The 72,089-nt window shown below is 35.2% G+C and overlaps 1 pseudogene; it reads left to right on the top strand.

The window, feature by feature from the left end:
* Window positions 1–23,778: 23,778 nt before the first annotated feature.
* Window positions 23,779–48,166, top strand: LOC128173207 (uncharacterized; annotated as a pseudogene).
* Window positions 48,167–72,089: the final 23,923 nt, after the last annotated feature.

Raw genomic sequence — 72,089 nt, 5'->3', positions numbered from 1 at the left:
GCTGGCATGACGATTATGTACTATAAGCTTGCAAGAACTTGCGCATACTGCTGCGCCACAAACAAAGCAGTGTCAGTGATGATGGGCGTTTTACGTGTCGATGTGTATATACGTAGTTGGACTGTGTGAACCTGGTCCGGTAGAAAAAGACTGAATATTTTTTTTATGATTTTATTTTGGGGTTATTTTCATTTTGAATGCAACTTCACCTTTTTGTGAAGAAGGGGTCATAGTTTTAGTTTTTAGTTTTGCGAGGACGCAAAATTCTGAGGTGGGGGTAATGAAGCAGGCAGCTATTTGTCATTAGTCTTTTTGTACATGTATTACTGTATTGAGTTATTGCCCTTGATTTATTGATTTTTGATGATTTAATTAATGTTTCCAATAATAACCAATTAGTGTGATGATTATTTGTTGTACAATAATAAATATCCTTTATAAATAAGTTGTTTGGCATAATTAGTTTTGGATAAGGTTGGGTAAGTTTTTTTTTTTTTTGATTTCACGTTTTTAGAGACCACAAATTATTTTAGTCCGGCACATATATAGGGACAGTGTCAATTGCGTTACGAGAACGACTGTTTGGGGTAAAACTTGAACAGGTACGGCTAGATTGAGTGTGTGGACTTCCCTGCTCTTTCTAATCTTCGTGTGACTTAACCTACGATACAGAGTGTGCGGTCATCCCTGCTCTGTGTCGCATCAATACAAGTGTGCGGTCATCCCTGCTTGTATTGGTGGTGGTTGCGGCGGAGCACTAGTGTGTGGTCATCCCTGCTGGTGTTCTGGCCTTTCTAGCGCAAGTGTGCGGCACTCCCTGCTTGCGTTAGGTTGCGTTGTTGGCGCAAGTGTGCGGTCATCCCTGCTTGCGTTAACGTTGGTACCTGTTCAGTTGCGTAGGTGTGCGGTCATCCCTGCCTGCGTAACGTTGAGTCCCTATATATGTGCAGGAGCGGTGATTAAAGTCTGCACTTGTAAATATTGGCAGCAATCAGGGCTATCCGATTCTATCTCGGGTACGGGCCCGCGGGGATCACAGGCAGTGACCCCCTTGCACGTTACAATACAAACAATCAATATGGTGACAGCATCTGGCATTTAAATCCAAAAATCATCGCACTACGTATTATGGAGTGTTTCTGGCTAGGAAACTGTAATAATAACATTTTTATATTCACATCACATAACAGAAATTCATTGGAATTTATAGCCATGTAGATGATGAAATGACTGAAATATACCCAACCCTCTTAACCTACATCGACCTAAAAAAAAAAATTTACGGTCTGCACGAAATGATCATGTACTAAATGAACATGTAATTCTTATTTCTAACTCCAGACGACATATCTTATTCATCAATCATGACATATCATCAAAATTTAACCCTTTGAATCATATTCCTGATTGCCATCACGCTATATAGCTGGAAGGTCTATTTATTTATCTTCCAGTAGACTTTTGTTTTTATCAAATTGTAGGATTTAATAATGTCAACTTCATCCATTTAAGATGAAACTCAGAAACTAACAATGAAGATGTCACGTTTTAACACCTTGAAATAAGTATTATTGATCAATATATCATGTTTGAACTGACTTCGAAATTTAAACTTTTTCTCAAAAAATGGTTGTAGAGAGGACACCAATGAACCCCCTTCATATTTTTTCAAATTTTTAAATCTTCAAAATATTTAGTCCGCACCTGCGTAGTTCGACAGCTGTTCAGAGTGATTAAAAATGCGCTGTCCTGTTCTTGTATGCATATTTTTTCAAACAAAAAGACATGTACGACTTCATATTTACTGCTTTTATATCTTTTGGCAACATTTTGGCCAGTTTCAGGCAGAAGCAAGACAGTTCAAGAAATGTTTACATTCTTATCCTCAAATGTACAAGATGGCCGCACATCCCCCTTAAACATCTTGTTTTTCTCTTATAATATTTTAGATTATAGAGTAAAAGGGGGAAAACGATTAAGTCCAAACTGTTGCTGCTGGCGGGTCTCTTCAATAAACCTCAAGCAAATCGCTTCTTTCAAATCTTAGATTTTATCATTTCAAACTCATCCAAATGAAAGTCAGAAATTAGCAATCAAAATGTCATGTTTTAGCATAATAAACTGAGTGTCTATGATCAATATCTCTTGTGTTGTCAAAAACGGCGTAACAAAATTCCTCATGTATGCCATTTTTAACAATAAGTAGTTTACTGGCCATTTCCTACTCTAGCTGTGTTCCATTTCATGAACACATCATGGAAACTATCATGGAAACTATCTTATCAACCATTTTTTCATGCACTATCCGTGTTCATGTGCAGATGGAAGTTTTGGGGGGAAAGCCATGTCCAAACTGTTTTAACATTTGGAGTTTTCTGTTGAAATCTTCCTTTTCCAGATTCTTCATTTTAATAAGTACAAGTTAAATTCAGAATTCAACAATGAAAATGTCACGTTTTAACACTTTAAAATAAGTGCTAACGATTAATATGTTCTATCATTAAAAAGGAAAAAAAAACGTTTTGTGTTCACCTTTTCCCACTGAGTTGTTCACAGGCCATTGACTACCCTAAACGTGTTCCGGATCCATTCCATGAACACATCGTGGAAAATATCTAACACACTGCCTATTACCATATACAGTGCATGTGCGTATGTGCAAATTGGAGTTTGGACAAACAAAAGTATAATTCCATTCTGTTTGAACATTTTCAGTTAGCGGTTAAATTCTTTCAGATTCTTCTTTCCTAACAAACAACGTTCCTTTACATTAGAACGTATTTGATATGCCACTTTACATTCATTAATCATTGCGCATCACCTAAAACTGTTCTTTCGAAACATATACCACATTGCGATCAAAACTAAATGCTAAGCAGGTCTCTTCAATAAATCTCAAGAAAGTTGTTTCTTTTCAAATTTAGCATTTTATAATTATAAACTCAAAGAAACACGATAAAATTCAAAAATCAACAATAAAATATTTCTTGTTTTAACCTATTACATTGAGTGCTAATGACCAATATCTCATGATTTGTTACATTAATTGCATACTAAAATAGAATTCGCGCTCGTTTTTTTTTTTTTACAAAAAGTGTTAAACAGGCCACTGACTACCATAATTATGTTCTATTCTATAAACACATATTAGAAAACTTCCCTGTAACATCCATGTGCCAATGTAAAGACGAGAGTTTGGAAAGAATATATTTTAAACCAATCTATTCGAAGATTTTTATTTCATATTTTTGATTTCAACAAGTACAGTTCTCCGTTTAGGAAGGTGATATTGATGAACCTACATCCATCAATCATTATACAGCATCTAAATTTATATATCAAAATAAAACACATTGGAATCAAACCTTGATAGCTAGCCGTTCTCTTCAATTATCCTTAAGCAAACTGTTTCTATCAATTCTTATAATTACAAACTCATCGGTATAAAATAACATTCAGATATTAACTATAAAGATGTTCTGTTTAACTCTCTAAAATAAGTGTTAATGATTATTATCTTAAAGCTACTTGGTCCGATTTTATATCAAATTTTGTTTAAGCTTTTTAACGATGGTTATTGGTCAATTAAGCAATATTTCAATTAAAATTGTAGTACAAAACTATTTAACAGAACAAATCAGATAAAAAGGGTATATTAATTTCTCCTCATTTTAAAATATGACCTGATGTCGATGCGGGAATGACTGTATTACGAATTTGACATTCTTGATTCCTTCTCTATCGTTTTAGTGGTTCGTGTTACTCTGCAGTGAATTTCTATTTTGCTTTATATATTTTTGAGATGGTTGCCGGTTTGTTATTGTCATTTATTTCATTTTAGTAAAGGTCCTAATGGTTTGGAATATCAAAAATAAACCTATGTACATTTTGTTCACATTTATTTGAGTATTTTGCTTTGTTAACATTGATTCAAAACATGCGGTGGGCGAAATTAAACGATTCACTATCCTACACATTCCAATCATGCATTTGGCTTGGATATATTGTATATAGTGTATGTACCTCTAAAGAATTAATTCTTTTTTTTACTTAAAATATTTCTAACTTTGACAGGAGACCGATTCTGCTGGTGTAAAAAGGCGAAAGTCTATTACTTTGTAAGATTATTGGACTGTATGGAATATTGATTAGTACTGTAAAAATAAATCGGACCATGCAGGTTTAATATGTTTTGTCATATAATTGGCACTAGAAATCAAATTTTTTGTTCATTTTTTACAATGAGTAGTTCACATGCAAATTGCTCCCCCCCCCCCCTAGATGTGTTCCATTTTATGAACACATCTTATAATATCTCATAAACTGCCTATTTTCTGCACTATTCGTGTGCTCCAGTCTAGAAGGTAGTTTAAAAGAAAAATGTCGACTTCCAATCTGTTGAATCATTTTTTAAGATTTTCTCTACAACTCATACGGGTTCTTCCTTTCTAATGAGAATCACTCCAACGCTTTAGGAGAGGAATCAAGACGACACTTTACATTCGTCAATCATTATACATCATCAAAATTTATTCCTCAAAATCATACAATGCATTGCGACTTAATACTGTACATATGACATGTTTTTTCTTTTATCCTCAAACAAACTAGTTCCATCAAATCGTATTTTATCATTACAAACTCGTCCGAAAACGAAAGAAATTTAGAAACCAACAATAAAAATGTTCTGTATTTAACCTATCATAATAAGTGTTAATGATTAAAACGTCAAGTGTCATATGAATGGCATTATACATTCCCATTTTGTGTTCATAGTTTTACAATGGGTGCTTCACAGGCTTCGATCAACCTATATGTGTTTTATTCGATGAACATATCGTTGAAAATATATCATACATTTCCTATTTCCGCGTACTATATATGTTCACATATGCATATTAGAGTTTAGAGGAAAAATGTGTTACTCCTATATCACTTACATCATTAGCAGTTTTCTCTATAACTCTCTCAGATTCTTCAATTTCTTACAAGCACAATTGCTCTGCATTAGGAGAGTTATCATGATGACACTTTTCGTTCATCTCTTAGTACACCTCATCAAAACTTTATTTTTCCGAATCACATAACACATTGCTATCAAAAAGTTATGCATGGTAGTGTCTTTAATTAACCTAAGCAAACAGTTTGTATCATACCTTACGATTTTATCATTGGAAATTCCTCAAAATATAATGAATGTCAGATATTTACAATAAAGATCTCTTGTTTTAGCCAATTAAATTGAATATTAATTATCATTATCCCATATTTTGTCATATAAATGGCATATAGAAATCTCATTCGTGCTTTTTTTCTAAATGAGTGGTTCAAAGACCATTGACTACCCTAGATGTGTTCCATCCAACAAACACATTTTGGAAAATATCTCACACACTGCTCATTTCCATACACTATTCGCGTGCCTATGAGCAGAAGAAGGTTTTTTTTTTTAAAATCATTCAAATTCTTCATTTATAACTAATATCAGTCAAATGATCAAGATAATGTTTTACAATCAGCAACCATATTAACATATCACCCAAATTTATTTCTTTGATTTATATACCAAATTGCAATCAAACTATATAGCTGGCAAGTCTCTACAGTAAACCTCGAGACACCTATTCAACCTATCAAATATATTAGCGGAAAAAAGAAACTGTGCATTATTTAATATATGAAAAAACATTTAAAAATTACAATGAACAAATTTTATTTTTTTGTAATACTGTTAATACGTGTATTCGTAACAACATCTCATAACACTTTAATGTCAACGTCGAATAACGTCAATTTTAGCACACCCGGAAGTATTTGAAATTGAATTAGCAAAATTAATAACGCGTGTGACCACCATTTGCGTTCACGCATGCTTGACAGCGACGCCTTATTTATGCCACTAAAGTGTTCAGAAATGCTTGAGGGATGTTGTTCCAGATGATGGTTAAAGCCTGGCTTAAATCAGCCAATGTCACTGACTGTTAAACGGCGCAAACGTATTTCCATTTGATCCCAGACGTGCTCGATCGGCGACAAATCGGGGGAAACCAGCTGGACAAGGCAAGACATCGACATTCTGTTGAACAAACAATTCCCTGACTACACGTACAACGTGTGGCCTTGCGTTGTCTTGCTGCAGAGTGATGTGATTTTGATGTCTCTGTATGAAGGGTATCACATGAAGCTGAATAATTTCATCTCGTACGCCGTTGAGATTTCCATTGACAAGTTGTAAAGGGGTCCTTCCACGTGCTGATATTCCACCCCACACCATAACGCTACCTCCACCAAATTGTGGACGTTGCACAACACAAGCGTCCTGGCAACGCTCCCCAACGCGACGATACATCCTACAACGGCCGTCACTGCTATCCAACTGAAATCTGGATTCATCAGTGAACAGAATAGTGGTCAAGTCTTGTATTCTGAATCGCAGATGTCGTGTGCACCACGCTAGTCTGGCGATACGATGACGTTGAAGCAGTCCTGGCGCACCGCTGGACTTCATCGCAGACGATTACGCACAGTTCTTGGACTAATTGGTCGAAGCCCGGCCCAGGAATGCTACGGGCAGTCAAACTTGCTGTCTGGAAACGATTTATCAGATGCACAAGTCTAATGTATTTGTCCTGTTGACGTGACGTCACACGAGGTCACCCAGAGCGCGGTCGATCATGAGTGTTGCCAGATTGTTGACAACGTCTCCATAATGACTATATGGTGTTCCGATGAACTCCAAAGTGTCTTGCTACAGTATTTTGTGCCATTCCAGCTTGCAGTATTCCAACAGCACGATTACATTGGTTTTCTTTGAGTCGTGGCATGACATAGGGTAGAAAGGGTTGAAATTAAAGTGATTTCTTTAACAAAAAAAGTTTAATCAAATCCTTTGCAGTTCTTATTCCAAACAGTTTTGGTCCGTAAAACTCGTGCATATAAATTCTTCAATAAACAACAGGTGCTCACAAACCATGAAAAAGTCCGAGCACCCGGATGGTTACCATCCAATATTGTCAAAACCTTTATTATTATCGATTGTTTGAGTTTTATGAGTACAAACAATAGATATCGAAAAATTATACTAAATTTTATAATGCATAGTTTCTTTTTTCCGCTAGTATATTAATATTTTACCATTGCAAATTCATTTAAATAAAAGGAAATTAAGAATTCAACATTTAGGTAGCCATGATTTAACACTTTGATAAAGTGTTTTTGATCAATATTTTATGTTTTGTCATTGAATTGGAAGATAAAAACCACACTTTGTGTTTATTTTTTCTTTCTTCAAGAAATGATTCAGAGGATTTGACTACGTATACCCTAGACGTATTTCATTATATGAACACATTTTGGAAAATATCTCACACATTGCCTATTACTATGCACCATCTATGTGCTCATGTGTAGATTGGAGTTTTAAGGGAAAATGTCCAACATGATGGAACGTTTTCAGTTTGCTGTTCTGAATCCTCATTCCATTCCTACAGATTACAAATGTGGTCAGGATGACACTTTGCATTCATCTCCCATTATATATTATCAAAATGTATTCTTCACAATCAATTACACATTGCTATCAAAGATTTACAGCTGGCAAGAATCTTCAATAATCCTCAAGCAATGTTTTCTATTAAACCTTTGGATATTATCATTAAAAACTCATCCAAATAAGATGAAACTGAGAAATCAACATTAAAAATGTCCTATTTTAACCTATCAAAATAAATGTTAATGATCAGTTTTTTTTTATGTTTTTTCATTTAAATTGTATCAGAAAAATCCAATTTTTGAGTTCATTCGGTTTACAATAAGTAGTTTACTGGCCATCGATCACCCTAAATATTTTTTCATTCAATGAATACATCTTGGGAAATATTTCATTTATTGCCTATTTCCATGTACTATCTATGTGCTCATGTGCAGATTGGAGTTCGTAATAAAAAACTGTAAATCTTGTCTGTTTGATTTATTTATCTTCAGTTCTCTCTACAACTCTTTCAGATTTTTCATTTCTAACAAACACAATTCCAGTGCATTGGGAAAGTGATCAAGATGACACTTTACTTTCCTCAATCATTACTAATCATACAAATGTATTCCTCCTAATCATATATAAGACATTGCGATCAACACTACATAGGTGGAATGTTTCTTCATCAAACTTTAAGCAAACTGCTTGTGGGAAGTTTTAGATTTTATCATTACAAAATATTTAAAATTAGATGAGAGATGAAGTCAGAAATCAGCAAAAAAGATGCCATGTTTTAGCCATTCAAATTGAGTGATAGTGATTAACATCTCATGTACTGTCAAATAAACGACATCGAAAAATACAATTATGTGCGCACAAAATTTTAACAATGAATGGTTCAAAGGCGATTGTCCATCCTAAATGTGTTCATGATCACATCTTTAAAAAATATCTCATAAAGAACTTATTTCAATGCACTATCCGTGTGTGTTCATGCATGTACAGATGGAAGTTTGTTGGAAAACCCTAAGTTTAAACTATTAGGACATTTTCGATTTTATGATGAGATCTTTCAGATTCTTCATTTTTTACTAGTACCATTCCTCTGCATTTGAATAATGATAAAGATGACATTTTACACCCAGCAGTCATTTATACATCATCAAATGTTATTCCTTTGAATCGTATTGCACCTTGAGGTTACACTATATAGCTGGCAGGTCTCAGGGGACTGTTTCTATTTTATCATGGGATTTTATCATTGCAAACTCATCAGAATAAAATTCAAAAATCAAAATGAATGATGTCACGTTTTAAAGAGGTTCGCTCCTCTCTTTCGGGGTAACTATATTATGTCACCTCTAATCTAAAAATTTTGATCATATAATGATTCTATTTGTATATTTATATACAACAATGCAAAAAAAACCATATTTGATAAACATTTTAAAAGAAAATTGTATATTTACAGAGTGTAGATAGGGGCTATATATTGTGGCGGATGAAAATGAACAATTTTCCTAATTCAATAGTTTTAGAGTTCTGTTACTTCATCCTCCTTATCTTCAGCGCAGACTATACTTTTAAATAATTTGTGTCTTACGATACATTCATGTTGTTCTGAAAAACATTTTTGAACAATATTTTTATCGATACATTTTGGCATATTTTTGCCTAAAATTAGCTTATTTCATGTCATATTTTAATCTTTTTTAGATGTTACCCTTACTTTTATTTACTTTTATAGACATAAGACATTAAATGAATGACTGTTTGTATGCAAAGTTTTCGAAAAATGTCATTACTTTCATATTTTTTTTATTTGCGTTATAATTTGATTACTCCAAAGTATTGTAACAATCTTTACATTTGCTGCTGTACTAACATTTGAAGCCATCAGTAAAGCAAGGGTTTTTTTAAAACTCAGACTTGGATATTACTTTTATAGTCACTACATGTATTCAACATCATACTGTATTGAAATCATAACTAAATATTAGTTAAAATTATAAATATTTGTTTGATTTCTTCAATGAATCAATTTATGGCAAATTGTAGCAATAATTTCAGGATAGTTATCATTTCTGTTTTGGGCCCCATATTTCCAAGAAATGTCATGTGAAATAGGTCATAAATAAAATAAATGAACATGCTAGATCATCATGCTTATATCCAAGTGGTTTTCGGATGATTGACATTACTAGCTTTTGAAGTACCAACCTCCCTAACACTGTAAAATAAGTGTAAATAATCAATATTTCATGTTCTGTCACTAAAAAGGCATAAGAAAATCCCATGTTGTTTTCATTGTTTTTCCATTAAGGGGTTCACTGGCCATTGACTACCCTAAATGTGTTCAATAACATAAGCACATCTTGAAAAATATCTCACACACTGCCTATTACCATGTACTATCCATGTGTTTATGTGCAGATTGGAGTTTTGAGGGAAAATGTCCGAGTCCAGCATATTTGAACATTTTCAGTTTGCAGCATGATGATTGAAATCTTTCTAACTTTTCATTTTTAACAAGCACCATTTCTTTACATTTGGAAAGTGATCAAAATGATACTTAACATTCAGCAATCATTACACATCATTAAAATTCATTCCTTCGAATCATAACACATTGCAATCAAAACTATATATAGCTGGCATGCCTCTTCATTAAACTTCAAGCAAACCGTTTCTATCAAATCAAAGGACTGTATGATTACCAACAATAAAAATGCCCTGTTTGCACTTATCAAAATAAATGTTAATGATCAATATGTCATGTTTTGTCATATAAATGGCATAAGCAAATTCCATTTTGTGTTACAATAAGTGGTTTAGAGGCCATAGGCCACTCTAGGTGTGTTTTATTCTATGAACACATTATGGAAATATCTCATAATTGCCTATTTCCATGAACTGTATAGCTATATATATATATATATAGTATTCACGCATTATATCACACAGTTAAATGCGTATATCCCACACATAGATTTCATTGTATTGATGCATCATTTTTGCATATGGTTGCTTGTAATATGAACCTGAACATTCTAGATTGTCTGCTATCTGTTCATTATCTGTTGTTATCATGCTATTATTGTGTTTTATGTATATACCCCGTAAGGGCCTTTTATTGGTGAATAAATAAACGTGTATATGAAATATATATGTGCTCATGTGCAGATTGGAGTTTGGAGGAAAGGTCCAAACAGTTACATCATTTTCATTTTTCTCTACAACTCTTTCGGTTTTTTTCATTTCTAACAAGCACCATGCGCATTTCAGTGCATTGGGAACTTGACCAAAATGACATCTTACATTCATCAATCATTCCACCAAATAATATAACACCATGCGATTAACACTACATAGCTGGACTTTTTACTTATTAAATCTCAAGCGAACTCTTAGAATTACAATTCATTACAAACTCATCTAAATAATATGTAATGTAGAAATCAACAATAAAAAATGTCCTGTTTTAACCTATTAATTTGAGTGTTGATGATCATAATCTCTTGCTTTGTTAAAAAGTGGCAATTATAGAAGTTCTCATTTTGTGTTCATTTTTAACAATGACTGGTTCTTTGGTCATTGACTCCCCTAGATCCCCTAGATGAGTTCATTCCAAGGACATTTCTTCAAAATTTATCTTATACAGTATGCATTGTGCTCATGTGCAGATTGGAATGTTTGGAGGAAAACACTCAAAGTCGAATCTTTTTTATTATCTTCAGTTTTCTCTACAACTCTTTCAGATTTTTCATTTCGATCAAGTTCATCTCCTCTGCATTAGGAAAGTGATCAAGATGATACGTTACATTCATCGATCATTACACATATTAAAAATGTATTCCTCCAAATCATATACATACTATACAGCTGACAGGTCTCTTGATCAAACCTCAAGCAAACTGTTTCTATCAATCTAAGGATTTTAACATTACAAACTCATCCAAATAAAATGAAATTCAGAAATCAACATTAAAAATATCCTGTTTTGATCTATCAAAATAAATGCTAATGATCAATATGTCATGTTTTGTCATATAAATGACATTAGAAAACCCTGTTTTGTGTTCATTTTGTTTTACAATAAGTGGTTCACAGGCCATCGATCACCCTAGTTGTGTTTTATTCTATGAACACATCTAGGAAAATATCTCATACACTGCCTATTTCCATGTACTATTTGCTCATGTGCAGATTGGAGTTAGGAGGAAAAATGTGTCAGTCAAAATTGTTACATCATTTTCAGTTTTCTCTTATACTCTCTCAAACTCTTTAATTTCTTTCAAGCACCATTCCTCTGGAATTCAGAAATCAACAATAAAAATGTCCTGTTTTAACCTATTAAAGGATTGTTAATGATAAATATCTCATTTTTGATCATAAGAGGGCCTTATAAAATCACATTTTTGGTGTATTTTTAACAGTGACTGATTCTTTGATATATATATTAATATCTAGATTAAATTCACAGCCTATATCCATCCAATAACTGTGTGGTCATGTGTAGATGGGAGTTTGGAAGGAAAATTGCTAAGTCCATTCTGTTTTTAGCATTTTGATTTGTTTAATGTACAAAATTTCAGGCACTTTTTTTTTTTACTGAAAAGCACCATTCCTCTTCATTGGAATCATAATCTGAAATAATATAAGCTATTAAAATACTGAATTCTGTGTGATTTTACATTCTGAGTTATATATCAGAAAACACTAGTTTTTAGCAGTATCTCTTGTAATTGAGAGAGAGAACTAGAGAGAGAGAGAGCGAGAGAGAGAGAAAGAGAGAGAGAGAGAGAGAGAGAGAATATACATGCATGATATGCACTTAGAATCATAATAAACATGATAAAAGTTGATGAGAGTGACTGGGGATATATTTGATGTTAAGATATTGATCCTCTGGTTTAGTTTCCATCTTTATTTTTTAGTTTCTTGATGTACTAATTCAAGATAACATATGACCATTAGCTGTTACAAATTGAATACAGACAATTGCAGATTAATCATTTATATCTATTCATTCTTTTTCAAATATATGTGTGCATGTACATATATCTGCTTTCTTTGAAAGTGATTTTTTTTTCATATTCAATAAAAAAAAATTTCAACTTCTATTTGTTGTAACATGAAAATCCTTAATTCTGTGTTCGGAGAAAAAGGGGGGTGCATGAACTCTTTATCGCTAGCCTAGTTGGTGAGTTAAAATCCACACTGGAATGTTGTACCAAAACGGAGTCAGATAAGAAATATGAAACCTCGCTGAAACACACATGTGGCAATTATCAAGTCAGAGACAGAGAAAAAGGGGGAAAAAAGGGGCCCAAGAGAGGATCGATGACGTGAAAATCACATGGAATAAAAAAAAAAAGAAATCGATTTAGACAGAACAAACAAATAAATGTATAAATGTGCGAATTATATTAATTGTTTTATACACATGGATCAGACATAAGTAGAGAGAGAGAGAGAGAGAGGGGGGAGAGAGAGAGAGAGTCATAGTCATATGAAGAGGGATTGATTGAAGACAAAAAAATCAGAAAAGAATGTTAGAGGGAGGCAGAAAGAGAGAGAGAGAGACAGACAGACAGACAGACAGATAGACAGAAAAGAGAAATAGACAAGAATCAAGCCAATGCAAAGATGAGATGGGGAGAGAAATAGAAAGGAACACAAAAATTAAGGCATTCAAGGAGAAATATACACAAACAGAGAGAGAGAGAGAGAGAGAGAGAGAGAGAGAGAGAGAGAGAGAGAATCATATGGAGAGGGATTGATTGATGATAAACAATCAGAAAAGAAATTGCTAGAGGGAGGCAGAGAGAGAGAGAGAGAGAGAGAGAGAGAGAGAGAGAGAGAGAGAGAGAGAGAGAGAGAGAGAGAGAGAGAGAGATGCTGCTTGTGATAGAAATACATATAGATAACAGAAACTGTGGAATCTTATCAAACTTTTGTTACAGGGTCATCCCCTTGGGTTAATTATCTTTAATAAGTGTCGGATGAAAAATGTCATATGAAAGGTTTGATAAGGTTGCAGGTGCGCGACGCAGGCGTTGTAGCCCTGTTTCCCAAGAGTATCATTTTAGCTCCTTAGGCAAGTGAGAGAGAGCGAACATGAGTCTATAATTTCTGAGTTAATATCTGTAGTTGTCATTTGTTTATTGTGCATGATAAAGTTCTGAGAGATGAAAGTGAGCAGTTGATTGAGTTATGGGTGAGTCTGAGGAGTGATAGATAATTGGTATGGCCATACCCAGGGAACACGTGGGAGACAGGATAGAATGAGTTTGGACGTTAAAGAGTGAGGACGCATTTGTTGTGTAATTCGTGTTTGTTGTAAATATGTAAATAAACTTGTAAATATAAACAATAGTTATCAATCAGTGCCGGTGACAGGGAGGACCCCCGTCACATATTATGGTGGCAGCGGTGGGATAACCAAAGGACAAAGGAACAAAATGCCGAAGAAAAAGAGGCAAGAGCCTGTCGAAGAAATAATTGTGAATGAAGTTACACCAGAGCCGAAGTCATGAACTCTAGTTAGGCCCGTTCCTTTTTACGGAAAGTTAGACGAAGATGTTGACTCTTGGATTAAAGACTTTGACCGGATCGCCAGAGCAAATTTCTGGAGCGCCGGCAGGAAGTGTGTCACAATACCGGCGTTCCTCCGAGACCAGGCAGCAGATTATTACGAATCGTTAGACGATGATTTAAAAGATGATTATCGCTCTGTTTGTGACTCTCTCCGGGAACGGTTCATTCCAAAAGAGCTACAGTCATTGTATTACTCAAACCTCTTTGGATACAGACAAGCAGAGATCCAAACTGTTGACGACTATGCCGCAAATATAACAAAGCTAGCCACACGTGCGTACATGGACATGCAAAGACGACAAAAAGAAACTCTTACCAAAGAACATTTCATTCAAGGGTTAAGACCTGAAATAAAAAGGTTTGTTTTACTTTCAAACCCAAAGACTTTTGAGGAAGCTTTTCGTCATGCGAAAAGAGAGGAATGTAACAACTCTCTTGTGGACAACTCGAGGACAAGAGTGGCAGCTATGTCACATGAACCTAAGAGAACAGAGGAGCTGGAGAAATCCATCGCAGACCTCTCAGCCCAAGTATCAGTGATGGCTACCGAGATAGGGCGCATTTCTTCCCAGCGACAATATGCCTCAAATACCCGGGGACAGAACTTCCGAGGATCCTGGCGAGGAAGAGGCCGTGGACTGCAGCCCAGGTCTGACCGGAACCTTAGGACAACGGATGGAAGGCCAATCTGCAACAACTGTCAGCGGGTAGGACATATCGCAGTTCGATGTAAAGAGCAAAGAACCACCAATTCGGGAAAACTTCACAATTGTGAGTGAAGAATTCGCAGACCAGGGTACCATGGCGCCGGCTGGAGGGGTGAGCATTACATCGGCTACGGGCAACCGAGTCGATATAATTGGAAAATGTGACTTTCGAATTAGAATTGGCGAAAAGACTGACATTGTTTACAATGCATTTGTTGCTAGGAATTTCCCATATAACTGTATTTTAGGACTAGATATTCTTAAAGATTGTGCATGTTACATTGATGTTGCAAATGATTCTTTGTATATAAATGGTGAGCGCGTCTCATTCAGTCCCGATGCGAATCTAGTCAGTGAGAGTTTGGAAGGTGCATATCAGGGTGAAAGTTTAAACGGAATTGAAGTCAGTGAGTGTGTGAAGCCTGGCGAGAAAGATATAACATTTTAACGATCTCTATGTAATAGAAAATTTAGATCAAACGGAGCGTGAGTCAATTATGAAGGTGTTAAATAAGTTCCGAAAAGTTTTTGCATTTAATGACAATGAATTAGGCAGGACCAATTTAGTTGACCATTCGATAGATACGGGGGACAGCAAACCCATCCACTTGCGGCCGTACAGAATTCCTCACAGCCAGCGAAAATTACTGGAGTCTCAGATAGAAACAATGTGTGCTAACGGAATCGTACGACCGTCCAAGAGCCCGTATTCAGCTCCAATCGTCCTAGTGCCGAAGAAAGATGGCAAAGTTCGCATGTGCATCGACTTTCGTAAACTAAATGAGGTCACCAAAAAGGATGTATACCCTCTTCCGAGGATTGACGATATGTTAGATGCGCTTAACAATTCTAAGTACTTCAGTGTCTTAGATCTGTGTCAAGGATACCACCAAGTTCCAATTAAGGAGAGCGACAAAGAGAAGACTGCGTTTTCCTTTTTCGGAGGGCATTACGAATATAATTATATGCCATTTGTACTGTGCAACAGTGCTCCGACTCTCCAGAGACTTATGGACTCTGTGCTTTCAGGATTACTGTGGAACACGTGCCTTGTGTACATAGACGATGTAATCGTTTTCTCTGAAACCATCAGTGACCACGTCAAAAGACTCGAGGAAGTGCTAAAGAGATTCGAGGACTCGGGGTTAAAGCTTAAAGCCCAGAAATGCTCATTCGGGAAAACCGAAGTTGCGTTCCTTGGACATAAGATCTCAGCAACGGGAATATCTCCGGACACGGACAAAGTAAAATCAATTCACAACTTTCCCGAGCCTTCAAATGTTAGTGAACTCAGAAGCTTCCTTGGGCTTATTTCTTACTACCGGAAGTTTGTAAAAGACTTTGCAAGTAAGGCTGCGCCCTTACACAAACTTTTAAGAAAAGGAGTTTAATTTATATGGGATAGTAACTGTGAAAGTGCATTCAAAACATTCAAGGAGGCCTTGACCAGCTATCCTATATTATGATACCACGATTTCTCGCTTCCGTTTGTTCTGTACACTGATGCGTGCGACACCGGTATTGGTGCAGTGCTAGCGCAAGGTGGACCCGATGGCGAGAGGACTATAGCCTACGCAAGTAAGAGTTTAAAACCAAACGAGCAGAATTATGCAGTAATCGAAAAGGAGGCGCTTGCGATTGTGTGGGGTGTGAAATACTTTAGACACTATCTATTTGGCCGTAAATTCACTGTGATTACTGACCATAATCCATTACGGTGGCTTATGGACATCAAGAATCCCGCTGGTCGTCTCGCACGCTGGTCATTAACTCTTCAAGAGTATGACATAACCATTAAACACCGTCCAGGAAAAGCTCATCAAAACGCAGATGCTTTATCTCGAATTCCTGCAGAAGCTTCAGTGGCGACCACCTGTGCTAAAGCTGAAACATATATCATACCAAAGAGGTCGTATCAGGACATTCGCGACCGTCAGAAAAACGACCCTGCTCTTGCAGCTATCATCCAATACTTAGAGCTAGGGGAATTACCTGAACTGTCTTCGAAAGCTCGTGAAACAGTTATCTTATCTGGTGATTATGAACTCGGACATGATGGTCTGCTGTACCATCTTTGGCAGCCCGGATCTCACAGACGACGCCAAGCAATTAGACGCCAAATTGCTATTCCAAGGAGCCTCATTGATGAAGTGATGTATGCTTGTCATGACGATTTAACAGCAGGTCACCTTTCATTCCAGAAAACCTATGATAAAGTTCAAGAAAGATTCTATTGGAAGGGAATGTACTCGGACATAGAATTTTGGTGTAAATCATGTGTAGATTGTGCGACCAAGAAGTCACCAAAGAACAGGCCAAAGTTTCCACTGAACCCGCTACCAACCGTTAATGGACCAATCGACAGAGTAGCTGTAGATGTTCTTGGGCCATTTCCACCGACTTACAAGTCAAATAAGTATATCATTGTGTTTAGTGACTACTTAACCCGGTGGCCTGAGGTCTTCGCAGTAAACAATGCAGACGCAGAAACTACTGCGCGACTTTTTGTGGAGGAAATAGTGTGTCGTCACGGAGCACCTCGTGAGCTACTATCAGATAATGGTAAAAACTTCAGATCAAATCTGATGAAGGAAATCTGCAAGTTGACAAACACCAAGAAAACATTTACTACTGCTTATCACCCAGAAACCAACGGCTTGGTTGAACGCTTTAACGGCACCCTCACAACGATGTTGTCAATGTATGTGTCAGGTCATCAACGTGACTGGGACACGTTCATACCGTACATCCTGTTTGCATATAGGACCGCCATCCACGAGTCTACAAAAGAATCACCATTTTACCTTATGCACCTACGAGATGCTGTTTTACCTATTGAAGCTGCACTTTGCCCGCCGACATTCTCCTATGCCGTAGCAGACGACTATAAGGAAGAAGCCAAAGTCCGTCTTCAAGAGGCATATACCCTAGTAAATGAAAATTTACAAAAGAACCAACAAAAGCAAAAAGAACATTACGACGATGCCTCTAAAGAAACCCATTACACCGAAGGGGAAAAAATCTGGTTATACACTCCGGTAACCAAACCAGGACTGTCCGCGAAATTAACACATCACTGGCACGGACCATACACAGTTCTAACGAAATTGTCCGATGTGACGTACAAGCTGCAAGACCCAGACAACAAATCAAAGACTTTAACGTCGCATGTAAACAGGATGAAAAGTTACGTCAATCCGAACGATCGCCCGGACGACCACAATGATGACCCCGATCAAACGCCGTCACAGTTAGAAACCGGTGATGATCAAGAAATAGTAAAAATTCTGGATCTAATGAGACAAAGAAACGACTCCAGGCGATTAGAGAAATTTTACTTAGTCCAATTTAAAAACGGCAAAACCCAGTGGGTCAACGAAAAAGATATTGGGAATTTTAAAATTATAGAAGACTTTATTAAATCTAAGAAATAAACGTGTGTATATATATAAGAAACAAACGCGTGTATATATGTAGCAGGAGAAAACTTACATTAAAAAAAATGACGAAAAAAAAAATTAAAGATATATAAAAAAAGAAAAAAAAAGAAAAAAGGAAAGTTGTAAAGTGCACGTAAATAGTATTGTATTATTGTTTGTGCTACGTATGTGTAATGCAATTATTTTATTTAGTTACATGTATAATGAAAGTCTGTCGGCTAATTATCATAGTGTGTCGGGACGCCACACTTAGGAGGGGAGGTATGTTACAGGGCCATCCCCTTGGGTTAATTATCTTTAATAAGTGTCGGATGAAAAATGTCATATGAAAGGTTTGATAAGGTTGCAGGTGCGCGACGCAGGCGTTGTAGCCCTGTTTCCCAGGAGTATCATTTTAGCTCCTTAGGCAAGTGAGAGAGAGCGAACATGAGTCTATAATTTCTGAGTTAATATCTGTAGTTGTCATTTGTTTATTGTGCATGATAAAGTTCTGAGAGATGAAAGTGAGCAGTTGATTGAGTTATGGGTGAGTCTGAGGAGTGATAGATAATTGGTATGGCCATACCCAGGGAACACGTGGGAGACAGGATAGAATGAGTTTGGACGTTAAAGAGTGAGGACGCATTTGTGATATAACCTGTGTTTCCTATATATTGTGTAATTCGTGTTTGTTGTAAATATGTAAATAAACTTGTAAATATAAACAATAGTTATCAATCAGTGCCGGTGACAGGGAGGACCCCCGTCACACTTTCAAGTCTGCGTTTATCAAAAACTGTGTTATATTTTATAACAGAATCGTATGCTATAAAAAAAAATTGATAATATATAATAATGAAAGAAAAATATTGGTTACATGTAGTAGTCAAATGACAGAAATTCGGGATTGGGTCAATTTCTTTGGAAAGTATAAATAAATTTAAAAATCAACAATTACTTGTTGTTGTAATTCTAATTGTTGTAATGTAATTGTAAATGTAATGCAATATAAATGTAATTTAATTCTTGTTATGTTGTTGTTGTTAGAGGTTGTTACCATTGACATTACATACTGTGATTTAATTATTTGATTTTTAATTACAATAACTTTGCAAAAGAAAATACTTTAAAAATTACATTGGAGAAAAAAGTCATCACCACAGTCCCCTAACCTACATCCATCCGGTCTGAGAAATGTGTATGCAACACCTGCACTTGGCACTCCATCTAAGAGACTGGATGTTTTGAACTTTTATAAATCTAAGGGCTACTCAATTATATGTCTTCAGGACACACATTTCACTCCAGAACTAGAAACTTGTGTTGAAACTCAATGGGGATATAAATGTGTTTTTAATTCTTTCTGCTCTAGTTCAAGGGGGGTTGCTGTTCTTTTCAATAACAATTTTGAACTTCAATTACATAAAGAAAAAAAAGATGATGAAGGCAACTTGTTAGCATTAGATTTGAGTATCGATAATAATAGAATCACTTTAGTCAATATCTATGGGCCTAACTCAGATTGTCCAGATTTTTATGATAAAGTACGAGAATGTTTTTTGGAACTTGATAATGATTTTTTTATTTTATGTGGTGATTTTAACATAGCCCTCAATCAAACTCTTGACACCCATAATTACTCTCATGTAAATAATCCCAAAGCCAGAGAAAAGCTACTAGAGATTATGAGTGACTTGGGTTTGATTGACTGTTATAGAATCCTTAATCCCGACAAAAAAATCTTTACATGGAGAAGAAAAACCCCATTTAAACAAGGGCGTCTTGATTACATCCTTATTTCAGAAAATCTTTCAAATATTACTGAAACTGTTTCAATCAAATCAGGCTATAGATCAGATCACTCTGTTGTTGTTTATGAACTTAAATTTAATTCTTTTGTGCGAGGAAAAGGCTTATGGAAATTTAATAATAATTTACTTCATGATAAAATATATGTTGAAAAAGTTAAAAAACTTATTGTGTCTGTTAAAGATCAATATAATAACTCTATTGATGAGTCTGCCTTTTTGGACATCCTTCTCATGGAAATCAGAGGAATAACTATTTCCTATTCATCATACAGAAAGAGAGAAAATGATAAAATTGAAAAACAATTAATTTCTGATATTAATGAATTAGAAAATAGCACTGATTTTGACTTTTCATTGTTAGAAGAAAAACAAGCAACTCTAGAAACTTTAAGAAAAGAAAAATTGCGAGGACATTTCATACGTTCTCGGGCGAAGTGGATTGACGAGGGTGAAAAACCTACAAAATATTTTTGTCATTTAGAATCCCGGAATTTTCTCAATAAAATTATTAAAAAAGTGTTTGTTTCAGAAGAAAAGATTTTATATAAACAATCAGAAATTATGGAAGAGGTTAAGTCCTTCTATGAGAAGTTGTTTAAAAATTCAGACTCAGAGCTTGTAGATATAGATATACAGTCTGTTGTCCAGCCTTTAGACATACCAAAATTAGACAATATAACAGCTGACTTTCTAGATAGAGATATTAGTGAGAGAGAAATTTTAAATGTTTTAAAGGGTATGAAAAATAACAAGTCTCCAGGGAGTGATGGTTTTTCAGCTGAATTTTATAAATTTTTCTGGAATGATCTAAAAATATACATTACAAGCGCTATTAATCATATCTTTGTGCATGGTCAGTTGCCAGTGTCCCAGAGACTAGGAATCATATCATGTCTGCCAAAAGGGGATAAACCCAGGCAATTTTTAAAAAACTGGAGACCTATTACTTTACTTAATGTTTTATACAAGCTAATATCTGGATGCATCAGTTATAGAATAAAATCCACCTTAGACCTACTTATTTCAAATACACAAACAGGTTTCATACAGGGCAGATATATTGGAGAAAACACTAGATTTATATATGATCTAATGTCTTACACAGAAATTAATAATTTGCCTGGTTTACTTATGCTTATTGATTTTGAAAAGGCTTTTGACTCGGTATCATGGTCTTTTCTTTATAAGGTGCTGCACTTTTTGGGATTTGGAAACAATATTATAAAATGGGTAAAAATTTTAAATACAAATTTTAAAGCTTCAATCCTTCAAAGCGGCTTTCTATCGCAGCAGTTTGAAATACAGAGAGGTTGTCGTCAGGGTGATCCCGTAGCCCCATATCTTTTTATTCTCTGTGCAGAAATCTTAGCTATACTTATAAAACAAAATAAGGATATAAGAGGTATTTTTGTCTATGATAGGGAACACAAAATTTCCCAATATGCTGATGATACGTCACTTATCCTTGATGGTTCAGCTTCATCCTTGTTTAATGCTTTTGAAACTTTAGAATTATTCTCAAAAATTTCTGGTCTGCAAGTTAATAGCTCAAAAACTAAAATTGTATGGTTTGGATCAAAAAAATTCTCTTCTGAAGTTTTCCATCATTCTAGATGGAAACTAGATTGGGGGGCCACTGAATTTGTACTATTAGGTATTCATTTTTCAGTGGACTTAGAAAAAATTCCAGATTTAAATTATGACATTCAAATTCCCAAAATTATTGCTTTGATTCAACAATGGGAAAGAAGAATTCTTACTCCCATTGGAAGAATTACAGTACTTAAGAGTCTTATTGTACCTAAATTAAACCATTTACTCATTTCCCTACCGAATCCTAAGAAAGATACAATTACATTTTTGAATAATGAGTTTTTTAGATTTGTTTGGAAATCCAAGTGTGACAAAGTCAAACGTTCAATTGTGACCCAAAACTTTTGCACTGGAGGTTTGAAAATGTTAAATTTTAAAAATTTTATAATTTCGCTTAAATGTTCTTGGATCAAAAGAGTGGTGCAAGGGGGACAATCATGGATGAGCATTTTTAAAGCTATCTTTGGTGACATAGGGGTTGGTTTTTTAGAGTTTGGTGATAATTTTATTAAAAAACTTATAGAACAATGCAATAATATATTTTGGAGAGATGTCTTTGATGCTTGGCTTAATGTTATGAACGTACACTCTAACCAAATTTCTGATTCTAACAATAATATAATATTTTCTCCAATATGGCATAACTCAAACATCAAAGTAGAGAAGAAGTCTATGTTTTATAAAGAATGGTACAAAAAAGGTGTAAAAATTGTTAAAGACTTTTTACATGATGATGGGTCATTTTTATCAAAATCTGAAATTGAAAAAAGATTTCATTTGAACAAAGTATGTTTTATGCAATATAACAGCATAATTAGTGCTGTTCGAAAGTTTGTTAAAGACTCAAATTTTTCAAAGGAGAACTATGTCAATTTCGTTGGTCCTTTTCTACCCTTTTACTGTGTTGAATTACTTTTGTACAAGAAATGCACTAAACCTATTTATAATTTAATCAATACAAATGTCCAATGTATTATTCCAAACTCAATCATTCGATGGAATTCAAAAATTGTCATGAGAGGCTACTCCGAACTAATTTTACAGGATATTTTCAAAGTATGTTTCAAAGTTACAACAGATACTACTGTACAGTGGCTACAATATAGAACTCTACATAGAATTCTTCCTGTAAAATCGTATCTAAAAAAGATAAAAATAGTTGATAATGATATATGTTCTTTTTGTAATAATGAAGTTGAAACTATTGAACATGTATTCACATCTTGTTCCTTTGCTTTAGATTTATGGAGTAGTTTAAGTATGCATATATATCATGCTGTTTCAAAAAGAGTTGGCTTTAATGAGTATAACATATTATTTGGAGAGACTCCTCCTTCTAATTCTAACTTAGTCATCAACTTTTTGATCCTGTATACTAAACAATATATTTTTCAATGTCTGTACAACAAAAAAGTTCCAATATTTGCAGGTCTACTATGTCACTTAAACTTTAGATATGAAATAGAAAAATGTGTTGCTATAAGAAACTCTTCTTATGATAAACATAATGATAGATGGTTTGAATGGAAAAATCTTTTTCTTAATATTTAACTTCAAGAGCTTTATTCATTTCAGTTTATGCAAAATTGTATCAACTTGAATAGTTTTCAAAAATTATGAGATCATGACTTGTATGTATGTGTGTATGAATGTGTTATATGTACAGTGTATTATAAAATGAAAAACTGCAAATAAAAAAAAAAAAAAAAAAAAACACCTGCACTAAAACGAAATTTTTTGTATTTTTTCATTAATAAAACCATGCACATCCTAAAAAAACAAACAAAAAACTACCCCCCCCCCCCCCCACGAAAGAAAAAGAAAAAAACACACACCCCACTTACACAAACCTAAGCCAAAAATAAAACACATATAACGTTATTGAATGTATCAATATATCTTTATATTTGAGAGAGAGAGAGACAATCGTATCCTCTGGCGAAGGCCGAGTAGTTACGATTGAGAGAGAGAGAGAGAGGTCCCAAATGTACAATTTAAATAGAGAGACATTTAGTGTTTGGATAATTTTAAAAGCTTTCTAAAATGTTCTACAATTTCTAAAAAAGAATAATCTGTATCACGCGTACCAGCAAATAAAGACTTTTCGACACATCATAAAATTATACGTAATTAGATCGGGTTTGTAAACCGGAAGTCAACAAGAAATCCATGATGGCCATGATGGCGGGGAAGCTGAACAATGTTGTCATCGAATATAGAACTATTATATTGAATCGAAAAATGGTATAAGCTTTGGCCTTAAAGGTAATACGTATTTCATATGCACTACCATGCACGCTATTATTTATTTTGGCTAGGTTTGCTTCATAAGGTTTTATTTTATTTTGCATAGATCTTCAAGTTGATTTTATTACGCCACCGCGCCGGTTCACATGCAGTGTGATATATTCGGGAAAATACTACTAAATTGGAAAAAAAATTGATTCTATTTTAATTTGAAAATTGGGCCGAATTTCGGCTCCTGGTAAGGCACTAATAAATCCCTGGGTTAATTAAATGCAGTTTATCCTTACATTGTATTTCCTATAATTTGACTGTTTGGTAGCATTGATACAAGGATTCTCACATCTTTAAATGAGACTCAAGTTCATCTACTTTACAGTTTATTTACACAATTATAATATGTATAATATCATATGCAGTTATCTTATCTAATGATCACTTTTCATTCATCAAGAAATCATCATTTTTAAATAAATTGGTAAGTCTGGGAGCACTTAAGGTATTGGATACACATGTACAATTGAGCCCAAGAGCACAGGATTTTCCTGGATGAACTCGGTAGATTACGGAGATTGAAATAAATTTTCATACTGTCAACCTATTTTTGATTCAACATAATAAAAAGTAAAGAATAAACAATTAATGCTTAAAGTAAAGCAAGATTTTTTTCTTAATTTTAAAACAAAATATTTTAACTTTTTTCCGTTACACGGATTATGACGTTTTTAGCAGCTTTACATATTGTTGTGTGAAATTATCCATTTTCCCTCAGGGCACTCTTGAGATAAGGTGAAAAAACTCCCCATAATTTATAGAGTAAAGTTTGCTTAGTCACGCATTTCGTCAAAAAATAGGTAGTTTTAATAATCACTGATTTTGTACATTTTTTGACTTTACATATTAACTTGATGTTTGGGTATTCTAGTAATTGTATTTAAATTTTGCATATCTAATTTCATTTTACATATTGAATGTTTTGGACCCAACATTTGTATACATAACGACATATTTACCATCAACTTCTTTTAATGAGTACAATTTGCATAAGGATTTCCGAGTTAAATTGCTTGTACACGTTTATTGTATTTCGCGTGTTTCTGATAGGAGTTGCTGCAACCTAAATTCCTTTTTGTAAGTGAGGCCCCTTGAGGGGTTATTTGACATATTTACAGGGGTTCAAAATTTATTTTATGATGGTCAAGTCTAGGACTTAAAGAGTAAATTTTAGGCGAGTCCGAGGAAGAAATTCCCAAGTCCACATTGTCATGATTGATAGATAAAATTATATCAACCTAAACATCGCTAAAACTAATGTCATAATTTATTTTAATTTGTTGCAATGAATAAAAACTATACGTTTAAAATTATGTTTTATTTTATACATTTTATATCATTGTATTTAAGCCAAGGCCTATCGTCACGCCAGTTGCTTTTGGAATTCGTGAATTCTCTTCTTTTCATAAGTTTTGTCTGAGGAATTATTATTTTTATCACACCTCAAGTCACCTCACAGGGTCTTACATTTGTCGTTCCTTTGCGTATATTACTGCTTGTAAATCCAAAATTCAACAAACTTACTGCCGTTTGTCATAGGGGAGAAACATAAGTAAATGTGTAAAAGCAGGTCATACCGCAACGGAAAATAAAAAGAGGATTGTATTTTCGAAATGTTTGTAATGCTTATTTGTTCATTAATGCAAAAAAAATAACACATTTTTATTAAATCCATGATGGAATTTGATTTATTTTTAATTTTATAATTACAAACTTTTTTTTTTAATTTAAAAAAAGATAAGCAAGACACAATGCCAAGTCCCTGGACTTCGCCGATTCTAAATGCCGAGTCCTGATCTGGAATTTTTTTAGTCCGGGACGTTGGGCTTGAGGAATTTTGAACCCCTGATTTTTGTCTGTTCATTTTAAAATGAACCGAAATTGGTAAACCGGCCATTAATAATTTATGAAGAAAGTAATGATGTGTTCCATTTAGAGAGTCCCTTTTACCTCGTATACCATGATGACTGTGCAGTCGGGCAAAGATCTTGTAGTTTTCAGCATGTGTCAATTATACTGTCAATCAAAAATCCACACGTGGCACAAATGAATGATGTAAGATTATTCCGGTTTGTACGACCCTTAAACTACTGGAAGCTCATAGTTACATTATTTAGGTATGAGAAAGGGATTTTTATGTATTTCAACTGTTACAATCAATGTTATTTCTTATTTCCTAACGATTCAATGGGTAAATCTGAAGTTATTCACACATGTGTTTTCAGCTGTACTGTCTCTTCAAAAGATGATAATGTATATAATTTTCTATAAGTTTAACCCTTAGGCTGCTGCATTAATTTTCGCCAAGATGGCCGCCACTGCTGAATTAATTAATCACAATTAATGGTAATTGACCATCAAGTTTTAAAATAATATATCTCAGCAACTATTTATGCTACAGTTACCAAACTTATATTTAAATGCAAGAGAAAATGTTGAAGATTTCAATGCAATGCTCAGTTTCCTCATTTAACTTGTATTTATCAATCCAGGTATGTTCAAATGTGAAAATCAATTATTATTAATAAAATCAATGCGTTTTATTGTTCCATTCTTCAATTGTCATATTTTAGAACCCAAATGACGGTGTAAGTTCCTGAGTATATCAATAAGTCATACATTGTGGGATTCATTTTTATTCATATCATTTTTGAACATCGGGTAAACAATTGATAGGTCAAAATAACTGAAAAATAAAGAAATACATCAAACACTTTATCAATGTTTTTTAATGTTGGTCTTATTCACATTCTCGGACTGCACACGTATCTCGGTAAAGATGTTGATCAATTAAACAAGAATTTCCATAAACATATCATTAAGAAATAATTTAGAAACGATAAAGGTTCGTAATCCTCCATTTTAGCGTTTAATTTTTCCTCTCTGGTGAATGGGATATTCAATGGTGGTGGACCAACACGCGACCAGCCTACCTCGAGATCGGCATAAAATTCTCGGTCATTTCTTGGCACAAAGTCCATTTCTCGGAAGTTTACCGCTCTATAGCATTTATTTTAAACTCTGGAAAACTCTAGAAACCTTCCGAAAACATCAATTGACCAATCAAATTTCATTCCTAACAATAGCCATCGTGTTTTTGTTCAAAGCGAGGCTTGGGGAAACCTTAGATAACTCGCTCTCGGAAAAACAACAATAGTCGCGCGTAGCAGTGGCAGACCTGAAATTTCGACGCGACAGTAGTCGCGCGTAGCAGCCTAAGGGTTAAAGTTCGGAATGAATTCTGATGAAACATTTCACATGATTCTTGCACGCTTTGCTCATAATGCTTTACACGCCTGATGTGACCCTGAATTCATGACTTCGTTGTAATGGTAAAATATTTTTTCTTGCAAACATTTTGCTGAATGAAAAAACTCAACATTTTAGATCTTTAATTCTGAAATTACAAGTCCTCGATCGTAAAGGAAAAGAAAACAGCAAAATTATCAGGTAACGGGAATATGCATTAGATTATGATTGCAATGGCCAATGGGGGGGGGGGGGGGGGGGGAGGTACAATCGCGTAATCTTGAAATGGTTATTGTAAAAAAATAATTCTCAAAAATAAAAAAGATATTGAATTTCAGAAACTACATACCTATCAAATGAGTATTTAGAATATATATACCTTACCAGGCAACAATTTTTGGTCAGTTGTAAATCTGATACCTTAATTATCTCATTTATTTTACTGGGCGCACTAATAAGTCCACTACCGTTTTCACTGGAGGGGACTATAACTTTCCTCTGCGTTGGTCAGTCCGTCCAACTTCAGTTTTCACACTTTTTTTCTTTATACGTTTGCGGAATAATATGAAATTTGCTGAACAGCTTCAAAATGTCAAACTACAGATCAAGTTTACACTTTTGTAGCATTTAGTTGACATTTTTTCGAGAACATTAATTTTTTATATTCCAATTTTAAATGTTCGGGTTCGTTATCAGATTCGGTGTGTATTGAATAAAGGAGGAAAGTATGTAGTCAGTAATAATTTCGTGCATTACTTGGACCATTCCTTGTATTGTTTTTAACAAGCAAATAAGTTCTGTAAAATAGTGTCAAGCATTGTGTTGTAAATTAAATCGACAGGGTTTTTAGCTCACCTGAGCTGAAAGCTCAAGTGAGCTATTCTGATCACATTTTGTCTGCCGTCCGTCTGTCTATCTGTCTGTCTGTCCGTAAACTTTTCACATTTTCAACATCTTCTCAAGAACTACTGTGCCAGTTTCAACCAAACTTGGCACAAATCATCCTTAGGCAAAGGGAATTCAAGGTTGTGAAAATTAAGGACCACACCCGTTTTCAAGGGGAGATAATTAGAAATTAATGAAAAATTTTGAGAATTTTTCAAAAATCTTCTTCTCAGAAACTAGTCAGCCATAATATTTGTATTACAACGTATTACAGTATCCTTGGGGTTCTATGGAGTATCAAGATTTATAATTCTGTATTATAAGGGTATTCTTGGAGTTCCTTGGGATATCCATGGGGTTCCCTGGGATTCCTAGAGGTGTATCTGGAATACCAATGAGTCCTCAGGGTTAATAAGAGTTTTAAATTTGTATTATTAGGGTATCCTTGGGGTTCTATGGAGTATCAAGAGTTATGATTTTGTATTATTTGGGTATTCTTCGAGTTCCTTGGGATATCCCTGGGGTTCCCTGTGGTTCTTAGAGGTGTGTCTGGAATACCAGTGAGTCCCCAGGGGTACCAAGAGTTTAAAATTGGTATTATTAGGGTATCCTTGAGGTTCCTTGGGGTTCTATGGTGTATCAGGAGTTATAAATCTGTATTATTAGGTTATCTTTGGGGTTCCTTGGGGTATAATTGGGGTACCAAGGGTAAGGGGTGACCCTTGCACTCTAATGAGACCCCCTTGGGTATCAATAGTTATTTATTTCTGTCATTGGGGTTTCCTTGGGGTTTCCTTGGGGTTCCTTGGGGTTAAAAGACGTGCCGTTTACCCCCCCCCCCCCTCCCCCCGCAAACAAGGTTTCAGGGGTGTATAGGAAGCACCTTGTCCGTCCGTCTGTCTGTGCAAAATTTGTGTCCGGTCCATATCTTTATTATGGAGAAACATTGGAAATTCTTACTTCACACAAAGATTGCTTATGACCTAAGGGTGTGTCATGACCTTGACCCAAGGTCATTCGGGCAAGGAAAAGGTCACTGGCAGAAAAATTGCAAAATTCGTGTCCGGTCCATAGCTTTCTAATGGAGAAACATTGGAAGTTCTTACTTGACACAAAGATTGCTTCTGACATAAGTGTGTGTCATGACCGTGACCTAAGGTCATTCGGGCAAGGTCAAGGTAACTGGCAGAAAAAGTGCAAAAATCGTGTTCGGTCCATTTCTTTCTTATGGACAAATATTGGAAGTTCTTAATTCACATAAAGATTGCTTATAACCTGAGGGTGTATCATGACCTGGACAAAAGGTCAATTGAGAGAGTTCAAAGTCATTGTTTAAAAAATGCTTAATTTCTGTCTGTGTCATGTCTTGTATTTATGGAAATAATTAGAAGTTAAAATACTTGTCTCAGGCCACATAAAATTATTTTTTAGATTCTCATCCCCGTGTCTCTGAAACTGGCCTTCCTCATATTTTTTTATTTGGAAAAAAAAAAGTGTGTGGAAAAAACATTTCGAACAAAAATCGGGCTCAGTATACCGATAATTCAAAATGTTTATATTAAATGGCTGCTTGACATGTGGATTTTCGTTGATTCCGGTCATGTTTGTTAACAAAAGGATGCAAATGTCCTCATGCATTAACGGTTAACTTGAAATAAAATGGAATTTAAAGAATAGAAATTGGTTTCTGTACTCATATTAGCATTAGCAGTTTAAAAAAATAGAGTACTTGTTATTTATAGACAATGGACGGTGAAATAGATTCATCCAATATTTTCTATAATAGAAAAAATACATGAATTATGATTTGTTCTTAGTGGGGGGGGGGGGGGGGGTATCAATTGTGAGCTTGCTCACAGTACCTCTAGTTATTGTCAGTATCAGTTGTAAATTCTTTGAAAAAGGCTACAACAAAATAAATACTTTCTCAACTTAAATTAATCCACAAAAATGATTGAATTTATCGATGAACCATTATGCTGAAAAATGAAATGAAGAACCTGTTCAAACTTTGTTTTTGACAATTGTTAACACCATAAAAAACAAGAAGCGATTATTGTGAGAACTCTTAGTCAATTATTGCGGTGATATGGTTTTTGTAGTCCCGATACATATGTAAATGACAGCATTGTGTCGTCACTCAACACATCAGTCCATCAGTCGCAGCGTGTACACACCTCTGCTAGAATTGCGATAAAAAGGCAAGAGATGATTAACTTGATAGAATAAAATGGAAAAACATGCACGATATGTCATTGATGAACTTTATACACAGCAGGAACATGAGAAGCACATTTTAAAAATTAACGTTGGAGATACTGTAACACATAGTCAATTTATATTTTTGTGTGAGACTTTAAGAGAAACATGTAACTTTTATTTAGACTGCAATTTTTTGCTTGTTTCAGGAGTAGTCTCCTTTGATAAAGATCAAAAGTGACAAATAAACAATGCTGTCTTATCATCAACGGTGAAATTTGAGACTTTTATACCTGTATTTCTACCAATCACCTCTGTCCACTTTGTTTTGTACATCTGAGACAGGTAAGAAAATCAAGGTCATTGTTTGAAATCAATTTAATAATAATTTAACTCCCTTGTATAAGAAAATGTTACATTTTACATGGGTGGGTGTGCACATTTGGAAAGTAGGTATAGAAAAATAGGTGAGATTTGTGATGTGATAGCAATTATAGTCTGCTCTCAATTCAAGATGTTACCTGGAATTTTAGCTGTGTTTTATCAGTGCAATAACCATGTTAATGATTTTATAATTTGTTGTTGGTGTACTCTGATCTCTTTTTACAACTTGGTTGTAAACTGCTTGTTTATAACTAGTTGTTTGGTATCCGCAGAAAGGGATTATATAAGGGGACAGATCTTTGTCACAAATATTTCAATTTTTAAAGGAGCGACTTTGACAGTAGTTTTTATGACATCACTGCTTTAGTATATTGTGAGTCACTTTTTGGTATTTCAAATCAGTAGCTAAACTGGCAAAACACAGTCCGACAAAAATATTTTAAATGTTAATTAATATACCCCAAACTGTGGACAGTTAAAAATGCCTGAATTAGGTCTACATTTGATATGTTTTGTGAATAATCTTTACAGTTCTCCGCAGGCGCCCTATAGTGATTAGTTTGTCTGTCAATCCTTCCATCCGTCTGTGATCACTTGTCAGGGGCATATCTTCATTCCCCTTGGCCCAATCTGGCTCATACTCCACCCACAAAGTGCCTTTGGGAAAAGGTGTGCAGTGACTTTGAACTGACTGTTTCTAAGTCGAAGGTAAATAACATAGCAGAAGTATATACAAAATCATTGTCTGGATCATATCTTCTCTCCCCATGGTCTAATCTGGCTCATACCTCACCCACAGAGTGCCCTTGGATAAAGAGTATAATGACCTTGAAACATGTTTCTAGGTCTAAGGCTAAGGTCATGGCTAAATTATATATAAAATCCCTGTCCAGGGCATATCTTCTATCTCCGTGGTCCAATCTGATTCATACTTCACCCATAGAGTTTCTATGGCTAGAGGGTGTGCAGTGATCTTGAATGAAGTTTGAAGGTCAAGGGTCAAGGTCATATCAGACCACTCAAAACTTATTTTAGGTCACTAATGTCACACAGGTGACCTATTGCAATTGGATCGGGCAAAAACTAAGCAACATTTTATCAAGAAAAATCAAAGCGTTTAGACCACGCCTACCTCATTAATAAAGCGCACAAACCGTTCACAAAGCGTGCAGCTATTTTTAACAAAGCGTACTGTGCAAGAAGCAAACAGTTCCGTTCACAAAGCGTACCGTACCGTTCACAAAATGAACCATACTGTTCACAAAGTGAACCGTATCGTTCAAAAAGCGTAATGAACCGAACCGTGCAACTGGTTAGCACGAAGTAGCACGTTTCAGGGTCTGTAACTGCATGCTTAGGAAAAAAATTTCATGTCATCTTTAATATTTAATATTTCTTGTCCTCTGCATGTAAGGCAAGGGTTTTGGCTGGGAAAGGGGGGGGGGAAGGTATGTATTTGTTAACTTGGTTTTCCAACGGAAAAATCTGGTTATGAAAATAGTGAAAATAGCATGCAGGTGGGTGGGTGGGCTGACGGGCGGGCGGCTGCCAAAGTGGTACCCTCATTGTACGGATAACTCCTCCTACAGTTTTCAAGATTTGCAGATCAATTGTACATCAGAGGGTGTGCATATTGCTAGGTTTTGATTTCCGATAATTTATGAAAAAAATACCAGCTTTTAAACTTAGTCATTTTTTGGCAAAATATTGCATAATTGGGTACTCCATTTCACTGGATACGGTAGGTAACGTTTATCAATACAGGGTTGACATGGATTGTGGATACAGTTCACATAAAGGAAAACCTGGTTTGCTGTCACATTGACAGCTTTTCACTGAATTGTTTTATTTTATCTGCTCAGAAATTTCAATGAAAGATGTATCCACAGGTCACACCTAACCCACCATCTCTTCTCTTACCATTGTGTGTATAGTCAAAATATGACTATTAGTTTTTGTTATCAGCTCACCTGAGCTCAAAGCTCAAGTGAGCTCTTCTGATCACATATTGTCTGTCGTCTGTCTGTCCTTAAACTTTTTACATTTTTGACAAACTTGGCAGAAAGCATCCTTAGGCAAAGGATATTCGGGTCATTATCAAAATATGCAGCCTTTTGCGTCAGTGTCAATTTAAAGGGGGGAAAATAATGTTCTGGGGAATATATACAGTACCATTGGATTTTAGAAACTTAAACCCATATTGTTGAACAAATAAATCGACAATTTTACTGCTTAAAGTATAAAAAAAATATTATTTGTAATGAGATTTCAGTGAATTTATGTTGTCATTAAATTTTTCCAACGTCTTTAACCTACAATATCTTCAATAATATTGATGTTTTATTCCAAATATCGCCGTTAATTTTCAAAACAACATTCATATTTTAATTTCTGCTATGCTCCTTAACAAGTTCTCTTTTAAAAACAATGAATTTGATGAGATATATGCTTGTACAAAAAATTTTGTCATTGGTGTTACAAGGCAAATTATATAAAAATATCTTAAAATACATCAAGTAAATAATATTGTACTACAATCCCCCAGATCATAGTGACATCATTCCCTGCTAGTAAAAAGATAAATGTATCAGTGATGACATCATTGTGATAGAACATATGGCAGAAAATGTTAGTATGCTCCGAAAAATACAATGTAAACTGTGTCAGTGGGATAACGTGCTATTTAAGGTTTTCTATTATGAATGAACAAAAAAGTTTTTCACATAAATGATGAATGTTTATCACATTATAACATAGGCTATGTAGCTTCGTGTAGTATCTGTTCTCTTGGGTCATACTGCTACATTTACTATGGATACATCAGTGGTATAACGGTCAGTGGTGTAACCAAAAATTGTTGTTACACCACTGAAAAAACTGTTACACCACATGACATTATTTAATTATTTTACTTTTTCTTCCATTTCATTTATATTTTGAGCATTTTGAACAATTGTTATTTATCAATTTTACAAGTCACAATACACTGACACTGTCACAATAAGGAAAGCTTGACTATTTAATTGCAATTGTGTTTTCTTAATCTGGAAAATGAGACCTGTTACACCATTGACATTATTTGAAACACCATTGACATTTTGTATGCTCTAATTATGTTTTACCCATTTAAATACTTGATTAAAAGATAAAAGTAAAAACAAATTTATTCTAATAAAGAAATGAAATTATCCACATCAAATTTTTATTAAAAAATCAAATTTTTTAATGACTTATAGTGTACAATAATATATGTTATTCCACTGACATTTCACATTCCCTATTATGTTATACTAATTCTTTCAAATACTTAAAGGTAACAAATGCTAGCTGAGCTTCAAAAAACATATATAGACAAAGAGGAAGTGTATATATGCATTGTATGCATAGATTTTGGAGAAAATTGGAGAAATTTCAATTTTATTATCCAAAGTGTATGATTGATATGAGCTGGTATAGTATTGAAGATGTTGTTTGTGAGATTGATGAGCCGAAGAAAGTTCGAACTCGGTACAAGGTGGATAAAAGTGTGTGGATGCCAATAGTAAAAAAATAACATCAAAGAATGAGTGAATTCATGTAAAAAAAACATCTACATGCCATTTTTGTGTCATTGGTGTAACACTGATTATAAGTGGTGTAACAGTGTGTCTATCTTCAGATTATAAAAGAAGGAGGCACGAAAACTTTTATTTAAGATCAAATTTATCATGTTTTAAATGCAATCAAAAATAGATATTAGTTTATTTTACAAAATTTAACACGCTTATCTCTTATTTATTATCGCTAGGTCAGTGGTGTAACTTTTAGTCAGTGGTAAAACATAATAATCAGTGGTGTAACGTGCACATTTTTCTCCAAATAAAATTAACTGACAATGATTCATGTATATTTGAAAACACCAGTGCATTTACAATAATGTCTTTTTTATGCTCCATTAAAAGAAAAATCCAGTTGTGTTCTTTTTAATGCTCAAATTAAAAATTTGTTGAGTAACATCAAGACTTTGTCTCAAATGTTATGTTGGTCACTATGTAAATGTGTCAAATATTTTCTGTTATCTAATTCTAATAACTTTAAATGAAGTTTGTTGATATAAACTTTATGTCCATCATTTTAAAAGAATTATTTTATTTCATTTAAGAATTTTTTCCTATACTATATGCCTGTTACACCACTGACAAAATTTTCACAGTTCATTTAATTTTAGTCTAATTATCAACCAAATGGTAGATTCCAATGTTTGCAAATTTTTAGATGTTATACTTCATTGTTTGTTAAATGTGTTTTTTGCAATCAAAGTATTTTTTTCACCAATAATTTTCTCATGTTTTACATATTTTAAAAGTCTGCATATTTTAATAATGACCCATTCAAAGTTGTGAAAATTAGGGACCACACCATTTTTCAAGGGGAGTTAGTTAAAAAAATTTGAAAATTGTTTAAATTTTTTAAAAATCTTCTTCTCAAGAACCATTTCGCCAGGAAAATTGAAACTTGTGTGGAAGTATCCTCAGGTAGAGTAGATTCAAAGTTATGAAAATCATGACCCCCAGGGGAAGGATGGGGCCACAGCGGGGGGTCATTTTTTACAGAGGAATATATAAAGTAAATCTTTAAAAATCTTCTCAGAAACTAATTAGCTAGGAAAGTTGAAACTTATGTGGAAGCATTCTCTGGTAATGTAGATTTGAAGTTGTGAACATTTTGACCCCTAGGGGTAGGGTGGGGCCACAATGGGGGTTGAATTTTACATAGGAATATATAGAGTAAATCTTTAAAAATCTTCTTCCCAGAAACTAATAAGGCAGGAAAGCTGAAACTTCTTTGGAAGCATCCTCAGGTAGTGTTGATTCAAAGATATGAAAATCATGATCCCCAGGGGTTAAGGGTAGGGCCTTATTGGGGGGGGGGGTGAATTTTAACATAGGAATATATAGAGTATGTCTTTAAAAATCTTCTTCTCGGAAGCTAATTAGCTAGGAAAGCTGAAACTTGTGTGGAAGTGTAGATTCAAAGTTATTTGAAGGAAATAATTGAAATTGTTTGATATACACCCTTTCCAGAACTGTAAAAATTATTACGTTTACTTTTATTATAGGAGTTTTGCAATATAGACCCATTTTGATGGAAAACGAATCTGACTTTAAATCATGAGATTTTAATGGGAGAGAAACAATTTGATGAGCTTTTATTCAAGAGGTCCCTCATTGCTGAACAAAATTAGGGCCGTAGGCCCGGAGCTATGAAGCCGAATGCTAATGTTACTGCCTTAATTGAAAATGCATTTGTGTACTATACCAAATTGATGTGTCGATAATGCATGAGTTGTAACACTGAATTTCTCTCATTTGTGCACTTAGGAGGATTTTCATTAATTTGCTGCCTTTGTCTTGGGAGGTGGAGGCACCAGGGCAACGAGGTCATTTTGTCCCTTTATGATGCTGACAGAGAGTCCCTAACCATCTGATCCATCATGATAGGCATTTTTCTTTATGATGCCGGTAAAATTATTACAATATTATTCTTTGTCATTTTACTGTGAGGCATATTTGTGGTCTCAAACCAGAATAATTACCTTTCTAGGTTTGTGACATTGTCAAGGAAGAACTAGGTACGGTTTTGGTTGAAATCTGCCCTGTTATGAAATTTGATGAAAATGCATCAGATGTTTAATGGACATCTCTACTTTATAGAATATAGATTTGAATTCCATGAATTACAAAGAACCCTTGAAAATTGCATGTTAAGTTGCCTTTGTCATATCGCAGGAATGCAGATTTTTGCCTGACAAAGCACATTAAGCTAGAATTTAAATTCATTTCAGAGTTCTTGAAATCTTTCGGTCCTGTCGGCAAGACCGATTAAAATAACCAAGGACCGATTACTTGAGGTTGCCTGTCAGTCCAAATGACCGGTAAAAGTTGACAGGGGAACTTTCGAAAACAAGACTAAATTTCGTACAAAAGCAACGAAGTTGATGCAAACTATTCTGGGTAATCACTGAGGAGATCCGAATGCATACGATAAATCAAGAGGATTTTTCTCGGATTTTTGGCTCTCTAGACTGATCATACGTTTTCGGAACATTTCAGTACTAATGAATATAATTTACGTCACTTAAAATGTAAACTTCCGATGCTTTCGATAAGTTTGGCGAGTGTTTAGTACATATTGACACGGTGGGTTTATAATGCAACTAACAGATGTATAGTCATGCGATAGGTATAAGGCTTTCGATCATTTTCCAACATAGATATAGTCAGAAATCACTTGGAGAAATTGGAGAACTTGTTTAAAACATAGCGTGAACCGATGGCCCCCTATAAATCCAAGATGGAGAGTGTCGTCTTTTTTACGTTTTTATGGCTTACGGCCATCTAGTTGCCGGTCTAATCTTTACGGCAAAGAGTTGACAATTATTTGAACATGGGCGACACAAAATAGTTTCATTCGAATGTTGCAAAGTTAACTATTTGTTGTTCGTAATTAATATCTTTAAGCAAGATTATATTTTTCCGAATGTTTTTAATCATTTACGTTATTGTAACCAATATGAAATAATTTTGTTAAATTTAATAAAACTCTAAACCTTACGCGAATGAATATTACAACAGCGCCATGTTTAAAGAAGGGCAGAGAAATCTAACGTTATGACATTTTCGCGCCAGTTCATAGTGCGTAGGAATACAAGGTTTACTGATATTCGAGTGCATGTTGATGTAAAGCGTTTTTGTGTCATTATATTACTGAATGTCTAAAAACAACAATTATTAAGTATATCAGGAAAAAGTGTCTTCTGCGTCGTGTGTTATGAAAGGTGCACAGAAAGAATTATTTTGTGCGTAGTTTGTGATACGTAGTCACGTGATGTCTAGAAAATAGCGTGTCTGGCCGATCGCAATCATCGCATCGAAGCTAAGTTTGTTCAAGAAAGATTCCCAAAGACCGCGTAGAAGCTTGAGAAAGTGAGGAAAAGGTACGTTACATATATTTTTTCTGTAGAAAACAAGGTTTTGTTATTGATAATTATATTTTAAATACATTTTACGTTAGCCTTGAGCACATGTTGTAGTTTGTTTGTAAACAAATCCACCAGACCGTGTACTTGCATGAATACAAACGACTGAAAGAATAAAACGATCTAGAGAATATTCTACAGAACATTTAATCAGTGTGAAAAGGACCCATCTTTATCACAGCCAATATTAAATAGGGTCCTAACATTACGAATATGCATATGTATTGATATTGATGCAGATTGCTTGATATAGTGAAAGTGTCATACGTACCGTATACCTGGTAATATCTTAACTTTGCTATAAATATTCTTTGAATTTTATTCAGAGTAAGAGTTGTAGATTCAACTTGAGTATTGAGTAAATTCCATAATTTATGTTTATTTCATGAAAACAGCCTTGATATTTCGCATGAATACCTGGAGTTGATATTTAAATGATACAATAAATTCTTGGGAGCAGATTTTGTACATGTATGTATTCTGGAGTTGAACCAAATTTGATTACTGGACTTGATATTATAGTATTCTGGAGATGCAAAACATATAATTTCTGGAGTTGATAAATTATACAAAACATTCTTTGGAGTAGAATTTACATATTGAATCTGGAGTTGATATATTTATTCTGATTACTGGAGTTGATATTTTTATTCTGATTGCTGGAGTTTATACTATCATTCTGATCACTGGAGTTGAGATTTTTATTCTGAATTTGCTGGAGTTCATACTTTAATTTTGAATGCTAGAGTTGATATTTTTATTCAGAAGTATTATTTTGAGATTGATTTCAAATTAAAATAATTAAAATGCTTTGATATTTGTTTTGGAAATGCTATTATATGTTGAAATGGAGCTAATTATTTCTGTTTAAAAATCTTGTGGGTACAACTTAAGGATATTAAAGATTGAATTAAACCACTGCAGGGGTGTATTTGGTGCAGAAAAAGTTTGAAAGAAGTCTAATATTTAAAAAATTGATGTGAAATATAGATCTTTTAAATTGTTCAATAGTTTCTTGTTGTTGAATTCATAAAATGGGGGTAGACATTGCACAGTGGCGTGCTAGAATAGGATGTTATAGCTGTAATAAGAGTAAGAAAATTCAAAAGAAAAACACAATGGGTAAAAAATGGTTTCTTCTTCTATATTTAGCATCAAACATGAACAAGGTTTGTTTGATTGTTTCAGTGTTGTTGTTTTTGTGTGGTGATGTAGAATTGAATCCTGGACCCAAAACTGATTTTCCGATTCAGGGAACTTTCCACCAAGGTGATGAGTTGTTCAGCTTTGAGTCTCGTGGACGGCAATGCTTACCTTGTTGCACTGTTTTTCTGATTAAACTTTACATGAAACCTTTCATATCTTCGGAGTGGGTAGCCAAAGATCTAGATGAAATTCTGATTCAAGGGGATTATGTTTACAACTTTGCTAAAGAAACTTTAATGTCTTATAGGTCCTTTCTTGAGCCACAAGATGTACCACCATTTATTCAAATGGATAAAATATTTTTTAACTGGAAAATTAAAAAAACATACAGTGGAACCATTAATGAAAATTTCTCTGGAAACTATCCATTTGTCAATTTAAAGATAGCACTTGCGATGGGACTCTCAGGAAATGAAAATGAGAATCAATTTTGCATATTCCTGTGTAAGGAAAGTGCCATCGCAATTTCAAGTCAGAATGGTTTTTTTGTTGTTTTTGATTCGCATGCTAGAAATGCTGCAGGTTTATCCTCGCCCGACGGAACAAGTGTTATTATTCAAAAGAAAACCTTACAGGAACTATGTCTTCATTTGAGATGTCTTGTCAATGGAATAGATGAACAATATGATTTGCATGTGATTAAAATCTGTACTATGTCAGAGTTCAAACTCAAGTATGAACACAGAGTAGCAGATGTTAATATTTGCACTATTCCAGATAGCATTTGTCCAAAAAGTAAGGAAGCTTTAAATGTGAATGAGAAAATTGACCTCACTTCATGTGAAGACCAAAGAGCTGTAAAACTTGTAGACCTGCCTTTTAAGTCTCAGAATCTAATGGATAATGATACTAATGTAAATAAAAAGAAGCGCAAAAAGAAATCACAAACATCTACTGGTTGCAAAAAGCAATGTTGTGATAATTCCGATAAACTGGTATCAGAATTTCATTTACTTATATCCCAAGGACCAGAATATATATGTGTTAGTTGCAGTCAACTATTCTTTAAACAATCTGTTGAAGAATTTAGATGTTCTCAGAAACTCCAAAAGAATTTGTTACAAATGTGTGTAAAATCAATTAAAACGGTAAATAACAAGGAATGGATCTGCAAACAATGCAAAACATATCTTATGGAAAGTAAAGTTCCACCCTGTTCCATTGGTAATGGCTTTTGTTTTCCAGCAATACCAAATGAATTGCAAGGATTGACAAAATTAGAAGAAAGATTGATATCGCCAAGAATCCCTTTTATGCAGATCAAAGAATTGCCCAGAGGGGGTCAGTTAGCTATGCACGGTAACGTTGTAAATGTTCCCGCTGATGTGAACAAAACAGTTAAACTCTTACCAAGAAATATGGATGCTAGTGAGACAATTCCAATAAAACTTAAAAGAAGTCTCAACTTTAAAAGCCACATAGCGTTTGAACAAGTCCGACCAGAAAAAATTCTAATGGCAGCACAATGGTTAATACAGAATAGCAAATTGTTTCAAAATGAAGGGATAGAATTAAACGAGAGTTGGAATATGTTTATTAAAGGAGAAAGAAATTCAAGAAAGATTAAACCATTCAGATAGTGAACAAGAGCAACAGGAGTTTGAAGAAGACGAATGGTCAGAGGATGATGGGTCAGTTTTGAGGTCCTCAAGAAATCTTGATACTGTTATGCACCCTGCAGATTTTCGAGAATTCAATAGAATTTTAAGCATTGCCCCAGCAGAGGGGAACACTCCATTAGGAATGTTTCAAGATAAAGATTCTGAATTCCTCTCCTTCCCAGCAATATACTGCGGTGAAACCAGGAAAAACAACAATTCTCGATCTACCCCTGTCCACTTTAGCACAATTTGTAAGTGGGAATTAAGAAACTGTGACAGGAGAGTAGCTAAAAATGTGACAAATATCTTTTTTAAACTCAAGAAATTGCAGATAAAACAAATATCTGATAAAGTGTCACTTGCTGTAAGAAAATGTAAAATGAAGGGTAAAAAACTTACTGTGAATGAAGTTTTGTCAGAGGGTTCAATTGAAAATATCATTAAGCATGATGAGGGCTTTAGAGTTCTACGAACGATTCGTGGCTCGCCACCGTACTGGGAGAGAACGAAGAAAGACATATATGCAATGATTCGACAATTGGGCATTCCAACATGGTTTTGCTCTTTCTCTGCAGCAGAAACAAAATGGAAACCTTTACTAAGAGTGTTAGGAAAGTTTCTCAGGAACAAAACATTCACAGATTTAGAAATTGAAAATTTGACATGGTTTGAAAAAAGTGAACTTATTAAAGCTGATCCTGTAACATGTGCTAGATATTTTGATCATAGATTCCAAATGTTTTTAAACAATGTATTAAAGCATGAAAGTTCTCCAATAGGTAAAATAGTAGATTTTTTCTTCCGAGTAGAATTCCAACAGAGAGGTTCCCCACATGTTCACATGCTTATTTGGATTGACAAGGCCCCATCTATTGTTAATGATCCAAATAATAAAATTGAAACATTTGTTGACAAATATATTTCTTGCAGCAAAAATCAATCTATTGCTACATTAGTCAATTATCAAACTCATAGACATGCCCAATCTTGCAGAAAAAAAGGTCAGCCTGTTTGTCGTTTTGGATTTCCTCTACCTCCTCTTGATAAAACTGTGATTTTAGAGGGCTTAAATGATGATAGAGAAGACATTACTGAGGCAAAAAATAATTACAAACAAATTACTTCATATTTAGATGGGTTGAAATCGGGGGAAAATTGTGATCTAACATTTGAACAGTTTTTGACTTCATTGAAACTCTCGTATGATAAGTATATTCTAGCCATAAGATCAAGTATTAAATCTGGCCAAAAAAAAGTGTTTTTGAGGCGAGCTTTGTCTGAAATTAGAGTAAACAACTACAATGAAACATTACTGAAATGCTGGGAAGCTAACATGGATATACAATATATACTTGATCCATATGCATGTGCAGCCTATATTGTATCATACATTTCTAAAGGACAACGAGGAATGTCCAATTTGCTCAGTACTGCATGCAGGGAATCCAAAAATGCTTCTAGTAACATTCGAGACCAAGTAAGAAAAGTTGGCAATACATTTTTGAATCATGTTGAGGTTGGAGCTCAAGAGGCGTGTTATCTAGTGCTACAGATGCCATTAAGACGGTCCTCTAGAGATGTAGTATTTGTAGATACAAATCCAGAAAGTGAAAGAGTAACTCTAATGAAACCAAATACTGTGTTAAAAGAACTACCAAAAGCATCAACCTCTGTAGAATCAGACAGCACTATAAAGCGTTATCAAAGACGACCAAAGTCAATGAGTAAATTATGTTTGGCAGATTTTGTGGCTCTATATACTGTGCAGTATGGTAAAAAAAGACCAGATAATCACAACAAAAATTGTTCCAAAGCTGTTCCAGAAGAACTGCCAGAAACGTACGATCATGATTCTGATGACGATCAAGAGTCTTCAGATGTAAATGTACTTTTGGAGTGTGAAGAACATGTTTTTCATGATGGTACTGTTATGGTAAAGAGACAGCGTCCAAGAGTGCTTTATTCTGTAGGCTACAGTAAAGGAAATGACAATGAAAACTATTTCCGGGAACAGTTAATGTTATATTTGCCTTGGAAAAAATATTCTGATATTTTAGCAAATTTTTCGAGTTATGAAGAAAGATATGTTGACAATCAAGGAGAAATTGAAAGGAAGAGAAAAAACTATGTATGTGATTATACGATTAATATATCTGAACTGGAATATACAGTGTCAGCAACTGAAGAATGTTCTGTTATTTCTGAATTGCAACACCAAGATGAATGTGATGCTGAAAGCGGATCAAGAATATGCGAAGAATACGGATGCTTCAATCCAGGAACTAGCTTTGAAAATAATGACTATGATCTTGCATTAGATCTAAAACATTGGTAGAAAACAAATACCAAACCAAGAGGAACAGCTTGCAAGGGAATTGACTGATGATGAATACAGAAATCTTGTTAGAACATTAAATGTTAAACAAAAGGAGTTTTTCTATCATGTACTTAATTGGATGAAAACTAAAACAGATCCACTTTATCACTTTCTTAGTGGTGGTGCAGGCGTTGGTAAAAGTGTGTTACTAAAAGCTCTTTATCAGGCACTTGTAAAGCATTTTTCACACCAGCCTGGTGAAAATCCAGATAATGTTCATATTTTGATTTGTGCACCAACTGGCAAAGCTGCTTTCAATGTAGGTGGTTGTACTGTACACTCTGCTTTTAATATTCCAGCAGACCAAGGGTTTCATTATAAACCTCTTGACATGCAACAGTTGAGCAACTTTCAGTCAAAATTTAAATTTCTAAAACTTCTTTTTATTGATGAAATATCTATGGTAGGAAAAAATATGTTCAATTTTATAAATTTACGATTGCAAGAAATCTTGGGTTGCATTAGACCATTTGGTGGTATTTCAGTTATTTGTTTTGGGGATTTGTTTCAACTGAAACCAGTTTTTGATCAGTTGATATTTGCTTCTAGTAATACTGAAAGTATTGCATCTTTAGGAACAAATTTATGGACTGATCATTTCCTATTGTTTGAATTGGATCAAATTATGAGACAGAAAGATGATTTGGAATTTGCTGAAATGTTGAATCGAACTAGAGAAGGAAATCATTTGGAAGAAGACATAACAACATTAAAAATGCAAATTCTTGAAGAAGAAAATGATACAACACGGAATGTGCCACATTTATTCACACACAGATGTGACGTTCAGAACTATAACAGAACTATTTTTCAGCATGTGTGCAATTCCAAAAAAACCATTGTAGAGGCCATTGATAGTATATCTGGAGACTTACCATCCTCTTTACATGAAAAAATTCTGATGAAAATTCCAGAAGATGCCACAAAAACAAAAGGATTAAACAAATATTTGTGTCTTGGTGAGGGTCTGCCAGCAGAAATTTGTGTTAATATTGATGTATCAGATGGATTGGCAAATGGTACACCTTGCACAATATCAAAACTTGATTTCAGGGTACCTGGATCTTCTAGATGTAGTATTGTTTTGGTGAAATTCTGTTCAGAAGATATTGGTAAAAAGTGCAGGACTCAATATCAACATCTGTTCTCTCCTGATATTTCTTCAACATGGACCCCAATTATAGAAACAACAAGAAAGTTTAATATAAGTTATTATAAATCTTTCCATGTAACTCGCCGACAATTTCCTCTTTGTCTTGCAGCAGCAAAAACTGTACATAAAGCACAAGGTTGTACTCTTGAAAGTGCTGTTTTGGGTCTTGGCAAAAAAAAATAGATCATTTGTATTATGTTGCTTTAAGTCGTGTTAAACAATTGACCTCTGTCTTCTTACTAAATTTTGATCCAGATTGTATTAAAGTGTCTTCTCCTGTTGTGGAGGAAATGAATAGAATGCGAACATCTTCTCAGGTTAATATATCAATCCCTCTGCTTTACAACATTTCAGAACATATTTTCAAAATAATTTTTCACAACTGTAGGTCTTTGAAAAAGCATATTGATGATGTTCGTGCAGATGCCAACATGTTGGCTTCTAATATCATAGCATTTGGAGAAACCTGTCTTAAACCAAATGACCGATCAGGCATTGTAAATCTGGAAGGGTTCAATTTGTCAAGAAATGATGACACTTGCTGTAATGGCAGAGCATATCATGGCTTAGCAGTTTACACAAAAGGTTTCATAAATTCCTTTGTTGGGGCCAATATCCTTGGTGTTGAATTTGCACATGGTTACATATTACATGCAGATCTGCTTATTCACATTTGTTTCTTGTACTGTTCCCCAAAGCTTGCATCATTAAAATTGTACAAGAAGTTTTTTGCTCATTTAGATACTGTTTACAATTTAAAGAATCCTCACATTTTTATGGGAGACTTTAACTTGAATTTCAGTCAAATCCAAGGTTTGCTAACTTTTCTATACTCTAATTATTCTTTGTCTCAACTAGTCAGTACATCTTCAACTAATTACAACACTATTTTGGATCATGTGTACACAAATATTAACAAAAATTTAATACATTCTAGTGGTGTACTGGAAACATATTTCTCTGATCATAAACCTGTGTTTCTTGCTTTACGCTGCAAGTAAATTATTACTAGTAATTAAAGGTTTTATTATTAACATCACTATTTTTCACTTACAGATGAAGACATTAGAAGAAGCCTTTCGTGGCAGCAGTCAATCCACACCTTACGCCTCAGCAATTAAAGTTAACGTTTGTGGAGTTGGCCCAGTTATTTCGTACAAAAATGCAGGTGGTGAAAAGCGCCAATCAACAGTCATTGGCTTTGCGGACAACACAATGGCTGTAAAAGGAGTCTTGTATGACTCGGCAAAACTACATCTCATGAAAGAGGGACAAACTGTTATGCTGTTGAATGTCATCCTTAAAAATGATGTAGGCAAATCAATTGTCATGACCAACAGAAGCAAAGTCCTTAAGACTGGTCCTATGGAAGTCCCAGCATCATTAATACAACAGGGAAAAGACATCGCATGTCCACCTCCTGCTGCTGAGGTGAACATTAAAACGGTCCAAACATCTCCTGTGAAGACCCTTGTTACCCTTAGGGGGCAAGTTGTTTCAGTAAGTATTTTTTTAATATTATGTTTTGTATTTTAAATAAATGTAGCAAAAGTTAATCCATTAATTGATATATTCTGTTAATATATTCAATAGGTAATCAAATAACATTGTTATGTTTTTTCATAACCTTAGTAAAGAAAACTTAATAATAGATTTAATCATTGTATAAATTGTATTTTGTAATTTTAACAGGAAGAGATTGAAAGGTCCGTAAGAGTTAACGGGGAGGATACCCCAGTTAGGACTATTTAAGTAAAAGATGCATCGGGTTCGTGCAAAGTCTCCTTGTGGAGGGACTTGTGTAAGGAGAAAACTTCCGTTGGTGGCCACATAAGTATAACAAATGTTGTTGTACAGCTGTACAATGATGAGAAAAGCGTATCAACGACGTCTCGTTCAAACATTGAGGTAAAATCTTGTACTTATTTAGTTTAACTATTCATAATGTTTAACTATTCATAATATCATTCATTTTATGGCAGAAAATATATTATATACACCCTTACTTTAAATGGATTGTATATTTTAAGATTAAATTTCTTTAAAATGAAGCAGCTGTTAACATGAACTTAATGAACACTCTGCAATAAAGTAAAACTTTTGAATAATTTTACAGGAAGTTGATACCCCAGTTATTCACAGAAGAGTTTCTTTCATTGGCTTCGAGTGGCTGGAGGAAAATTTGGCATCCCTTACTGCTGATGATGCCAATGGAGAGTATGAAGAATTTAAAATTAGCAGTGAAGCCCTGGCGCATTACTTGGAATGTCAACTTCATGAAGTGGAGTCTGTTTTACTTTGCAAACTTCCACTGACTGCAGAAATCACCGCAAGAGAAAACGAAATCATTGAAATTAAAAATTGAACTCAAAATATAATGAACTTTCATACTAACAGAAATTTCAAACTGAACTTTTGACAAATTGGAATTGCTGCAGCTGAAGAAAAATATTGTTTATGTGGGTTCTATAAACTATTTAGAATATCAACATACCTAAAATTGATATAAATGCAAGTTCCTTTTCTTTTCATTCATTTTGACAAGGCTCCAATTTTGCTCAATTTTTTTGTGTGTGTATGTGTGCAAACATTCTTGACAAATTTGGCTTTTCTTCAAAATTGTATTTCCTACATTTTTGAATGATATGTGGTTATTACATATGCAACATGTGTGTTTCTACATTTCTTATAATGCTTTTTGTTCAACAATATTCTAGTTCAACATAACACAATGATTTTACTATGGTTTTTTCATTTTTTGTGAAGTTGAGTACCATTGTATATTGTTGAAAAATGGTGCAAAAATTAATTCATTTCAAGACATTTTAAAAAATTTAGTAATGCTACCACTGCGTAAAAATTCCTTAAAATTTTCATAACTTTCATTGGAGTAACATACCATATTCTGTAAATTCTTCCCATGAATACTCATGTATCACCATTTATTAATTGTTTATTAAACATAAACCCTGTTCTTTAGAAAAAATCTTGCACAACATTATACATGTACATGTGTGCCTCTAAAAACTTTGTTTAAAGTTCTACATTTCATTGTAAAACAAATGATGTATATATGTTTATGTTCTTTTTTTGCTTTTTTACACTACCATACATGATGCATTTGGTAGTGGTTGTAGTGCTTGGAAAGTTTTTGTTCACTTGTCATAATGAATGCCAATAATGTTTGATTAGCTTTTAGTTTTTAAATCATACTTAGTTAGTTACACTATTTGTGTTTTCTTTACTGATTTATTTTACATTCAATCATTGTACACATTCAGAAAAATACCACATCTAAAGTTTAGTTTTTTAACAGCACTGTAGTTATTGTATAATCATATGTTTCAATATTTCCTAGATTTTTTTACCCAGACAGACATGCTCACTGCAGTCTGACTTCTTTAATGTTCTTTTGCAGTACAAAACTGTCAAATTTTTCTCATAAATTAAATGTATCTTCTTCTTTTTTTCATATAATCATGCTTTGTAGATTATAGTCAACTTTTCTCAAAAACAGATTTATATCACTTACTGCACATTTTAAGCAGTAATGTATGATTATGAGTTTGATTTATATTCATTTGAAAATATACAAGAAAATTTAGTCACACTATTAAACTTTGGCTTCTCAACTCTTGAATGAAATGTTATTAAATTAGTCTTTGTCCTTCCATTGCCAGTCTGCATGTATATGTTAGTATTACACAGAAAACATTTCATGATATGCAGTTATAGACAACCTTATTTGATATACTTGAAATGTCTTCTACTTACAGTCAATGGAACTGTTTTGTACTGTCTCTATATTTTTAATATATGACTAGTTCCTCAGTTTGTTCCTTATCATTAAGATTTTTGTGTACACATTTTGGTAGTTTATGTGTCTTATACCCCTTTTTGAAACATTTTTATAGATATCTACAAAATGCCATACTTATATCTCATGTATACATGATAAGCAGTATTGTCTATCTTGCATGATTATAGTTTTTTTTTGCGTGTGTTTTTTTTGGTGTTCTTTGTTTGTATATGCAAAGTTTACTAAAATACTCAGGAATTATATTTTTACATTCAAACTAATAAAAATCCTGCCAATTATCATTAGATATGTTTAGATAGTTTGACAAATTTTTTATGCAGTATTATTGTACTGTACTATTGTAGTTGTATAAAATACCATGCAGTGTTATTAGTGCTAAATAAATCTATAAACACTGAAAGCAATGCCTTTTTTTTCTCTAGAATAAAGCATCATGTACAAGATGCACTTCCATCCACTTAGCTAAAAAAATAACATTTTATTGTTTATATTTACATTTTTCTGAAACAAATTAATGTATTGACTATAAAGTAACTTTAATTAGCTAAATTACTTTCAGTATACGTCAGTACGTTGGATAAAAGAAAAATACAAATTGTCTCATATTGGACTTCGAGTTATTAATATATATATTTTAATTATGTCATGCAGTCCATGATTTTCCTTAAATCAATTGTAGTTTAAACCAATTGAAAAAAAGTCGTTCAGATTCCAATCCTGCAGTTTTAGTTACTAAGGTTCGACCAATCAGTAAACAGGGCATGTCAATATCAGTTCTGTTAGTTTCTGTAAAGCTATATTAACTGATTACTTTCTATAGAACTATGGATACACCAAATTATCCATAAGAATAGATTGAATCTTACTCCATACATAGTCATATCAAACCCGTAAGCCATTATGGCCCTTCAGGCCTTTGATTTAATTTTATATAAATACACTTTTCACACATTGAAACAGAGTTTTAAGTTATCGTTTTCATTGTAATACACAGAAATACACACAAAAATACTAATTTTATAATCATTTATGTCTTCGGGAGCAAATAATAAGAACTCCACTATCCTACAACTAAGTCCCTGTGGCATGATGTTTGCAGAAAGAAAAAGAGAATGAGAAAGAAAGATAAAAAAGGAAAGTTGATGAGAGCAGGGACGTATATACTAACGAAGTTGCGCTTGATTTTTTTCTTTCAAGATTTTTTTCATTGTTATAAATACTAATATTAAAAAATGATGAGATTTTATTTTCTATCAAAATTTAAAAAATCAAAGAAAGACACTAAAATGAAGAAAACAAGTTTATCGAACAAGGAAATTAAATAACAAATACATTATACATGTAACACTTAAATTCACAAATAATGACAACTACCCTAGTAACAAAAGTTCAAATCAAAGGCACACCAATTCCAACCATGTATTCTCTCTCTCTCTCTCTCTCTGCTTCTCATACACAAAACAACTTCTTTCTTACTTTCCTCTTTCTTCTCTCACTCTTCAACACAATTCTCATTTTCATCACTGTCCGATTCATGAATGATGGCAGGGATGTTAGAGGCGTCTTCCAGTGATGCAGTCCAGTTTCGAACCCCCTTTAGTGAATTCTGATATCGTCCAAAAGAGAGATACCAGATAACATTGGTAACATGGCCGCACATCCCAACAACTCTGGTGCTAGCTTTACATTTGCAAAACCATCCATCAACCACTCCATCACGGAAACTGACCCAGCATCTGTACTGTTTTTCGGATATATGTCTGCTTTAAAATTTGGCGCATAACAATCCAGGAATCTCGTCATTGATGAGGATTTCAAATCCACCGTCTGCGTCAGTGTGTTCCTGAGCATAGGAGAGGGCCATGCGCAGCTGATATACCCCGAGCGTAAGTTGGCGCAGTTCACTTTCATCATAGCATGGAAAATCTGGAGCTACATTATCCACATCCACTTTTGACCAACGCATTCCACTTCTATCCAGTCCCTCACCTTCAACACGTTCCTGTAAAAAAAAAACCTAGTAATTATATATATGACAAAAGTCAGAATTTGTCCTACATCTAGATTTAAGCATGTCATTGCATGGACGAAATTATTCAAGGAATAAGGAATCATTTTTTGAGTATTATGAGGTGATAATTTTGGTCTGGGCATGATCAAATCCAATTAGGCCCGAAGGGCTTTATGATAGATTTGATCACGCCCTGACCAAATTATCACCTCATAATATTCAAAGAATGATCCCTTATTATACCCCCGCTCCAAAGGAGAGGGGGTATACTGTTTTACCCTTGTGTGTCTGTCCATCCGTCCGTCTGTCTGTCCATCCGTAACAAAAATTTCTGTCGCATTTATCTCAGCAACTATTTATCGCAGATGCTTGAAATTTTTACACAGTATTTGTATAGGCATGCCATATCGTGGGATATATTTTTTGTACCAATCAGACGTCAACTTCCTGTTTAATGAGTACTTTGTTTATTTTTAGCCAAAATTTTCAAACAAATTTCGGTCAAAATTTCTCAGCAACTATTTATCGCAGATGCTTAAAATTTTAACACACTATATGTTTTGGCATGCCATTTTGTGGGATATATTTTTGTATCAATCGAACATCAACTTCCTGTTAAATGACGACTTAGCTTATTTTTTAGCCAAAATTTTCAAACAAATTTTTGTCAAAGATTTCTCAGCAACTGTTTATCGCAGGTGCTAGAAATTTTTACACAGTGTTCGTATAGGCATGCCATATCGTGGGATATATTTTTGTACTAATCAGACATTAACTTCCTGTTTAATGAGCACTTTGTTTATTTTTAGCAAAAATTTTCAAACAAATTTCTGTCAAAGATTTCTCAGCAACTATTTATCGCAGATGCTCGAAATTTTTACACAGTATTTGTATAGGCATGCCTAATCGGGGGATGTATTTTTGTACCAATCAGACGTCAACTTCCTGTTTAATGAGTACTTTGTTTATTTTTAGCCAAAATTTTCAAACAAATTTCCGTCAAAATTTCTTAGCAACTATTTATCGCAGATGCTTAAAATTTTAACACACTATATGTTTTGGCATGCCATTTTGTGGGATATATTTTTGTATCAATCGGACGTCAACTTCCTGTTAAATGACGACTTAGCTTATTTTTTAGCCAAAATTTTCAAACAAATTTCCGTCAAAGATTTCTCAGCAACTGTTTATCGCAGGTGCTTGAAATTTTTACACAGTATTTGTATAGGCATGCTTTATCGTGAGATGTATTTTTGTACAAATCGGGCGTTAACTACCTGTTAAAAGAAGACTTAGTTTATTTTTAGCCAAAATTTTCAAACAAATTTCCGTCAAAGATTTCTCAGCAACTATTTATCGCAGATGCTTGAAATTTTAACACACTATTTGTTTTGGCATGCCATATTGTGGGATATATTTTTTTATCTCATACTTTGCTATATCACACGGGTGATGCTATATCAAATACTTCCGGTCCGAACTACTTTTGACACTACCCTTCGCTTCAATGCTTCAGTGATCTATTTTCGGAGAGTTGCTAGTACTTTCAACATTACTACAGCATATTGATTAATTTAAAATGGATTTTGTCAAAGATTTAACTTACAAATATGAAGGAAAACACATAATCTGATAATTGCGTAGCATAGGCGTCGGAAACGGGGGGATATTGTGCGGGGGGGTTACCCCCCACTTTTTTTGCAAAGTTACAGATAATCTTTACTACAAGACCCTTTTTTCTGTGTTTTTCAAGATTTTTGATAAGTTTAGCCAACTCGTTGAAATGGTTATACTCGCTCGGCAAGCCTCGCGAATATATACACAATTTCAACTCGTTGGATAAAGCAAATATAAAATCACACAATATAGATATCCTCTATGTATCAATCAGACGTCAACTTCCTGTTAAATAATGACTTTGTTTATTTTTTTATTTTTATAACACACTATTTGTTTAGGCATTCCATATTGTGGGATATATTTCTGTACCAATCGGATGCCAGCTTTCTGTTAAATGTCGACTTTGCCTATTTTGCATATTCACATCAGAGCGGGGGTGTCACTTAGTGAGCATTGGCTCACAGATATCTTGTTACTTATATTTATATAATTTTAAACCATTATACGATCAAATATTTAAATATAAATAAGCAAACCCGGCTGGCGCCTCAATTCGGTGTCATTTGAAGTTGTGGGTTATATAGTATAAAATCGATGCGTGGAGTTATCCCAGGCAAAGACACTGGCAAATGTAAATATATATATATATATATTTAACAAACATTAAAAGTACCTGTGGTGTATTTGCTCTCTGTGAAAGATGGAGCATTTTGGCAGCAACTTGTTCATCTTCTTCTGATGATCTACTAATTGGAGGCCTATACTTGTCACAGAGCGCTGCAACTATTCTAACATAGTCACCAATGAATGGAATCTGGGAGTTTGGCAAGGTCTTGGACAAATACTGCCACTGTTTCAGGCGTCCATTACATGCTTCAACTACCCATCACACCTGAAGAGTGAGAAATTACATGTATAAAATAATCTTCAAATATTCAACAATTCAGATTCAGATTCTGATTCACAATTCAGTTTGAATTACCTGTGTTCATGAAGATTAATAAATATTTTGAAATTAACTCAATAGTATAATTACATAGGTATATTATTTCTAAAAAATAATAAGTACTACCGTAATGTATCGTGTATAATAAGCACTCATGTATAATACGCACCCCCCAAAATTGACCAAAAATTGGCGAAAAAACAGCAGGTCCTATGTATAATACGCACCCAAAAAATGGCAAAATGAACGGCCACCATTTCCCCCAAAACTGTCATTGTTTCATGATAATTTTATAATCCATGCGCAATCTCTTTAATTTTGTGATCGGAACATAGCATAGTGATGAAAATCAACGGCCGCCATTTTTCCAAACAACTATCGATGTTTAATGATAAATTTATAACCCAAGTGCAATTATTGTAATTTCGTGATCGGAACATGGTCCAAGCGATATTATAGTCAAAGTTACTATATTTTACTTAAAAAGGATGGCATGATTTACATGGGCGGTATCAAATACCATTAGACGATTCGTAAAGAGAGTGGAGAAGTTGAAGATCATCATACGTAGAGAATACCAGCAACCGAGCTTAGTGCTTAAAAGTAATAATGTTTGCAGATATAAACCAAAACAACGTCAAAAGAAATGATTTAATTGATTAATTATAGTCAAACTGTCTCATTGATTGTTGTTAAATAATCATTCTGAAGAAACGTATTTATGTCGTATATCGTTGTTATCAAGTCGTACACATGATTGATGTATTTTTAACAGTGTCTATGTAAAGCAATAACGTTTAACTGCATAACTGGACACAAAGTAATCAAGTTTAACAAAATCAGAATAATTGCTAATCTTCATGCACTTGAAAACACCCTGTGAAGTTCGACACAAGACAGGTGCATGCTTCTGACACCGGAAATTGTTTAACAAACATTGACCACGCGCCGAGTCAACAGGTGACTGTTTACGTAATGGCGAAAGCACTGGCCATATTTCAATTTGTTTGATGCTAGAAATAGTGTTGAGAGAGTATAAATAAATAAAACTAAGAATAAGGTATTTCTGATGCAGTAAATTTAGTATACATTCATACAACTTTGCATTACACACTATATCGGCAGTCACTACTCCTGTGGTATCAAGAATCACAGCTTGAAAAATGGGGTAAAATTTTAGTCCTATGTACAACATGCACCCCAACTTTTGATCAAATTTTGGCTGAAAAAAAGTGCGTGTTATACACGCGACATTACGGTATTACAAATTACCTTTGTCACTACTCTTGATAAGTTAGAATCAAGAGTTGAGAGCACTTTCTCTCCCCGTTTCATAAATGCTGGCATCTCTAACTTTATCCCAACATCTTCCAGAACATCTTGGGCATCTCTGAAGCCACGGTCCAGTACTACAAACACATCCTCCTCTTGAAGCCAGTTCCTGAGTTCCTCAGCATTATGGTAAATCATGTGCCTCAGTATGCTGGCGTCATTGTTCTTACTGTCTGCTAGATAGGGGCCAAGAACTGACACAATGTACCCAGTCGCTGTCACCACAATCATGGGTTTCACAAGAGGCCTATGTTTGTGGATGCTATATGATCTATGAGCAAAAGAAAAATTTGAACTTTTCTGTATGTACACATATATTCAATCAATACCAAAATTGCTGGATTTGATGTAACATCTTTAGTCATGAGATTTCTGGCCAGTTGTCGGATGTGGTTTTGGATCACCTCCTCACTTGTTATGTGGTTAAATCCAAGACTGTGTGGCACAAAGTCTCTCATAAGTGATGTTCATGCAGAAACTATAGCTCGGCGAACCTGGAATACATCATATTTAATTAATGAAAATCTCCTTTATTTAATTAATGAAAATCTCCTTTATCAGATAATAAAAAAAAACATAAGTAAAAATATGTTAAACATTTTTTATTTTTATATTGATCAATTATAAAATTCTTACTTGAAATTTAGTCCTATGAAACAAAACAGCAAGCAGTTTGTTAGAAAGAGCTGATCTAAGTTTCATCAGGAGGATGGCAATACATGTCCTCTTGCTCTGATTTCTAGTTGAGTTGATGCTGGTAACTGACAATACAATGTCGTGAAATTCCTGTCGAGAAAATCCTGTCAGCACTCTATACTCATCGTCATTCATACAGCTTTCATCATCAAAGTCAAGCCTTGACTGTTGGAATGCCTTCTCTCGCAAGTCCTAAAAAATGAAATTATTATCATCGTTTACATGCTACGTCATCAACACCATCACAATTCTCCTCTTCATCAACATTAATCATTACTTTAGTTTTACATTATTATGTATCTTGATTTCATGCAAATTGTTGATACCTTTATGAGACTGAGGATGAATGTTTTGTTGAGCGTTGTGCTTTCATTGGTCCTGATCTGCTGCATAGCGGCATCAACCATTTTCCCATTTTCTAGATGTTGCACACAGCATCTTGCTCCAGATGGAATGATGATTTCTCTCCTTATAAACACTTACAGCCGAACATGACGGGAAACAGTCACAAGCTTTGGTCCTGGTTTCTTGCAAACAAAGCAGTAACCATGGCTCTGTGGTGCTGATGGAAAAGGCAAGGGTACAAATGGGGGACTCGGGAATGCATGTTTTGGACACTTCTGCTTGGGTGACGCAAATGTTGGATCCTCTGTTTCCTCATGGGGAGCTATTCTCGGCAACATATTCCCTTGTCACTGAGTCTTTGACTTTCCGACACTTATGACGACACTTGTTACAGAGAACATCTGTTTGAACTTAACATTTAAGGAAAAATGTTTGCATAATATTAACAGAAATGTACTAGCTGGGCGTCTTTCATCAGGAGGGGCCTTTCTATTTCAAAGCACACATCTAGATTGTTTCTCATCCATCCTTAAAAAACAAAAGGTGATATTAATAAGCTTAGTATTAATCACACACATTTGATTTCTGATTTATTTCAAATATACATGAAGAGATATTAGATATGATTTAACTAAGGATCCTCAACACCCTGTGAATGATTTTTATGACAGCTTAAGTACATCACAACATGGCTTCCATCTACCAACCTGCAGGTCATGAGTTTGAATTCTGCCCTGACTTTTATTTTCACAAAGAATAAGTAAAATTTAAAAAAGCTGAATTTTTTTTTTTGGAGGGGAGGGGGGTCATTTTTAAGTTAAACCCATGCTGAAAATCCATATCTTTAAGTTACTTAAAAAAAATGGGCTGGTATGCAGAACTTATACATGTACCTAGGGTATGCTGAAGACCCTGAATACTTATATATATTGATATATTCAATTATTCGTTTATAATCATTTTTTATTATCAGTAAAATGAATCGTATGCTTAAATATTTAAGTTTAATAATGCCCATCAGCTCTATATTCTAGTACACCCCCCTCCCCGTTCACAAAAGACATTCAAAATTTTTGTAATTAACATTGTTTACAGCATCCATAACAACCAAAATGGCATCCCCTCCGTCGGAATGGCTTGGTTTTATCCGGATTATGTTTTTATTATTGTGTTAATTAACAGATAAAAATGCTCTTACACAAAAAAATGGATATTTGTGATAATTGACTGAAATTTGATCTCATTTTCGTTTCAGTAGACGAAATACGAAAAGTGGTTACTCCAAATTGCATTACGATTAGCGACTATCTAAAACTAAAATTGATATTTGAACCCTTCTGACAACGTCGCCCGGGACGAAACTTTCAGGATAAGTACATGTGCAATTAACTCTTCTTGTACAGAAAATCATCCCGGGCGACGAGGTGGAGGTGATCAATTTTACTCATTTACATCAGATTGACCAGTAAAAAGGCCATAAAATGGCATATCGCCGTTACTTTGATGGATCATTTCCTACGCATGCGCATGAATGTGCCAATTCTAACATGATATTACAAGTTATTATGACCTCCTCTTTATACTATATGCGGACAACATATCGGAATCGCAATATATTTTTTCCCATAAAAAAAAGGTGCCAATTCTTAAGGAGATCGTACCTAGTTCTTCTCTTTACCTTCTAATAATTTTACAGTTTATCAGCTCTGTTTATTACTGCAATGACTAAACTGTAATAAAATGTCAAAATTGTGGAACCTTTGTTTTACAAAACTACTGTAATACCAGTTAAAAGGGGAGATAATCAGAAATTTATGAGAATTTTGAGAAATTTTCAAAAATCTTCTTCTCAAGAACCATTAAGCCAGGAAAGCTGAAACTTGTGTGGAAGCATCCTCAGGTAGTGTAGATTCAAAGTTGGGAAAATCATGACCCCCAGGGGTAGGGTTGGGCCACAATGGGGGGGGGGTCATAGTTTGACATAAGGATATATAGAGTAAATCTTTTAAAATATTCTTCTCAGAAACTGATCAGCCGGGAAAGCTAAAACTTGTGTGGAAACATCCTTAGGTAGTGTAGATTCAAAGTTGTGAAAATCATGATCCCCGGGGGTAGGGTTGGGCCACATTGGGGGGGGGGGTCAAAGTTTTACATAGGAATATATAGAGTAAATCTTTAAAACTATTCTTCTCAGAAACTAATCAGCAAGGAAAGCTGAAACTTATGTGGAAGCATCATCAGGTAATGTAGATTCAAAGTTGGGAAAATCATGACCCCTGGGTGTAGGGTGCGGCCACAATTGGAGGTCGAAAATTCACAAAGTAATATATAGAGTAAATCTTTAAAAATCTTCTTCTCAGAAACTAATCAGCCAGGGAAGCTGAAACTTGTGTGAAACATCCTTAGGTAGTCACTAGATTCAAAGTTGTGAAAATCATGATTACCGGGGATAGGGTGGGGCCACATTGGGGGGTCAAATTTTAACATAGGAATATATAGAGTAAATCTTTAAAAATCTTCTTCTCAGAAACTAATCAGCCAGGATAGCTGAAACTTGTGTGGAAGTATCCTCAAGTACTGTAGATTCAAAGTTGTGAAAATAATGACACCCCCGGGAGTAGGGTTGGGCCACAATGGGGGGGGGGGGGCAAAGTTTTACATAGGAATATGTAGAGTAAATCTTTAAAAATCTTCTTCTCAGACACTAATCAGCCAGATGATTCTATTTAAATGTTAAGACTTTGGCCCCAGGACAATTCTTCGGCTCACAAGAAGGTTCAGAGTTTGATGTAGGTTTATATCCCATATATAAACAATTGTTAAGGATGTTTTTGAGAACTGCAATACTCAACATGTGATATGACTATAAAATCATCCTGTTAGAAAAGGGACTAATGATTATATACATAAGAATATGCAGGCGAAAAAATAGATTTTATTTTTACAGGATCTACATGTATTGTTGTACATTGTCCAGATAGTTTGTATTATGACTCCATTAAGCTGATTTTATCATACCTATTGTTCCTCAGGTGAGCGATGTGGCCCATGGGCCTCTTGTTTTAAATTCTGAATGGAATCCATTCTTATTGAAAAATCTTATTCATTTTTTTTCATCCTTAAGTACAGACACATTTATTCAAATTGTCCATGTATTTGATTTGTTAAAGTTAATAAAAAGCAGTCAATTCATTTGATCTCCCTGTAATTCCACACTCATTTTAGTACTTGCTGAGAGAGAGAGAGAGCCTCATACTCGGATGAGCACAGCGTAGATTTAAATCAAAATCCCAGACTTGTGTTTCATACACAATGATGTATAAGGTATTTATAAGGTTAATGAAAAAGTCAAATTTGACAAATTCTGAGGTAAGTAAAATGATTAGTATAAGAATGAGGGTACTAATGCACTTGGATGTTGACACCTTAGAATTGTTAATACAGTGGGGCCTCAGATATCTGGACGTCAGATAACCAGACGCTTCAGTTTACGGATGATTTTATTTGGGAACAGATTTTTTTATACGATATTTTCTCTCATTTATCCGGAATTCCGCGTTCCGGATCCGGACGGTCTGTTTTTACCACAAAACATCGATTTACTACTAATCTTGCTTCATTTAACCGGACAGTAAAATTTGATGATACCATTCTCAGTACAAAAGATTTCCCCTGTCAATTAAGTTTCACACTTTTTTACGTGCTAGACCCTCATGAGTAGCTTGTATAAACACACTGATTTCCCAAATCACTTTCAAAAATTGGAAAATTGCGAACAACAGTGTATCACACACATATCACACTGAGACACAAAGAATTTAGCTAGATATGGTTATCATTATTGTCCGGTTAATATTTCATGACAAAATAATAAAATAAAGCAGAGTTCTTTATATCTAAAAACGTTCATATCAACAGACAACTCTAGCATGTGTTGCTATATGGTATGAAAGGCAAAAAACCTAGCATCAACACTGGGAGCCATTGTATACAAATACATTATCATTCATGACAACAATAGACACATTTCAGATATCCGGACGCTTCACCTATCCGGACGATTGGACTTCACAGGGAACGAAAGCGTCCGAATAACTGAGGCTCCACTGTACAAGATTGAGCTGAGCAGAAACAGATAGGGCTAGGTGATGTGCTAAATATATAAATGAAATAATGATTATTTTAAAGTAAATTTATCACTGTTTAAATTTGATAAGTTGTAAACAAGCTCAATTTTGACATATAAATGCCATGTGACCCTATATATTGCTAGTAATTTTTTGAAAGTGAACTTTCAGATGTGGCCAAAGATATACATCTGTAAGTAAAATACTTAACTAGCCAGGGGTGTTTAGGTTAACATTGAGTTATATGGGAAATGAATTGATACTCTTTTCCCTAATAAAGTTGCAAATATGTGACTTTTTTAAATTTGATTTTATGACCAAAATTTAAAAGTATTAAAAGAGCTTTTCAGATCAAAATTTGTCCGTCGTTGTCATTGTCACTGTTGGTGTTGTTGCTTAAATTTTTCACTTGGCTTAAAGCATTAAATTTTGTTCAAATGAAGAGCCAGGTCCCTTTTAAAGGGGAGATCATTTAGAATCATCAAAGATTTAAAATCATCAAAAATAGATCATTAAAAATTTGTGGGTTTTTGAAAAAGAAATTATAGAAGATAAACAATTGGCCAAAAAAGCTGTAATTTGTGTGGAAGCATCCCGTAGGAAGTGTTTTTTCAGGTTGTTCATATCATGATCTCTGCAGGAAGGGTGAAGTCAGGAATCACAATGGGGGATTGAATTTTTACATATGAATCTATATAGAGAAAAGTCTTTAAAAATCTTTTCGAAAACCAACTGGCAAGACAATTTGTAACTTGTGAGGAAACATCCTTAGGTAGGAAGATTCAAGTTTGTTCAAATCATAATCCTTGGTAGGAAAGGTGGAGTAGGATTGCCGGGAGGGGGGGGGGGGGGGGGGGTTGTGTTTGAACTTTAAAAAAAATCTTTTTCTCAAAAACTAATTAACCAGACAAGCTGAATCTTGTGTGGATAACCCTTAGGTAGTGCTGATTCAAGTCTATTTTACTACCTTGTTCAGAAAGTTTGTTTGACTCCATAATTTAAACTGATTTTTAATGGCTGTCGTTACTCAGGTAAGCAATGTGGCCCATGGGCCTCTTGTTACTGAACTCTTTGCAATGTTACATTTGCAAAAATAAACTTCCTAGGTAATATATGAAAGTGACCAACAGCTATAGCTACATGTGTGGCTCTATGTCCTGTCCCCTTAGGATCTGCTCACTTCCTCATACAACCTTTTGCGGTGTCTGTTGTAGTGGCTCATCTTACATCAAATGGAATGGATCCATGCCAGGATTCACTTTTCCTTCCCATGCTGGTTTCAGTCCAGTAAACTGTCACAGTCTGGGAATTTCTGTGAGTTCTCTCTCAATGCATGATGCTATAATTTAGCTCTTTTTAGTTCACCTTAACTGAAAGCTTTTGTGAGCTTTTCTGAGAACTTTTGTCTAGCGTCCATCTGTACAATTTTGACTTTCTCTGCAGAATCAGATTATCAGAAATCATTTAGACTTTGTAAACAGATCTTCTGTTAGTACCAACTATCACCAGGACCACCACACTCCTCCCCATTTTAAAAGAGGGCATCCCAGCCCGAACAATAGGGCAAACTATAATAAACATACAATATCTAAATCCTAATAGGACCTAAAACATACAAAATAAAACATTTTACATGGTTTTTTTTGTCTTTAAAAAATACTAACACAGATTTCGCAGTCAACATCACAGTTCACAAACTTCACAGTCAGATTCTAGCATCTAATTCGTCTCGGTCCAACCTCCTGCTTGTCCTGGCCCCTCCGACTTGTCTAGTTCCACCATTTTCCCCAACACATCAGGTAGTCCACATAGTATTCCCTTAGCACGAAGTCCAACGATGACATCTACAACGAAGTCCAACGATGACATCCACTAAGAGATTCAACGATGACATTAACTATGAAGTACAATTTTTAACGATGACATCCACCACTCTGTATGACATACATCACTCCGTATCTAGACACCAGACATTTTTCCAAGACGAAGGCACTTTGCAAATTTTTGACATAGTGTCCAAGACTCCGGCACTGCAAGTAAGGAAGGGACTACAATGTACCAGAGTAGCAACAAGTAAGATCCATGTTCCTCAACATTTTTAACCAGCTAATGGGTACATGGACTCCTTGTACATCTTGGTACACTGGATATCTAAACACTCATCTGCAAATGCAGCCCAAGGTACATACAAGCATCTGGTACATTCTACCAATGCTAAGACAAACAAAACAGTACACAGTACCCTGCATCACCGTGGAGTACCTTTCCACATCATAAAACATAACACTCAACTTGAGAAACCTACTATCTCACGGACCAGGTTTAAAACACTCAGGGCAAACAAATATTGGCTTTGTCCTGGCCTTGTCATCAGAAATTCAAACAAACCTGGAATGAGACCAGTCCTTGCCCTCTTCACACAATAGCATCAAACTTTGGGATTACCCTGATTACACAAACAGTAAGTTTTCCTTTTCTGAGACTTAAACTTGTTAATGCCCTTGCTATCTTGCAACTTCACAGACTCACTGGTAACTGCTTGGCGATTTCTAGCTCTACTCCTTTTCTCAATGTAAGGCCCTCAGTCAATAGTTTGACTTGAAGTAGTCTGTGAGACTATTCTGTCTTTTTCAAAACAGACTTCAATGTCTTGACACTTTTCGGCACTGGTACGTGTGGGTTATGCTCTGACTCACTGCTTGACTCTTCATTAATTACCTGCTTCTGATAGTTATAGAGCCACTGAGGTATTTCTGTAGCATCGCATTTCTCAATTTATCATGATGCATGGTCCGAACTTCTCTGCATGACTTTACTATGAACACAGTATCTGACTTGGCCTTTACAATTATACCTGGACCCTTCCAGATAGACTCCACTTTCTTCCCTGCTAGACTCCACTTTCTTCCCTGCATTGCGGCGCCAATATACAAAATCGCCAACCCTGAATGGACATGTACACAGTCTGATGTCTTGTGCGGTCTTCATAAATTTATGCGCAGACTTCAACTTCTGCTTGGTGGCATCGTGTGCTTTTTGCACGGTCTGCTCTAACTTCTACACATACATGTTTATCTCACCCTCCTCCCCATTTTGAAAAGACTTCGGAGGGTGCCCGTACATCAAGGTTGCTGGTACATTTACCTCTCTTTCCAGCATAGGTCTATTTGGTGTATACCCTGTGTGACGGTTTATGGCTGACTGCAATGCCACTGCGAGTGGACCTAGATACTTATCCCAAGTTTTAGGTTGACTGTCTTTATAACAGCAAACTGCATCCATCAAAGTGCAATTATAGCACTCTACTTGATTATTACGCCAGAAGGCCTATAGGAAGTTGTTCTAGACTTGTGGAATCCCAGCATCTCACAAACCTTACAAAAGAGCTCACTCTTAAAGTTACGGCCTTGATCAGAAAGATCTGGAAGGGATCCCCGAACCTTGAGAAAAAGTCGTTGATAGCTGCCCTCACAGTTACCTCTACGGTTTGTGAAGGAATTGGCACACCCTCAACCTACTTAGTAAAGTTGCTCTGCTCCATGCGAGGGAAAGTCCAAGAAAGTCTAAATGTACTCTTTATATTGGGCTTCTAGCTTGATAACGCTTCATATCTGATCTATTTGGCAATGAACCTCTCTTGTTTTTCACACAGAAAGCATATGTCTTTACATACAGCTTTATGTCCTTTACCATTCGCCACCAGTAGAACTGTTGCTGCTGGGGAGTAAACCTGATAACTGCCAACAGCTCTTTCTGCGTCGTACAATATCTGCGCTGCTCGGATGATAGCACTGCACTGCCATAGTCTATAGTTCTCTCTTTCCCGTTCTGAATTTGATTCAGCTCTCCTACAACTGTGTAGTCCGAAGCATCAGTGTCTAATACATTGACCATGATTATTAGGTATAGTCAACACAGGAGGTTCTGTCATCAATGCTCTAAAACTCTCGAAAGCACTTTGTTGTTCTGTCTTCCATCGGAAACCACTTTTCCTAGTGACTGCATACTGGGGCAGCAATGCAAGAGAAATGGGGTATAAAACTGTGATGGTAATTAGCAAAACCTAAAAACTTTTCAAGGCCTGGAGGGCCAGTCCCATACTGACTCTATATGCTGGTCACCCATCTCTATTCCACTCTCACTGATGGTTCTGCCAAAAAAGTCAATCTTAGTTTTTAATAGCTCTTACTTCTGAGGCTTAAATTTCAGACCATATTCTCGGAAACGCTTATGGTGTTTCCCACCACTTTGATGGCGAGATAATCTGGGAAACCGATAGGAATGATCAACAACTTACAAGGTAGACATCCAATATTTTGAACAATTAAATCTATCTGGAATATTTTCAGACGATTTCTCTCTATTTCTCTCTGCACATGGGCGATTTTATCCGGTGCCTGATGAATTCGCCCCCGCACTTATAATAGTGGGCAAAATCACCACACTCCCCCGATTTCAAAAACCTGACCCCAGATATTACAAAAGTAATGACATATACATTAATACAATTTAAACCCCTATGATTGACGGTGTTAGACCATGTGCTTTATTCAACCTGATCACTCAAAGTAACTTTACAGGATGAAGAGCTCCCTTAGGGGGAGATAAGTAAAACATAAACAAGAGTTACTTCTCTTGTCATTGTATTAAGTAAACTAACATTAATTATATTTTTCTCTTTTTTGGAGCATAATGTACAGGTAAACAAAACTAAAAATGACAAAAGTTCAGAATTAATTAGAATATGTCTGGTTTAAGAATAACAGTAATTCTTTCCATTTAAAACACAAAGTCTGGCAACATCCATCCTGTCTGAAGAATCTTCAAAACACACAAACCATTTGCTCCTGCTTTTGTTAGGCAATTTGCGAGCTGTTTTTGTCCAGAACACCACTGAATTTTCCTCACATCTCCTTGAGTAACTGCTTCAGTCAACCCAGCGATATCTATACGAAGTCTCCTGTCCTCCACCAGTTTTGTCGAATGCACAGATTCTATCACACTCTTATTGTCTACAAATGCATAAATTTCAATGGATTTGCTGGGGATTCCTAAAATTTCCTCTAACATGTGTCGATAGTAAGTAAAAACTTGCCTCCAGTCCTTCTTGTAGACTAAGCGCCTCTGCTGCTAGCGTGGAGCGGAGTCAACTCTTCTTATCTTTTTAGCCTGCCAGAAAAGGGGACAGCATTTCCCTTGTCTATCCATAATCCAGATAATGACTCCTTGAGTACTTCCCACTCCATCATTCAGGTTTCCTAGAGATGCATCGGTAAATGTCATTATCTTCACTGAAGTGAGATCTAAAGCTGGAAATCTCAGAATACTTTTGAAGTCTTTAAGCCTATATATGGTTTTTGTTGCTCTGATTAAGTCTGCCATGGTTCCACTTCTCAGCTTAGTGCTCATGTCTATCATTTCAAATGCAAGGTCTGGTCTTGACCCCTGCACTGCCCAATTGATCTGCCCTATAATCTGTCTGTATGCAGTCTGTTCTTCAGTGCTTAGCTGACTTTCCTTCTGATATGCTCTCAGGGGATCAATCTCTATACTTTGTAACTTCTCCATGTAAGTAGTGTGATCCAGTTCTATCCCTTCCTGAGTTTGCTTAACGTAGAATCCAATGTATGGAAATTGGCATTCAGCAACTTTTCCTGCTGAAAACCTCTCTCGAAACCTGCAAATCTGCCCCTCAAAGATTTCGTCCCCAGCATGGAGAAAATCGTCAACATGAGAGCAGATGACTCCATGAAGCCTTCCATCCTTTCTATAGCAGAAGAGAGCCGGGTCTACGCTACACTGTTCAAAGCCGAGTTTATCAAATTCTTCTTTAACACTTAAGTAAAACTGTCTGGCACCATCTTTCAGTCCATAAAGACAGTGTTTTAACTTCCATATCATTCCTACAGGGGTGATACTTTCCTTTGGAGGTTGAAGATAAACATCTCTATCAAGTTTTTTTCCTTGTAAAAAAGCTGACTTAATGTCTGTGGTTTTGACATCCCAGAATTTACTTGCTGTTATTGTCAAAAATATCTTAAGATCGCCTTTTCCAACTGTCGGACTGTCTCTTTGAATATCAAATTCCTCCTCAAATCCACGTGCTACAAGTCTTGCTCTTACTTGTCCTTCTTTTGAAGTGATAACCCATCTTGTAGATAGTCTATTTTGTCCTTCATCCATAACTTCAGTGTATGTGTCAAAGTTTTTGAGCTTCTCTAGTTCATTTTGTTTAGCTAGGGATATATTGTCACAGCTTGTATTTTCACATGTTGTAGAATTAACACATTCATCGCTGATTCTTTCCCAAGGGAGCCTACTTAGGTCTATGCTCTTTTGTTCTTCACTCTCAACATCTTTTACATTATACCAATTTCTGTTATTACCAGAAGCTTTGCCTGCTCTGCCAAGAATTGTTGCCTTTATCCAATTTTCATCCTCCGATCCCATCTTATACTGAATGTTGTCATTTGTTTTTAGTGCAAAATTGCCTTGAGGAGGTAAAGGTAACTTCTGTTCCTCTTTGTTCTCTGACAGGTATTCAGAAACTGTACACTTTTTAAGTTGCTTTTCACATGTTTTTCCTTGGTGTGGTGTTCTTTCTTTATTTGTGCCTGTAGTTTCAGTGTCTGATATCTTCTCTTCTACTTGAGTACAGCCTGCGGTTGCTTTTTGTAATCTGTTAGGAGACACTCTAACAAAAACTCCCCCATGGCGAACAAAAACAACTTTTCCATCCTGAAACACAACTCTACCAGGTCCAAGCCATCTGTCTCTACCCTCACGCTTGTAGTACACCAAATCTCCATTCTCATAAAGTTGTTCAGCTGCCCTCACTTTGTTCAGTAATGCCCGTCTGATTCTCTCATCAGCTTCTGCCTCTATGTATGCTCGTCTGGTGCTGTGCAGTAAATTCAGATGTTTAGCAAAAGTCTCACTCACTGTACGGCCCTCTAAAGCTGTAACTTGTCTGTCATAATGTTGGGTAGATTGGGGTTCCATCCAAACACAAGCTGGTGGCTACTAAAGCCGTTCCACATCTGTAATACATTCCTTGCCATGTAAGCCCAGCACAACAAGCTCTGCTCATTTACATCTTTGTAGTCCTGTTCCAATTTTGTTAGCATCATATCCGTTACGGAGTGCACTCGTTCACACAAGCCGTTCTGAAATGGGCTTTCACCTGCGGATGTGCACACTTTGACGTTCAAAATTGATGCCACTTCTCGCATTTCTTCAGAGTTAAATTCTCCTCCATTATCTGTCATAATTGCACCCATAACACCAAATATCCCTATCCAGTGAGACATGATTTTATCAATGACATCAGTTGTCTTTTTCCTCTGGATAAAAATGGAAATTGTGTATCTGGACCACATGTCAATCAAATGTAAGATCCACTTTCCTCTCCAGTACTTCAGATCCATGGCCACCTTCTCATTAAAGTAAGTCGCCATTGGAAATGACACAACAGGCCGTGAAGGGGTTCTTGCATAGGTCTTGCACACATCACATCTCTCTTCTATATTTTCAAGATCCTCGTCAAAGTTGTCTCGCCAAGCACCCGCATCCTGTAAGAGGGATACTAGTCGTTTCTTTGGTGGGTGCGCAAACTGTTGGTGCAGTTTTAACAGGGTTGAGTATCTCTTTTTTGGGTCTACATCATCAATCCTGACTGAGCAAACTTCCTCAACAGGTATCATTTCTGCTTTATCTATGGGAATACAATAATGTCCAGAAGAGGTCACATTAAGGTTCATTGTTTTCCCTAGAATCTCCGCTGTGTCATCCTCTAAGTTCAACTTCACACCAGCAGTTTTCATAGCCGTTCTTGACAACAGCAACGGAATGTCTGAATCAACAACATCAGTTATTATGGTCACATCTTTCCCTGCTATACGAGCTGGAATTGTAAATTTTCCTTCTGATTTCAGACGAGTCCCCCCTCCAAACTTAAACATTTTTCTGCCTTCAGTTTTCTTAACTCTATTTTTGTCCAAATCATTGAGTGAATCGATGTATGTGTTGATCCATGCACTACCACACACAGTACTACTGCAGGCACTGTCTAGGACTGCACAATTTCTAGCTTCCATCCCCAGGTGTCTTATTTCCTTTGGTTGGTAACCTGTAAACAGTACAAATACTTCTTCTTCAGTTGAACATGCATTTACTTTTGCCATATTTTCCCAACTATGAGGACATGCTGCCATCAGATGTCTATATGACCCGCAAGACTTGCACGTCAACACATTTCCATCTGGTCCTGATGGATTCATACTCTTTTTAACTGCTGAGCTGCCTGCTCTTGATTGTCCCCCATGCTGACCTCGATAAAAGCCTCTACTTTGGCCACTTTGAAAATCCTCTGCCCCGCATCTGCTCACTTCTTCCCCCTCCTCGATAAAATTTATTGCTCCTCATTCTAGCATATCCAGCTGCCATCAGCGCTTCTTCGTTCTCTGCAAGGAATGCTATTTCAAGTTTAATGGACATTGGTGTTGTAGAACAATGTCCTTCACAAGTTTCACCTTTGAATTTTTTAAGGGATTTCTTAGCTTCTTCATACAGAGTTTCTTTATTTTCAAAATTCATTCCTGTCAAAACAATCATTCTTTCTTCTTTGCTTATTTGTGATCTTTTGAGTAATTTGAATGCTAAAATCTCTGGAGGTAATTTCATATTTTTCTTCTCAATTTTTCTGTATTTAGCATCAAAAATGGAAATGTATTCATTGACAGATTGTCCATCAGACCTTTTAAAATCTTCAAAGTCTTCAAATTTCTCTAAGCTATCTGCTGAATCATCTTTGGCCAAATGTTTGTCCAAAAATTATATCAATGTTTTCAAACCTGTCTCTTTTTTGAGATCCTCCAAATTCAGCTGATCAAACACTTTTTCTCTTATCTGGGATTCATCATTTTCAGGAAGAGACAATGCTATAGCAACACCTTGTTTCTTTTTATCTAACTCAGTGACCTCTTTCCATGTTAAAAGTTCTTGCTTGAAGAGTTCATAACTTTTGATTTTAGGATTGTACAAAGGGGGGTTGATTTTTGTTGACATTTTCTCAGTCCACTAACACCACTGTTTTTCACATTTATCAAACTCTGAATAACAAGTAATTAATTGTCACACCTTGCTTACACTGTTGCTAACACTAGGAATCACCAATTTTCTTTCAACCACACTCTGCTACCATTGTTAGACCATGTGCTTTATTCAACCTGATCACTCAAAGTAACTTTACAGGATGAAGAGCTCCCTTAGGGGGAGATAAGTAAAACATAAACAAGCGTTACTTCTCTTGTCATTGCATATTAAGTAAACTAACAGACAGTACTAATGTAATTAACTAAAACATTGTGATTTACCATTACTTATAAAAACAGATATTAATAGTTCATAAATCATGACCAAATAAAAAGTCACTGTCAATCAATCACAGGCAATGGGTGTCCGGAATAGGAGCACGATGATTCAAGGCCCTCTCATCTCTTCTGACGGTCCATGCTCTCTCTTCCATAGGGATCCCTTCGCTCGAAACAAACTTAAAAGAATGTAAAAATATCCTGGGAGAATACACTGCATATAAAAGGACAGACAATCAGTATCTTTGGCCCAACTGCTTAGCGAAGAAGGTGCGGAAGTTCTTTGCTACCGCCTCTTTAAGGTGTTCCACGGATTCTCCACGTACGGTCGCAACCAATTGGTAGACCTTTCCAATATGTTTCGGCGTCATTGGTCAGCCAACCCAACATGGCAGGTATGGACTGTTGGTCTCCACTAGTATTCGATCCTGTGGAATAGCTCTAACACCTTCCTGTTGGGTATCCAACATGCTATGGACACTTTCGCTCACTCCAAAGTACACCGGCTTTCCGGTATCTACCCAGAGTTTGATCTGCGCTGGGCCCCCTACAAAGCAGTGCAGGTAGATGGGTGCCTGGATAGACACGCCCAACCGATCTAAAAGGGTTATGCAGTCTTGGGTGGGAACTCAACTGCAGCTGTCCTTGTCTGCATCCTTCAGTTGCAACACCATGATCCCTCCTAATGTGGTAAAGCATCGGTGTAGCTCCTGAAAATGTCTCCCTGCAACTGTGTACAGCGCACTTTTTTACTCCCCTTTCCTTTGTGTGGGTTCTTTCCTGACAAGGACGCATGTTAACTTCCTGATCTGAGCCACTGCTCTGGCTCAGATCAAAAACCGTCATACTGGCCTCTTGTCCAAGCGGCTCCTGCAGCCCACTAGCACTCTCCTCCTCGAACATACCATTCTCCTCATCAAACACATACAATTGGAATTGCTCCTCCATCGCTGAATCTAAAATTAAAATATATTAGCAAGTAAATTATATCTGAGGACACTTTGAAACCAGTTATATACCTTAAAAGCTCTGGGTGTTTAATAAATGCTAATAAAACTACCAAAAACTTTTATACATTTTTCCTACTGCCCATCTATTAGAGAACACTCAGGGCAAATATTCCGAGGTATGCTTTCTGCAATTTCAGCAGTGATACCCACACATTCCAGATGAAACCAGTCTTTGCAGGAATCACATTGCACCATTAACCCTTTTGGATTTTGTTTTTACACACATTATGACTTCCGTACCTTTTTCTTTGGCGGTTTTGCAACAATAGTTTCATCATGCTTAGTAATACCCTTTGAATGAGACCTTGTACCCCTGAATGGTCCATCAGGCTGTTTCCTTAGTCTCTCCTCAAGGTCTTTGGTGGAAGCACTATCTGTATTGCTTGATCCGCCAGCACTTACATCATCATCTGGATGATCACCCAGGTCACTTGCCGTGATCTCATGTAATCTACCAACCAATTTGACCGTTTTTTTGCATCACATTTCTTAAAGTAGCTCGCGGGTTTGCTGACGTCACAATAGGATTCGACGTAAAGAGTTGACCGTCATAGCAAACTTATACATTTTTTTTAAAATGACAAATGATTGTTAGAAACATAAAAGGAAATATGTAAAAAGGCTTAAATGTAGTTTCTACAAACATTTATAATAATCAAGTGCTAAAAATTTATTAATAAAAACGTGACTTACTTTGTCACATTTTGTTCTATAAGATATGTTTATGCGTTGGAACTCCATGAAAAGAGAATTAGCCATTTTTCTCCTCTTCACATTACATTATATGTTATCGACTGCACATTGCATTTGTGCAGTCGATAATAATATCTAATTAGTATTTACATGTTCAAATTTGTGTTAATCAGCTAGTCTTGTCAATAAACGCATTATCATTTTTGGGTTCTCAGACGTAAGAAAATGATGACGTTGGGCTAGCGTCATAATGAAAATATAAGGTTTTGTGAAATCTTTTAAATCTTTGAAGTTGTTTTGCCAAAAATTGGCCTAGAACACATATTGATTATTTTTTATCAATTGATTAAAAAATATCTCCTCTGGTATTGTACTAAGTACATCTAATTTCGTCTAAATCGTTTTAATATTGGAGCATAGTTTTGAAATGCATTTCTCGACAAAGATGTGCATTTTACTACTGTAAAACGAGAAAATATGGCGCACTACAAATTTTAGCACCTTTGGCGCAACTGCCTCTGAGCGCTAAAATTAATAGTGCGCCAAAGGTTTTCCATATGTTTTAAATTTCTTCAAGTTGCAAAACAATAATGTCAGTCCATTTTTAAGGCTATATAGAAGTGTTCATTTAAATATCAGATGCTCTCGGTTCTGTTTGTTTAAACAATTACACATGTAAACGGTATGGGTTATCGGGTATACTGTGGTTTCATCAATATTTGCTGAATATCAATTTTCCTGGATTTCGTTGTTTAGTTGATCCATGAAATTAAATGTTCATTGAAGTGCAATTTTTATTAACATTTTGTATTGATAGAGTCATTGGCCACGAATTTACGTATCCTTGAAACTGTGATTTTCACTTTATCCACGAAAATTGATGCCCTTAAAAATTAATGAAACCACAGTAAGTGCCTAAACATGGATTAATTAATTTAGTTTTAATTGCTTTTTAACATCTCTCATTAGCACCTTCAAAATTGGGCTTCTCCCCATGCCACTTCCATTTAGCGCCTCAAGGTGAAAATGTGATTAAGCGTGGCGATCGTTAACGCTGACAATACATGATTAATCATAGTTTCTTTGATCTCTGATTAGTGGATATAAAGATAACAAGACGATACCTATTTTTTGTGGGTTTTTTAATGTAAAATTACTGTGAAAAAGATTATCTCATGGTGATCGAAACTCATGGTAAATGTAGCATTCCATTTCACTTTTAGTTTCGGGACTCTTCTAGTGTTATCCAAGTCGACACGTTAAATTCAAAGTCCGATAACTCAAATTTGTTTACCAACAAAAATTACACATCATCGCCAATAAATGAAGTTTTCATATCTATCTACTGACAATTTACACAAAAGTAAGTGTATTGTTCTCAAAGACAGTTTACCTTGCATGCGAGATAGAAATTAAAGTCGTTGTGTTCACATGCTCGAGTGAACACAGAACTAAATTTTGGGCATGATCGTTTATCAAACTACAACATTTGTTGTATTCTTTTTTAAAGAAAAGATGCATGCGCTAAAATATGATTGCCCTATTGTACTGGCACTTGCGTTTGCACTAAAATACGTATGCGCCAAATTTTCTCGTTTTACAGTATATATTTCATTGAAATGGCGTTGCTTAATTTTATCAGCGACAGTGTGTTTAAAACACGATAACATTGTTACCGCGCAGACGAATTTCAAATAAATTTTAGAAATAAAACTCTAAAACCTATAGATCACGTGGACAAATTTTCAGGATATGTTTTCTCACAAGCAGTAAACCCACGAGCTACCTTAAGGTTTTCATGATGCATGATCTTGACCTCCCGACATGACTTCACAGCAAAAACTGTGTCGGACTTTGCTTCAACTATGACACCTGGGCCTATCCACATTGACTCTACCTTCTTTCCTGCGTTCTGGTGCCAGTACACAGCTTCACCTAATGTCAATTGGTGTTCTCTGGCTCTTATATCAAAATCCCGCTTCATTTTTTTTGTGCAGCTTTTAACTTATCCCTGGCAGTCTCATGTGACTTTTGCAAATATTCTTGCAAATCACGCACATATTTATCTACTTCTCCTTCCTTCCCATTTTGAAAATCATTGGTCGATACAGGATAGTTGCGGGCACTTTGACTTCTCTCCCTAA

Source organism: Crassostrea angulata, chromosome 2 (genome assembly GCF_025612915.1).
Source record: "Crassostrea angulata isolate pt1a10 chromosome 2, ASM2561291v2, whole genome shotgun sequence".
Classification (NCBI taxonomy): Eukaryota; Metazoa; Mollusca; class Bivalvia; order Ostreida; family Ostreidae; genus Magallana; species Magallana angulata.
Note: the sequence above shows the minus strand (reverse complement) of the source record. Positions and strands in the feature narration are given on the sequence as shown.